The 72089-nt window shown below is 40.8% G+C and overlaps 1 protein-coding gene across 5 annotated transcripts; it reads left to right on the top strand.

The window, feature by feature from the left end:
- The first annotated feature begins 16051 nt into the window (after positions 1-16051).
- Positions 16052-69823, top strand: LOC139416250 (poly(rC)-binding protein 4-like). Of its 5 annotated transcripts, none has more exons than XM_071164688.1 (15): positions 16052-16288; positions 35159-35185; positions 35379-35574; positions 35920-35943; positions 37516-37548; positions 39178-39294; positions 46960-47091; positions 49204-49332; positions 53319-53393; positions 54324-54395; positions 60707-60748; positions 61193-61274; positions 63964-64013; positions 68256-68425; positions 68671-69763. In XM_071164688.1, the coding sequence occupies exons 3-15, from the start codon at positions 35467-35469 to the stop codon at positions 69026-69028; spliced, it is 1392 nt and encodes a 463-aa protein (XP_071020789.1). In that variant the 5' UTR covers positions 16052-16288; positions 35159-35185; positions 35379-35466; the 3' UTR covers positions 69029-69763. The 5 variants fall into 5 exon arrangements, with proteins under 5 accessions (XP_071020789.1, XP_071020787.1, XP_071020786.1 ...); XM_071164686.1 differs by having other exon boundaries at positions 16064-16288; positions 60692-60748; XM_071164685.1 differs by lacking the exon at positions 35159-35185 and having other exon boundaries at positions 16064-16288; positions 60692-60748; positions 68671-69823.
- The last annotated feature ends 2266 nt before the right edge of the window (positions 69824-72089 follow it).

Raw genomic sequence — 72089 nt, 5'->3', positions numbered from 1 at the left:
GCACAGCTGGACTGTGATGAGAGAGAAGTGGGACTCTATCGTTTTTCAGCCAAGCTCTCTCATTGATTTACATTGGGTTCCCAGGTGCCCATGGTTAAAACGGCTTAGAACGACAAGTTGTGTCCTCCTGTGTCTGGTCCCGTATAGGGATGTTAGGGGGTCTCCCCCAACCCGGCCATGGAGCCCTACCCCACCTCTGAGGGCCCTTGGAGACATTTCCCCCATCAACACCTAGTAACCCATCCGGCCACCCTGTGCACAGCTGGACTTAGTCTCTGGGGGCGAAAGTTAGTTGTTTTTCAGCTAAGCTCTCTCATTGATTTACATTGGGTTCCCAGGTGCCACCCTTTGGCCGGTCCTGGAATAGCACCTGAGAACTAATGATTTACAAAGGTTCCCTGGTGCCGACTTGTGGCTGGTCCTGGAATTGCGCCTGGGAACCCAATGCAAATCCATGAGTCCCACTTCTCACTCATCGATCCACAGGCTACCTGGAACTTCAGACCCCCAGGTCTCCATAACTACTCAACTGTGAACCAAATGACACACACATACACGGGTGAATTTAAAGTAATACACTTCATTTATTTAACAGTGGATCATGGATTAATTTGTCCCTCAATTAGTAACTGGGCCTGGCTGGTAATACGAGGCAAATTATGGTAGAATGAGACATATGGTCGGCCACGACTAGGCAATCTGTAACTGACTCTTGATTAAAGTTCATTGTAGCAACACTTCGTAGAAGTGTAACAAAATGTCACTTTACTTCCAATGCCGAACTCAGAAAATATCTGGGCCACATACTCACTGAGATGATCGTATGTTTTGCCGTAGGAAGTGAAAAAGAACTGCTCCGTGTCTGAGCTGAAGCCACTCAGATGAGGCCTGATTTGATGGAAGCGTTTAAGCCAAGTGTACTCCTCCTCCGACATCACAAATCAAATCAAGTTTAACCTTATCAGTCGAGAACCTAGTAAAAACGGCTTTTAATTGATCTGAGTTTCATTTATTTGCATGTCTAACACTTATATTTAGCCTAACAATTACCCATTTTACTATTATTTTCAGGACAACCAATACAAAACAATTTGCATTCATGAGTTTTATTGACAAATGTCAATAAAAAAGATAAGTTCCACCAAAGCATAAACCTGATAAAAAAAAAATGTATTTACATGAATGGTATAAGTACAGAAATTGTATGCTCAACGGGATATTAATATCCAACTAATCAGTGACAACGAAGTGAAGTTTGGAATTTGTGACTGAATGCATTCAACCGAAATGTGTCTTCCGCATGTAACCCAACCCCTCTGAATCAGAGAGGTACTGGGGGCTGCCTTAGTCGACTAAGGGCGCTCATTACAATATTATAGACACCATGTCCTTGGATGTCCTATGAGTTTCTATGTAGAAGAACCCCTTTCCTTCTAACAACATTTGTGCAGCTTGTGAGAACAAAATGTTAGATAGTTTGTTGCTCAAACCACTTGGATTCTACAGACGTTTCTGTAAAAATAACATTCAGGATCCACCCGAGTCTCACTAACACCATTCGAACCTCGGCTGTGGTTATTTATTGGTACCAACGAATGCAGAAGAAATAGACAAATCCAATGGTACAACTCAGAAGTCTGTAGCTCAAACACAGACAGATAAACATAACAGTTAAACCACTCACACATCATTTACCTGTAATCCTGCAGTACCTCAAGTATTCTCTCGACAACAGACTGACATTTTAGGCTTAGATTCATTTCCTCCCAGACCTAAAGAAAAAGGGTCTTATGATGTGATTTAAGCATTGACATGGTCTCAGAACATACAATTTTGTTGTTTCTCTATAAACAATAGTTTTGAGAGTGAAAATCATATACATTTGGGGGAAAGAATCACTTTTATACGGCTCCCATTAGAGTTGTTTAAATAACATTATTTTACAAGGTATATTGACAGAAAACATATTACACTACTTTCTCTTGTACACTAAGGACCTGGCGAATAGTTGCTGTGGAGAGGAGATGATACTAATGTTCCTATTTGAAAGCTAGAAAAAGAATAGCTCGCATGTAGCTTCTTATAGCTCTCATTCTAGAAAAGGTTGGAGACCCCTGGTCTACGTGCTCATGGTAATAAAACAAACCAACAATTGCATTTCAAATAATTAATCTCAGATGTACAATGAATTCGGAAGGTATTCAGACCCCGTGGATTTTTCCACATTTTGTAACGTTACAGCCATATTTTTTAAATTATTAAATTGCTTTTTCCCCCTCATAAATCTACACAATAGCCCATAATGGCAAAGCAAAAACAGATTTTTTGAAATGTTAGAAAATGTATATATAATTGTTTTTATATATATATATATATATATATATATATATATATATATATATATATATATATATATCACCATCATACTATCTAGCTGATAACAACCTGTTGTTTTGAAAGTGCTGTAAAACCAATTCATTCACATCCTCTAAGATTTCAATCCAAATAAGTATTTCATCTGTGATGGTGAAGTTGTTCTCTTTAGTGTTAGGAAGGAAATCAGCCCTGTTACAATGGCAACCCCCACTTACTTTGGCCTAAACAATGTATGTGACCCATTTTTGTCTAGAGGCGTTCAGGCCTAACAAATGCCAGTCACACTAAATGGCACTGAAACAATGAGATGACACTAGGGCAGCAACTACAATTACTCAGCCATGGAATATCTAACCTTTTCTTTCCAATACTCTCACATACAAACAAGCACAAACATGGTTTAACACCAGCATAGAATTGTTTGGAGATTCTCAACATGGTCCTGACAAACATTTGTGCCTCAGAACCAACATGATGGGGGGGACTAAGATTGTATTCCAGTATTTTTTGGTCTTCACTTGTCTGAATCGTTGTGGTTTCTCTGTTTTTCTCAATTGTTATTTATTTTCATAGGTTTGCCTTGAATCTCATCTTTTTAGGAATAGGAGTCAGAAGGCAGGGATAATATGTTAGAATGCTACTCTGATGTTCACAGCTCAACCATGTGACGAACATGAAAGGGAGACTGTTTTGCCTCCAGTACACATTTACATAACTTATCATCATTAAGCTACGTCCTACCCAAGTCTCATTTTCAGAATACCTGATTTACTTAACAAAATTAACATCTCAATAGGTGGTCCAGTTATCCTCACGAACATCCTCACGAACATGGCATGACATGGCATCCCTATCAGACCAACTCCTTGAATGCCCTTGCAGTTTGTAGTAGTACTTTTCCTTTTACCCTTTAGTGTGTGTACTTTAGTGTATTTCTGCTTGGAATATTGCTTTTTTTTTAAAGTTTGCTGGAGGAAGTCTTTAAATGGTCACTGCAGTTGAAAACGGGATATTTCCACTACATGAGGTCGAAATAACACTGATATTGTGAAAATGATAATACCCTTTTTGTGTAAGAGCTGTTTGAAAAAGGCTGTGGCTACGAATACGGAGTTTTCGCCCTGCCCCCTCCTGCCCTACCGAAACCTCTTTCTCAAATCTAAGGATCTGGATCACCTTCTGCACATGTGTTATTTTCTGCACATTTTGTAGCGACTGCTCACACTCCATCTTCCTTCACATTTCTCTCTTTACTCGCCCTCTTCTGAACCATGATTATGTAGCCTATCTATGTCTGATATTTCTGAACATGAAATATTTCAACGATTTCAACGAACATTCCCCAAAACATTTATTGAAGGCTATATTACCTTCTCTGTCTGTTGTAACGGATATTGCAGTTGTACAAGCAGGAGGCTGCATTAGAGCAAAAACAATCAGTGTTTTGTGTGATGATGTAGGCTAATCTTCATAGTTTTTGCCATATCGTAGCCACTAGCCAGAGTTCCTGAAAAAATCTCCCCACTCGAGTTTTGCATTGGGGCAAAAAACGATCTGTGTTTTTAAACACTTAATGATCATGCAAGTACCGCAAGTACCGTGTTCAACCTCTGTCGAGCCAAATGCTTTAGACTGCCTACTATTTGTGATGATAATCTTCATAGTTATGCTGCCATAATATAGCGAGAGTTGCTTTATAACTCAACCCTGATCTGTACTTCTCCTCAACTTTGTCCCCGATCTGTTTGGAGAGCTCCTTGCTCTTTCTGGTGCCACTTGCTTGGTGGTGCCCCTTGCTTAGTGGTGTTGCAGACTCTGGAGCCTTTCAGAACAGGTGTATATATACTGAGATCATGTGACACTTAAATAAAGTCCACCTGTGTGCAATCTAACTAATTATGTGACTTCTGAAGGTAATTGGTTGCACCATATCTTATTTAGGGGCTTCATAGCAAAAGGGGTGAATACATATGCATGCACCACTTTTCTGTTTTTTTATTTTTTTATTATTTGAAGCAAATCATTTTTTTCATTTCACTTCACCAATTTGGACTATTTTGTGAATGTCCATTACATGAAATCCAAATAAAAATCCATTGAAATTACAGATTGTAATGCAACAAAATAGAAAAAACACCAAGGGGGATGAATACTTTTGCAAGGCACTGTATATAAACACACAAACAGGATAGCTTACACATGGATTATTACACAATGTAATGAAATGTCCCTAGTGGACTAACCGATTTGATGGCTTGGAAGACAATAAAAAGGGGTTGGGGACAGATAAAGAGCAGAAAAGAGAGTGGGAGAGATAGAGAGTGAGCTTATTGTACATACGTTTGGAAAATACGCCCATCGTAAATATAGATTTGCAGCACCCTAACAACCCTCATTCGGATTTAGAAATGCAACACATATTTAAGCTTGTATGTCTTTGTTGTCTCTCTGTTGAAATCGCCGGTCCGTCTGTGGAGAGTAGTTCATCAGAACTCTTCACTTGAGAGTTTCCGAGTGTCTTACCATTTTCTGGTTCATATTCAGCTGGACAACTTCACACGCCGGCAGCAACCAGGCGTGTTTTGGTCTAATATTAATTTTGGTCTAAATGTTAATTCTTCAGCGAGTCCTTTTTTAAGCACTTGGGGAAAAAGGGTTTTCAATTACGTTTGGCATAATGTGTGTGCTCACGTGGGCGTGGTTACTGACTGGATAAACTTTACATGAAAAAACATTTTCTCATTTAGAAGGCTAAGATCATATTTCATCTTCTCACAAATAGTTTTATATTTAATCCTATAAATTCCCCAACATTTGGATGTAAACCTGACTACTGGGAAAAATACACATTCAGAGATAAAGTTATGTTGTTATACCATCCTTAATGAGATCCGAAAACAACAACTGATCTGACATAATTGTTATTTAAGTACCCATGGACCCTTCCAACTTTTTGGATTACAGCAATATTGTTTCATTATCCAATCTTGGATGTCACAGTACTACAAAATCTCTCCCTGTTGTAACGAAGGGATTTTTAACTTTCCTTTCATTGTGTGGGAGAGAGAGAGTTCCTGCTGGTATTTACGACCATCGTAAAACGGCCAACTTCACCCCTGTCCCCCTCTGCGGGAGAGCGAGGGCGCTGTAGAGCAGACCCACTGTAACCTGATCCTTCAGATCTTTACAGGAGAGTCATGACACAGGCTAGGGTTGGGATATAATTATTTATTTTTTACATTTTTTTAGAGGGTGGATCAGTTTAATATTGCGGAAAGAATGTTGCTTCCAATGTAATTGTCTGCATCATTTCCAATCCCCCATATTTTTGGGGTAAATATATATCAAATCAAATCAAATTTTATTTGTCACATACACATGGTTAGCAGATGTTAACCTTTCTGATCTCCCCATCCCGGATCCGGGATCGTGAATACAGACTCAAGCTCATTACCATAACGCAACGTTAACTATTCATGAAAATCGCAAATGAAATGAAATAAATATGCTAGCTCTCAAGCTTAGCCTTTTGTTAACAACACTGTCATCTCAGATTTTCAAAATATGCTTCTCAACCATTGCAAAACAAGCATTTGTGTAACAGTATTGATGGCTAACGTAGCATTTAGCATTAGCATTCAGCTGGCAACATTTACACAAAAAAACAGAAAAGCATTCAAATAAAATAATTTACCTTTGAAGAACTTCAGATGTTTTCAATGAGGAGACTCTCAGATAGCAAATGTTCAGTTTTTCCTGAAAGATTATTTGTTTAGGACAAATCGCTCTGTTTTCTGCGTCACGTTTAGCTATGAAAAAACCCCTGTATCCAGGATTGTGTAAATCTATCAGCAAGCTCATTAGCATAACACAACGTTAACTATTTATGAAAATCGCAAATGAAATGAAATAAATATGCCATCTCTCAAGCTTAGCCTTTTGTAAACAACACTGTCATCTCAGATTTTCAAAATATGCTTCTCAACCATAGGAAAACAATCATTTGTGTAAAAGTAGCTAGCTAGCATTAGCATTTCGCGTTAGCATTTAGCGTTAGCATTAGCGTTAGCATCCAGCACGCAACATTAACAAAAACATAAAAGCCTTCAAATAAAATCATTTACCTTTGAAGAACTTCTGATGTTTTCAATGAGGATACTCTCAGTTAGATAGCAGATGCTCAGTTTTTCCAAAAAGATTCCTTGTGTATTAGAAATAGCTCCGTTTTATACATCACATTTGGCTACCAAAAAAAATCCGAAAATTCAGTCCTCAAAACGCGAACTTTTTTCCAAATTAACTCCATAATATCGACTGAAAACATGGCAAACTTTGTTTAGAATCAATCATCAAGGTGTTTTTCACATATCTCTTCATTGATACATCGTTCTTGGACACATGCTTTCTCCCCTGAATCAAATGGTAAAGTAGAAGCAGCTGGCAATTGCGCACCGAATTCGACGCAGGACACCAGGCGGACACTTGGAAAATGTAGTCTCTTATGGTCAATCTTCCAATGATATGCCTACAAATACGTCACAATGCTGCTAAGACCTTGGGCGAACGACAGAAAGTGTAGGCTCATTCGTTGCGCAATCACAGCCATATAAGGAGAGAATGGAAAACAGAGCTTCAGAAATTCTGCTAATTCCTGGGTGATGCATCATCTTGGTTTCGCCTGTAGAATGAGTTCTGGGGCACTTACAGACAAAATCTTTGCAGATTCTGAAACTTCAGTGTTTTCTTTCCAAAACTGTCAAGAATATGCATAGTCGAGCATCTTTTCGTGACAAAATATCGCGCTTAAAACGGGAACGTTTTTTATCCAAAAATGAAATAGCGCCCCTAGAGCTCTAACAGGTTAATGCGAGTGTAGCGAAATGCTTGTGCTTCTAGTTCCGACAATGCAGTAATAACCAACGAGTAATCTAGCTAACAATTCCAAAACTACTACCTTATACACACAAGTGTAAAGGGATAAAGAATATGTACATAAAGATATATGAATGAGTGATGGTACAGAGCGGCATAGGCAAGATGCAGTAGATGGTATCGAGTACAGTATATACATATGAGATGAGTATGTAAACAAAGTGGCAAAGTTTAAAGTGGCTAGTGATACATGTATTACATAAAGATGCAGTAGATGATATAGAGTACAGTATATACGTATACATATGAGATAAATAATGTAGGGTATGTAAACATTATATTAAGTAGCATTGTTTAACGTGGCTAGTGATACATTTTACATCAATTCCCATCAATTCCCATTATTAAAGTGGCTGGAGTTGAGTCAGTGTGTTGGCAGCAGCCACTCAATGTTAGTGGTGGCTGTTTAACAGTCTGATGGCCTTGAGATAGAAGCTGTTTTTCATTCTCTCGGTCCCAGCTTTGATGCACCTGTACTGACCTTGCCTTCTGGATGATAGCGGGGTGAACAGGCAGTGGCTCGGGTGGTTGTTGTCCTTGATGATCTTTATGGCCTTGCTGTGACATCGGGTGGTGTAGGTGTCCTGGAGGGCAGGTAGTTTGCCCCCGGTGATGCGTTGTGCAGACCTCACTACCCTCTGGAGAGCCTTACGGTTGTGGGCGGAGCAGTTGCCGTACCAGGCGGTGATACAGCCCGACAGGATGCTCTCGATTGAGCATCTGTAGAAGTTTGTGAGTGCTTTTGGTGACAAGCCAAATTTCTTCAGCCTCCTGAGCCTCTTGAGCCTCCCTTGGTAGATAATGCGGTCGACATTTGATTGTGAAGAATTCTAAATCAGGTGAACAGAAGGACTTGAGTTCCTGTATGTTGTTGTGACCACACCACGTCTTGTTAACCATAAAGCATACGCCCCCGACCCTCTTCTTAACAGAAAGATGTTTGTTTCTGTCGGCGCGATGCGTGGAGAAACCAGCTGGCTGCACCGACTCCAATAGCGTCTCTCGAGTGAGCCATGTTTCCGTGAAGCAAAGAACGTTACAGTCCCTGATGTCCCTCTGGAATGCTACCCTTGCTCGGATTTCATCAACCTTGTTGTCAAGAGACTGGACATTGGCGAGTAGTATGCTAGGGAGTGGCGCGCGATGTGCCCGTCTCCGGAGCCTGACCAGAAGACCGCTTCGTTTGCCTCTTTTACGACGTCATTGTTTTGGGTCGCAGGCTGGGATCCATTCCGTTGTCCTGGGTGGAAGGCAGAACACAGGATCCGCTCCGGGAAAGTCATATTCTTGGTCGTACTGATGGTGAGTTGACGATGCTCTTATATTCAGTAGTTCTTCTCGACTGTATGTAATGAAACCTAAGATGACCTGGGGTACCAATGTAAGAAATAACACGTTAAAAAAACAAAAAACTGCATAGTTTCCTAGGATCGCGAAGCGAGGCGGCCATCTCTGTCGGCGCCGGAAGTCACTGTGTGACTATATATATATATATATATACTATATATCCATACACACATGCATATATATACACATATATACATACACATACCTATATAGACATACATACTTTTGTAAAGAATATACCTTTATTATTATTCCCCGCAAACCCTTCCGCCGATCCCCCAATTGGAGTAAACTAATAAACACTTCTGCTTCTACCTTCAATCCATACATCTTATACACACTCTACAGACACAGTCTACTTTACAATAGTTCTCTCTTGTTTGTTCTTAGTCCTTCCTCTATTTCTGATGTCCATCCAGTTCTATTTGTAACTATACTATTTCACAAAAGCTCCGAACCTATATACATTCTACAGATCCCTTATGCCCTACATTGTTTATCTTGTTATTAGTCCCACCCTTCAGCTCCACTCAACCCATCCCATCTGTCTCTCAACATCATCCATTTCGGATTTCTACTTGCCATATATTTTTCAACTGTGCTGTGATGCTTCACAAAATAATTGAACTTTCCTATTCTCATAGCTTCTACAGATTGTAAATTAAAAATAAACATTTTTGCTAAAAAATTATTATATTATTGATTGATTGACTATGGCTTTTCAAATCACCCAGTATTGCTGTCTGCAGCGTTAGTTCTAGGCAAATGTTGCAATTCTTCAGCCATTCCTGGACCTGTGACCAAAAATGAGCTACATATGGACAATACCAAAATAAATGATCTAATGACTCTGCCTCCTCACAGCAGAATCTGCAGAGCTGGGAAGATTGTATCCCCCACATATATAACATTCTATTAGTTGCAAGAATTTTGTATAGTAATTTTTACGTTTTGAATCCGGCGTTGTTTTGCGTATCAATTCATAAACCATGTGCCATGGAATGGGTACATCGAAAATCTCTTCCCAACTATTTTGCAATTTATATGGCACAGCTGTCAGTTTTTGGTCCTTAAATGAAATTGGTATATGTTTTTATTTATCACACTTTTCTTTAACCATTTACGTTCTTTAATACAGGGCCGACATACAAGTTCCTTACTTTTTTCCCCTTCTACTTGCCTCTTCTATTTTTGTGGTAATGCTGCAATTAATTGGTTGTAATTTTGGGTAGAGCAGACATTTCCATATGTCTGTGTTAGCTGCATGTGTGACATAACTCCACCAGTCCTATTTATGATATCATTCACTAAATGTATACCTTTTTTAAACATTTTTTCGATAAATACAGTTTTTTTTAATCATTTAGTATATTTGAATTTAACCACAATATTTGTTGTACTATTTGTTCCGTCCTTTCAGGTGGATTAAACTGAAATTGCAACCAACTTTCTAAGGCTTGTTTAAAAAATAAAGATATTTTGGAGATTATTTCCTTTTCAAACAACCGAAAGTGAGCAGGTGTAATCTGAATAAAGGGGAAAAGGCCCTTCCTGAATATAGGATGAGACATTCGTACCAATTGACTAGAGAACCAGTTTGGATTTAAGTATAACTTTTGTATGACTGATGCCTTTAGTGAGAGGTCTAATGCTTTAATATTTAATCATTTCTGCCCACCGAATTCATATTCGTTATATAAATAGGCCCTTGTAATTTTATCTGGTTTGCCATTCCAAATAAAATTGAATATTTTTTGTTCATATAATTTAAAAAGCAGGTCACTAGGTGTAGGCAAAAACATAAGCAAATAGGTAAACTGTGATTTGACTAAAGAGTTAATCAGGGTGATTTTTCCACAAATAGACAGTTATTTTCCTTTCCATGGTAGCAAGATCTTATCTATTTTTGCTAACTTTCTATACAAATTCATTGGAGTGAGATAATTTCTTTCTTTTGGGATTTGTATACTGAGTATGTCCACATCTCCGTCAGACCATTTAATTGGTAAACTACATGGTAATGTAAAATGTGCATTTTTTTGTGATCCAATACGTAATATGGTACATTTATCATAATTTGGTTTTAATCCAGAGAGGATAGCAAAAGTATCTAGATCCTCTAAGAGGCCGTGGAGAGACTCCAATTGTGGTTTTAAAAGAAAACATGAATCATCAGCGTACAATGAATGACACCTTAGTTTTTAGGCCACGGATTTCTAATCCCTTAATATTATTGTTTGATCTAATCTTTGCAGCTAACATTTCGATGGCAATAATAAACAGATATGCCGATAGTGGACAACCTTATTTTACTCCTCTAGATAGTTTAAAACTTTCTGAGATGTAGCCATTATATATTATTTTACACCTAGGTTTACTATACCTAACCCATTTTATAAGAGATTCCCCAAAATTGAAATATTCTAGGCATTTATATATAAACTCCAGTCATACTTTATCAAAAGCCTTTTCAAAATCAGCTATGAAAACCAGGCCTGGTGTCCCCGATATTTCATAGTGTTCTATTGTTTCCAGTACTTGTCTTATATTATCTCCAATGTATCGTCCATGTAAAAAACCTGTCTGATTAGGATGAATAATATCTGACAATACTTTTTTAATTCTGTGCGCCAAGCATTTTGCTAGGATTTTTGCATCACAACACTGAAGTGTAAGAGGTCTCCAATTTTTTTAATGGACTGGATCTTTATATATACCGCTTGGGTTTTACATTATTATTAGGAAGAAAATCCATACAATTAGTTTCAGTTAGTGGAGATGGAGGAGTCTGAAATGAAAACATATTCTTAAAGTACTTTACTTCCTCTTTCCAAATATAATTTGGTGAATCATGCGTGACTCCATCATTTGTAACAAGTTTTAATACATTTTTTTTGTAGCATTTCTATATTGAAGATTGAAAAAGAATTTGGTGCATTTTTCCCCATATTCCATCCAGTTCGCTTTATTTTTATAATATATTACACCAGATCTTTCTTGAATAAGTTCCTCCATTTCTTTTTGTTTTTCCTCTAACTTATTCTGTGCCTCTATAGTACTGTTTTTATTGCTATCTAACTGTACTGTTAGTCCTTCAATTTCCTTTGTTAATATGGACTCTTTTGATCTAAATTGCTTTTGTTTTATAGATGAGTACTGTATTACATTTAAAAGTGTCCCATACAGTAAGGGGATCTGCTGTACCTATGCTATGTCTGAAAAAGTCAGTTATAAATTCTTCTGTCCTAGTTCTAAACAATTTATCATCTAGTAGGCTTTGATTAAATTTCCAATATCCTCGCCCACATGGAAATTCTGTAAGAGTAATATTTATGCCAATTATGTGATGATCCGGCGCATTCTGTCCCCTATCAACACTTTTTTAACTTTTGGAGCCAGAGAGAATGGTATAAGAAAGTAGTCAAGGCGACTAGCTTGATTAAGCCTCCGCCTTGTATATCTCACTAGGTCAGGGTATTTAAGTCTCCATATATCCACTAATTCCAATATATCCATGACATTCATGATTTCCTTAAATGCCTGAGGGTTATAGTTTGTAGTGTGATTTCCTTTCTGGTCCATAGAGGTATTTAAGACCGTATTAAAATCTCCCACCATAATAATAGAGTCTAGTGTTGCTTGTAGAGTTGATAGAAAGAAGCTTGGATCATCATTATTCGGACCGTATAGGTTAATAAGCCATATCTGTTTATTGTCCAATAACATATTTAAAATAATCCATCTACCTTTAGGATCTGTTTGGACAATTTGCACATTTGGATCAAAATTATTGTTAATTAAAACCATCACCCCTTTTGAATTTCTTTGCCCATGGGAGAAGTATATTTCGCCCCCCCCCAGTTCTTTTTCCACAAAACTTTACGTTTCCTGTAAACAATAAATATTATATTCCTTCTCTTTTAGCCAGGTAAATACTGATTGTCTTTTCTTATTATCTGCTTGGCCATTACAATTGTAACTGGCAATACTTATTTCACCACTTACCATAATGAGACACAACTTTCAATTCTATTTATCAAAATATATGTTTGTAAACGTACCATTAAAAAGTAACATGATGATGGAGTGTCTATATAGCTGTACCATGATCTTTGCCTTTCTACTAAGTAAACCTCCAATTGGTCCCCACTATTCCACCCGCTAAAAGCCCTCCTCATCCCGAGTTGGTTTGTCATCCCAATGCCCGGCAGACCACCCTCGACCCCCTATATCCCATAACCCATAACCGACTGGGATCCATCCTTTGGAAAGAGCACACAGTGCCATTTACCGAATTGAAGTAGATTAACTGCCAAATGCATTTCCATCACCCTCACCTCGATTTGTACCATATATAGCTGTGGATCATCCTCTATTGTCCCTAACATCTTTTACTTCTTCGCAACAATTGTGGGATACACACATACACCCACACACACTCAACCCATACCCCTAGACAACCATAAGCTCACTTACTCAACAATTGCACCACCCCAGAGCCCAACTCAAGACAGGTCTTGAATTACAAATGTACTCGCAGTGGCAGCTGCAAGAGAAGGCCTGCAAGACCGCACAAAAAAATTAGGCAAAACTTAAGAGATTTTATTTATCATTGTCACATCCTAGATGATGGAGGTCAAATGTACACCTCTACCCTGAAACTCCCACAATACGGTCACCCGGGTTGGGTTATAAATTACACCCTATCCCTTTGTTCTGTGGAAAATTACTGAGGACAGGGAAGAAGGAACAGCTGTCATCTACTTCCCAGCATAACAACTATGATTTGTTCTCTTTGAATAAACCTATTTTTCTCCCCCTGATTTGCTTTGGGGTCTGTGTTATTGAAGAATAACATCAACTGCTAACAAAAGTTAGGCTATATCCTATAGGACTATGCAAGACATAGCAATTCTCACTCTTATTATTCTTGCTGCCCCCAGTTCAGTAGCCATACTTGCTAGATTAGGTGCGCGTGTGGTCTCAATTAAATAGAGTAGGCTATAACCTATGCATGGGCGGAGAAGCACAGGGAAGTTATCTTTCCAAGGAAATGTTCTCCTAAATAGGCCTATGATTAGGCTTTAGTTTACTGCATTGCCTAGAAATAGGCCTAAATATTGATCACCCATATTCCGCCGAAGTCGGCTCCTATCCTTGTCCTTGTTCGACGTCACCGGCTTTCTAGCCATCGCCGCTCCATTTTTCCATTGTTCCATTTGTTTTGTCTTGTTCCCTGCACACCTGGTTTACATTCCCTAATCACACTGCATGTATTTATTCCTCTGTTCCCCGCCATGTCTTTGTGTGGATTTGTTTTTGTTATTTGTTTCATGTTACGCGCCAGGCTGTTTTTTTCCCTGTATTCTGTGGTATTTCATGAAGGATGTTTAATTGTTAAACATTTGCTTATTTTTGTGACTGTTTAGCGCCTTGCACTTTTTTCCTTTGGCTGGTGGTTTTGACGCAGTGGCGTCTGTCTGTTTTATTGCCTCTGCCTTAATAAAGTGTGCGCCTGTTCACAACTCTCTGCTCTAGTGCACCTGACTACTCCACCAATAACGCACAACCTTGACACTGTTGGGTAGCAAAATTGCTAGGACCGTGGCTGGCAAGTGAGCTGTGTCACATACGCCAAAAATAACATTGCGGGACTGTCCTACAGCCAGAAACCTTGGTGTCTTCTTAGACCCTGACCTAAACCTCAAGTTATATTTATAGAAGGTTGTCACTGTATCTCTTTGTATAGGCCTACAGAAATCACTCCCATCTTCTACAGATAGTTCAAAATGTTGCAGCTCGACTTTTAACAGGAACCAGAAACATTTTTCCACATCATACCTATTTTAGCTTCTCTACACTGGCTACCAGTCACTTTTAGAATATATTTTAAAATTGTATTAACCACTTTTAAGGCAAGGATTGGTTTAGCCCCATCCTATACCTCTGATCTTGTATCTCCCTATGAACCAGGACGCAGCCTGAGATCCTCTGGCAAGACACTGTTGAACATCGCAAAGTCTATATGTTGAAAACGAAAGGCGATTGGGAATTTGCCATTAGACTGTGTAGACTTTTGACTGATATGCCACAGGAGGTCAACATTGCTAAGTTGTTACAATAGTATTACCAGTTTTGATAACACTTATTTTGTCTATTCAAAATGTCACTAACTGTATGCATTCAATTATATACTCAATCATTTTTCAGTCAGTCAGTAAGCACTGATGTTCTGCACCTGTCTGTCTGTAATCAGTGAAATAAATGAAGCTGTTATCTTCCAATTACCCCAATATTCCCCTGTCTGACGAGGACCAAAGGACAGAGAGGCTGTTATCTGATGTCATGCTTCACAGTCAGGATTAGGGTTGCACAATTCTGGGAACATTGAATACATTTCCTGTTATTCCAGAAATCCTAGTTGGAGGTTTTCAGATGTCCTACTTAGTCCCTCCTGATTCCATGAATCCTACAACCGGGATAACCAGGGAATTTATTGAAAGTTAGGTAGGCGGTCATTGTAAATAAGAGTTTGTTCTTAACTGACTTGCCTAGCTCAATAAAAAATAAATTAAATACATTAAAAAAAATACATGTGGATTTTTGCAACCCTAGCTAGTCAGGATATTACTAAACCATCACAGACTGGACTGAGAATGTACGACTGCCTCAGTGCATTTTTTTAAAAAATATGTGGCTACAGACCTGTCTATAAATAACCTCACAAAGTTAAATAGCATTAACCATAATGGAAGTCAACAAAATACAGTATCGCCTAACTCTCATGATGAAAAATGAAAATGTTGCAGCAATAGAAAAAGTTACAGTTCAATATGACTAGCTGAGGTCTTCACTAGATGGCAGTATGAGAGCAAGTAGTAGGAGAGCATGTTTCTGGACCGCCCACAGCAGACCTCCACGGGTGGGTGTTAGACAACCCTTTGACACTTTTAACTTCGCCAACGCTCTGATATATTGACAGAATAAAAGCCACCAAGTATTGTGCGAATTGATGCGCACTGGTCCCAATTCCCAAGACTTGAACATATAAATTATTATGCTATTAATTATTTCCAAGGAGCTAACCTACATTAAGCTATTCAAATGCGACAATTATTGTAATTTATGACCAAGCACATTTTCCGTAATTGTAATCTTCTTCAACATGAGAGAAAGACAAATAGGGCTCCCATCAATCGAACTAACCGATTGGTTATGCGACGCGCAGCGGGGAGCGTGAGACGTGCCCAAATTCATTCAGGGATCCCGTGGGATAACCATCACATTCGCCCGAGAGACAGCACCAGCGGAAACAGGGGTGGTTGGATAGTTGGGAAGACTGTTTTACCCAGAGTGCACTGTAGGCTACACACTGACAACTTCACCTTCGTTCGCGATCCGAAAGGGTAGTCTGTCACATTCGTTTCGAGCCGCATGCATCTCGCTCAATCGAGACGCCCGGTCTCCACGCACAGGCGGCTTGCACTCAGTCCTGTTCTATCCTTTCAGCGTGATACAGGGAGGAGAATCCGTACAAGCTCACAGTGGACTTTAATGTGTACAAAACCTGCTTTATAACGTTTCATGGGGATACTTTAGAGGAAATCATCTTGACGACCCTGCATATTAACAGGTAAGATACGAGTTTTGAGTTATCAATTCAAACGGCCACTTCTTATTATCTGGTGATTTCTCCAACTTCAAAAACCTCTCCTGTATCTTGCTGTGTCTTCCTATTCTCAAATGCCGAACTATTTCAAATAATGGTAGAAAACTCCCTTGAGGTTTACATGTATGGCTATTCAAAAATAATATATGAAATCAATTATATGAGCAATATTTGGTCTCACTTTGGCAGCTCACCTAAATTGCTCATTCTTGTATTTTCTAATGTGGTCTTTGAATTAAAAAATAAATAAATGAGGCTACACATCCATGTCATTTGTCTGCATAGACACAGTAGGCCTAATCAAAGAAACCTGAAATGGATGCCATATAAAGACACTTATTTTGAGCTGAACTCCACGACAAATAGTACAATCCCGACATATGCGCTCAAAGAACAACAGCAGTAGTTTATTGGGATTGAGGACAGACGTCCTCAAAAATACGTCTTTATGATAACGAAAGATGACCCCACTGACTATAGGCCAGTTCAAGACGCACAAAGATCACGCTCAACAAGAATGGCAGTGCTGAGGCGCGCGTGTGTGTGTGTGCGCGCGACAGGCGCATCACTCACTGGCATGCCTGCTGAACGGAAAGACTAATGAATTGACCAAAATGTACGTGCGCCAAGGAAAATTCTACTTGCAGATTCCACTATAATAATTTAATGTTGCCTTATACTGTATGTATTTATGTATTTTTTTCAACACTCTAATGCTGCCAATGGTCGAACAGCTTGGTGATGATATTTGTTGATTGTTGATTGATGATTGTTTAAGTTAAGTTTTTTTTTATATATATATCCTTACTAGATACAACTCTAGTAACAAACAATGTTATTCAAGAACAAGTTAACAAAATACCTACCATTTGCCATTTTTTAATACCAAGTATTTATTTTAATCAACAATTCTTATATAGTGGATTCCCCCCAAATGCACAGGATTGTGTTGTTATGTGTGTGTGTGTCAGCCATCATTTGTTTGATTGGCACTGCAGGTTTACTGTTTCTCAACCTCCTTCAACCTCTTGCCATTTAGGATAATTTTAATTCAGCAAAAGCTTTACTGTGAACAAAGGGTACACAGACAGTCAGGTATGTAAATAAAATCACTAATCAGATAGGAATATGTTATAGTGAAAATTGAACATTCACCAACACTTATGATCTTCCTCAAAATACTGCAATGCTGCTACCAATATCAAAAATCAGCTTGATGTTGGCATTAGAGCTTTGGATCTCCAGTTTACTGAAGCTGCGCACAAACAGAATATGGTCAAAGTCCTGTTCAAAGTCCTCTAAAAGGTTTATGGTTTATATTTATTTGAAATTCTGTGTTTACCAGACTTATCAAGGCATAATTAGTTAGACCAATTATAACACAAAAGGTACCATTGAATTTTAGTGGGTTGATCATCATGGACTTTCCATAACAATAAGGTCAATGAAATAATATCCACATGTGGATGGTCTGATTGATTAGAGAAAGCTTTGTACCAACTGCAATTAAAGATGGAGAGCTTCCTATATTCTGTTTTAGTGTCTATTTTAAGCCTGGTCAATCCTATTACACTGCTGGAAACCGGTATGACGAGAGACATAATGATCCTGTACGAGTCATCTTTTCTTATGTCATCTTTCTGTAAACAGAGTTTTTGATATTATTTTATTCTACGAGTAGATCTCGAGGTTAAGAACCTCATTTCCGAGAGAGACCTGGCATTAGTGCATGCTTACATACAGTGTTCCTACACAGATAATCACAATATTACCTCCTATTTAAAATAATTATCTTTCTGGGATGATTGTTTGTTCATTGAGGAAATATAAGGATGGGATAGAATACCCCCATAGAAAGGTGATCTCTCCCTGGCAGATAGTGAGGATCAATATAAATCAAATCAAATCAGGACAGAATGGTGTGTGTGTGTATGTGCATATGCGTTTGTTTGTTTGTGAGTGGAAGAGAGAGACAGAGAGATGGATAATGTTTTCAATGTCTGTCCATCTATACGTTTATTTCTGAAAGAGAGAGATCGAGAGTCACTACTCACGCAGAGACAGGGAGAGAGGGAGAGAGGCCATCAGGCATGGCTGATGCTGACTCTCAACCTAAATGTAATTCCTTAATGCACTCCAAGAATCAAAGATCTAATAAGGAGTGGAAGGGCCTCTTCAATAATAAAACTGAATCAGCATCTCTGCAGCAGCAGCAAGGGCTGAGGGCTCAGAGGACTCATAAATAACAGACTCTAGGACTGACACATGCTGCTCCAATGGCTGGAAACTGCCAATACCCTTCCTAATTCACAACCAGGCCTGCCTGCTCAGACAGAGGTAAATAAGCAATGTTCTAGTCAACGAGGAGGGTCTTGGTAAGGCTGTGAAGTATAGACAGTAGCTCTGCCTAATTGGTGTATGCTGCAAACCATGACCATCTGTATGGTGACTCTGGGTAATAGTGTTTCAGAAGAGGAGGTAAAGAGAGGTGGGGATCTTGAGGGGATTTGTTAAAGGATGCAGGCTTATTAGTTGAGAGTCATAAGAGCTGAACTGAGTCATACAGATTCAATTCAAAGATTCAATTCAACCAATTATATTGCGCTATACCTTATTATGTCCTGACTGTTGATTTGTATTCAAATGTAAAGGCTCGTCAATAATATAAAAGCAGAACAATAATATTAATTCAGCTATGTTCTTAGTAATGTCTTGCATTTGTTGTCACAGTGGTTTTCATATTACACATATACATTTTTCCTTTGTGTATTTTAGAAAAATCTCTCCTGTATTTGAGTCCATAACCTGTGTTTGTCAGTGTGTAATGAATATAGACCCTGTAGGGAACAACCAATGCCTCCCACATCATCGATTGAAATAGATGTTGTGTTGCAAGTACTGCTTTCTTAATAATGATGTTTTGACAAGATGTTGTTGAACAGCTCCACTATGAATACTGCCAATTTACAATGCATTGATCTGTGAACAGTTCTTCCCCACAGACCTTCATAAGGCTTGAAGAGTGCACAATACATGTAACTAAAACATTTTACCATCTTGAAGAGTTTCTCTTGACGAAATGCAACATGATAGTCTTTCTCCCTTTCCTATCTCAGGTTTGAAACCAAATAATTGACAGCCGACGGGAGATTCCCCTTAAATAAAATACTTTACTGTATTTATTGTGGCTCCCTAACCCACTCTGCAGTATTTACTTTTGTCAAATACTCTGGAGTAGTTCTTTGGTCAAGTAATCCGATTGTTTTACTACTGATACTACTGCTACTACTGCTGCTGCTACTACTACTGCTACTACTACTACTACTACTACTACTACTAATGCTACTACTACTACTACTACTACTACTACTACTACTACTGCTACTACTGCTACTACTACTACTACTACTACTACTACTACTACTACTACTACTGCTACTACTAATACTACTACTGCTACTGCTACTGCTACTGCTACTGCTACTACTACTGCTACTGCTACAACTACTACTACTACTGCTACTGCTACTTCTACTACTAATAGTACTACTGCTACTACTACTACTACTACTACTACTGCTACTACTACTACTACTACTACTACTACTTCTGCTACTGCTACTATTACTACTACTACACCTACTGCTACTACTACTACTACTACTGCTACTACTACTACTAATACTACTACTGCTACTGCTACTGCTACTACTACTACTACTACTGCTACTGCTACGACTACTACTACTACTACTGCTACTACTACTACTACTACTGCTACTACTACTACTACTACTACTACTGCTACTGCTACTACTACTGCTACTACTACTACTACTACTACTACTGCTACTGCTACTACTACTACTACTGCTACTGCTACTACTACTACTACTACTGCTACTGCTACTACTACTACTACTACTACTGCTACTTCTTCTTCTACTTCTTCGTCTACTGCTACTTCTTCTACTAATACTACTAGTAATAATACTACTACTGCTACCACTAACAGGTGGAATCCTGGTAGTGAATTTCAGTCTCATGAGGATGGCTTACACAGACCAGTATTTTACACTTTAATCAGTCAGCAGACACTATTATGCAGAGTGACTTACAAGCTGTGCATAGACCCACAATGAAGAGCCTGAACTGCTGCAGTATACACCACAGCACTTCAAAAGTAAGTGGTGTGAAGTAGTGTATATATATGAAGAAAATTAGCTAAGGGGCTGTCTTAGTGACAGTAATCCGCTTTGCTTTGTGGAGCCAATCTATAAGGCAGTGCATTAAATGAAGGTTTCTCTTTCAACCGGCCCTCTGCATCAGTGTGTTTTCGCAACCACACACCGCCTCTGGAGGGAGAAGTCCCCCCCCCCCCTCAGCTGCTGAGTGCCTGAAATATTTAACAAGGACTGCACTATTTTTGGATTTGTACTCCGTTTGTTTTGGAGCTTATGTAATAACCTGTTGTGTTTCAACCCTCCACACATGGTAGTGTTTGGCGTAAGTATGCCATTCTCAGACAAAGGCTCTGTTGGTTAACTGAAGTAAAGTGTGTTTTACCAATCAGGGGTGTGCTGCCGTTTTCAATATGATGCAAGGTTACTTTGAATGACGGCAGGGGTTGGGAATGTACGGGATGTGGCGCCAAATGCCATTCCATTATATTTAACATTAAGATATTTCAGTATTGTTTGTTCTTTTATGCAGTAATTTGGTCTCTCGTAGTCTGTTTTGGGCCTTTCCGGGCAAATTTCTGTGTTAGATTTAAAACAACATACACAGTGAAAGCACTGAAAGCTACAAGCTTCTCATATCCTTAGCTTACTTTGTTCTAGAAGCTATTGATCTCCCTCTTTGTCTGTTTCTGTGTGTGTCTCTCTCTCTCTCTCTCTCACACACTCACTCTCTCCCTCTCTGCCTCTCTTTTCTATCTTTCTCTCACCTCCCCATCTCTCTCAAATCTCTCTCTCTCCTCTCCTGATTGCTCTCCAGAGAGGTGTCAGATTCTCTGACTCATGCTCTGGGTTGGAGTATGGAAGCAGGGGCGTCATGCAGCCCAAAAATCTGAGGAGGCACAAAGTACGTCAGGATGGCTGGGGTTGGTCGGGAGGCGGTCTCTGCCCCCCACTCGCATGCAGTCCTGCAATTCTAGAGCCATAATCCTTATGCTTAATTCTATGTAAAAAATATATGTCTAAAGCCAACTTCATAAAACAGCTAGTAGTATTTCTGAGAAAACAAAACAAAAGTATTTATTTTAAACAGGACAAATCTGAGGGGGCAAGCTCCCCTATTGGGCATGACTCCTCTGGACAGGAGGAAAGTGTGAGGAAGTAATGAAAGAGCGAATGAAGAGGGGGAAAGTAATTCTGCAGATAGAAAGATTGACCTTCATCCTGGACTGGGATAAAAGCTTGAGTTAATACCATGCCAAAGTGTATTCAGTTTGATGCCAAAAAGTATTTTGAATTATGTATAGTGCAAGTGCAAGCTCTCTAATAATAGAAGATGTGCAATTGAAAGTGAAAACAAGGTAAATTAACGAAATAAATACTACAGTGCCTTGCGAAAGTATTCGGCCCCCTTGAACTTTGCGACCTTTTGCCACATTTCAGGCTTCAAACATAAAGATATAAAACTGTATTTTTTTATGAAGAATCAACAACAAGTGGGACACAATCATGAAGTGGAACGACATTTATTGGATATTTCAAACTTTTTTAACAAATCAAAAACTGAAAAATTGGGCGTGCAACATTATTCAGCCCCTTTACTTTCAGTGCAGCAAACTCTCTCCAGAAGTTCAGTGAGGATCTCTGAATGATCCAATGTTGACCTAAATGACTAATGATGATAAATACAATCCACCTGTGTGTAATCAAGTCTCCGTATAAATGCACCTGCACTGTGATAGTCTCAGAGGTCCGTTAAAAGCGCAGAGAGCATCATGAAGAACAAGGAACACACCAGGCAGGTCCGAGATACTGTTGTGAAGAAGTTTAAAGCCGGATTTGGATACAAAAAGATTTCCAAAGCTTTAAACATCCCAAGGAGCACTGTGCAAGCAATAATATTGAAATGGAAGGAGTATCAGACCACTGCAAATCTACCAAGACCTGGCCGTGCCTCTAAACTTTCAGCTCATACAAGGAGAAGACTGATCAGAGATGCAGCCAAGAGGCCCATGATCACTCTGGATGAACTGCAGAGATCTACAGCTGAGGTGGGAGACTCTGTCCATAGGACAACAATCAGTCGTATATTGCACAAATCTGGCCTTTATGGAAGAGTGGCAAGAAGAAAGCCATTTCTTAAAGATATCCATAAAAAGTGTTTTTTTAAAGTTTGCCACAAGCCACCTGGGAGACACACCAAACATGTGGAAGAAGGTGCTCTGGTCAGATGAAACCAAAATTGAACTTTTTGGCAACAATGCAAAACGTTATGTTTGGCGTAAAAGCAACACAGCTGAACACACCATCCCCACTGTCAAACATGGTGGTGGCAGCATCATGGTTTGGGCCTGCTTTTCTTCAGCAGGGACAGGGAAGATGGTTAAAATTGATGGGAAGATGGATGGAGCCAAATACAGGACCATTCTGGAAGAAAACCTGATGGAGTCTGCAGAAGACCTGAGACTGGGACGGAGATTTGTCTTCCAACAAGACAATGATCCAAAACATGAAGCAAAATCTACAATGGAATGGTTCAAAAATAAACATATCCAGGTGTTAGAATGGCCAAGTCAAAGTCCAGACCTGAATCTAATCGAGAATCTGTGAAAAGAACTGAAAACTGCTGTTCACAAATGCTCTCCATCCAACCTCACTGAGCTCGAGCTGTTTTGCAAGGAGGAATGGGAAAACATTTCAGTCTCTCGATGTGCAAAACTGATAGAGACATACCCCAAGCGACTTACAGCTGTAATCGCAGCAAAAGGTGGCGCTACAAAGTATTAACTTAAGGGGGCTGAATAATTTTGCACGCCCAATTTTTCAGTTTTTGATTTGTTAAAAAAGTTTGAAATATCCAATAAATGTCGTTCCACTTCATGATTGTGTCCCACTTGTTGTTGATTCTTCACAAAAAATACAATTTTATATCTTTATGTTTGAAGCCTGAAATGTGGCAAAGGGTCGCAAAGTTCAAGGGGGCCGAATAGTTTCGCAAGGCACTGTAGCTTTGTTTTTGGGTCCTGTTTTCCCAAAAATATAATCCAACTGCTATAGTCAGTGATTTTTTATTCTTTTATTCTTACTCTTATTTTATTTTACATTCTCCCAAAATGAGTTTGCATTATAGCAGTACCCGAAGCATGCTAGATAATCATCTAACATAGTACATTTAGGACACTCAAATGAGTATGATATGTTACGTTTGGCATGGTTACATAAGACAGAATGTTACTTGAGGCAAAAACAAAAGGAGTTTGGGTGGGAACGGTGGCGTATAACAGAAATGTACTTATTGATTTTTATCTACTCTGCAACTACTTAACATGTTAGCTAACCTTTCGCCTAACCCTAACCTTAACCCTTTAAGCTAACTCTTCCCCTAACCCTAACCTTAAACCTTTAAGCTAACTCTTCCCCTAACCCTAACCTTAAATCTTTAAGCTAACTCTTCCCCTAAACCTAACCTTAAACCTTTAACCTAACTCCTAACCTTAACCCTAACCCCTAGCCTAGCTAACGTTAGCCATCAGCTAAATTTAGCACTAGCATTAACCCTTCTAGCCAAAACAAATTGTAATTTGTAACATGTCATACAAATTGTAATTTGTAACATATCATACAGAATGGATGATGTACATTTACAAATTAATACATACCATACGTAAGATATCATACTAAATGTAGTGTGCCAGATGTAAGTACCAAAGAATACGAACTGCTCTGAGACCAGATTGGGAACTAGCAGCCAATTGGAGCTAAGGGCTGACATCACAGAAACATGGCCTCTGTAATGATCATTAGCTATCTGAATGTTTGCCTTGTACTGTTCTATTCTCTCATGCTCTACTGAGAGGAACTATAGTTTCGTTAATGATGACTTCACACATGCCATGAAAGCAAATACCTTACGAGTGGCAACATCAACTGATCAACTCAAATCAAATTGTATTAGTCACATGTGCCGAATACAACACCGAAATGCTTACTTAAAAGTAACAAGTAATTAAAAAGCAGCAGTAAAATAACAATAGTGAAACTATATTCAGGGGGGTACCGGTACAGAGTCAATGTTAGGCACCGGTTAGTTGAGGTAATATGTACATGTAGGTAGAGTTATTAAGTGACTATGCACAGATGATAACAACAGAGAGTAGCAGTGGTGTAATAGTCTGGGTAGACATTTGATTAGGTGTTCAGGAGTCTTATGGCTTGGGTGTAGAAGCTGTTCAGAAGCCTCTTGGACCTAGACTTGGCACTATTGTACCGCTACCGCTTGTTGTGCGGTAGCAGAGAGAACAGTCTATGCCTAGGGTGGCTGGAGTCTTTGACAATGTTTAGGGCCTTCCTATGACACCGCCTGGTGTAGAGGTCCTGGATGGCTGGAAGCTTGGCCCCAGTGATGTACTGGGCCGTTCGCACTACCCTCTGTAGTGCCTTGTGGTCGGAGGCTGAGCAGTTGCCATACCAGTGCAGCTGTAGAACCATTTGAGGATCTGAGGACCTATGACAAATCTTTCCAGTCTCCTGAGGGGGAATAGGTTTTGTCGTGCCCTCTTCATGACGGTCTTGATGTGCTTGGACCATGTTAGTTTGTTGGTGATGTGGACACCAAGGAACTTAAAGCTCTCAGCCTGCTCCACTGCAGCCCCAGGGAATACAGGAGGGGATTGAGCACGCACCCCTGAGGGGCCCCTGTGTTGAGGATCGGCGTGGCGGGTGTGGTTACCTGCCCTTAGTACCTGGGGGCAGGCCCGTCAGGAAGTCCAGGATCCAGTTGCAGAGGGAGGGGTGTAGTCCCAGGATCCTTAGCTTATTGATGATATTTGAGGGTACTATGGTGTTGAACGCTGAGCTGAAGTCAATTAATATTATTCTCACATAGGTGTTCCTTTTGTCCAGGTGGGAAAGGGCAGTGTGGAGTGCAATAGAGATTGCATCATCTGTGGATCTGTTGGGGCAGTATGCAAATGGCAGTGGGTCTTGGGTTTCTGGGATAATGGTGTTGATGTGAGTCATGACCAGCCTTTCGAAGCACTTCATGACTACAGACATAAGCTTCCGGGTTAGAGTCCCACTCCTTGAAAGCGGTAGCTCTAGCCTTTACCTCAGTGCGGATGTTGCCTGTAATCCATGGCTTATGGTTGGAGTATGTACGTACAGTCACTGTGGGGACGACGTCATCGATGCACTTATTGATGAAGCCAATTGGAGATGTGGTGTACTCCTCAAAGCTGTCGGAGGATTCCCGGAACATATTCCAGTCTGTGCTAGCAAACAGTCCTGTAGCTTAGCATCTGCTTCATCTGACCACTTTTTATAGACTGAGTCACGGGTGCTTCCTGCTTTAATTTTTGCTTGTAAGCAAGAATCAGGAGGATAGAATTATGGTCAGATTTGCCAAATGGAGGGAGACGGAGAGCTTTGTATGCGTCTCTATGTGTGTAGTAAAGGTGGTCCAGAGTTTTTTCCCCTCTGGTTGCATATTTAACATGCTGATAGAAATTTGGTTCTGGGTGAGCGTTTTCTTGTTTGCTTATGGCGGAATACAGCCCATTCAATGCTGTCAGTGCCAGCCTCTGAATATGGTGGATAGTAAACAGCTACGAAAAATACAGATGAAAACTCTCTAGGTAGGTAGTATGGTCTACAAATTATCATGAGCTGCTCTACCTCAGGCAAGCAATAGCTCAGGACTTCCTTAGATATCGTACACCAGCTGTTATTTACAAAAATACATAGTCCGCCGCCCCTTGTCTTACTAGACGCCGCTGTTCTCTCCTGCCGGTGCAGCATATAACCAGCCAGCTGTATGTTGATAGTGTCGTCATTCAGCCATGTCTCCGTGAAGCATAAGATGTTACTGTTTTGAATGTCCTGTTGGTAGTTTAATCTTCCACGTAGGTCATCTATTTTATTGTCCAAAGATTGCACGTTTGCTAGCAGAATGGAAGGAAGTGGGGTTTTTTGTTGATCGCCTACGAATTCTCAGAATGCGGCCTGTCTTCCGGCCACTTTTTCTCCGCCTCCTCTTCACGCAAATCACAGGGATCTGGGCCTGTTCCCGAGAAAGCAGTATATTGATCGTGTCGGCCTCGTCAGACTCATTAAAGGAAAAAAAGGATTCTGTCAGTCCATGGTGAGTAATCGCAGTCCTGATGTCCAAAAGTTATTTTTGGTCATAAGAGACGGTAGTGGCAATAATATGTAAAAAAAAAATGTTTTAATAAGTTACAAACAACGCAAATAAACAATCAAAAAATACAATCGTTTGGGGGCACGTAAAACGTCTGACTTCTTCTCCGTCACCATCTTACATGGAGACTTTTGATATTGTGAATGTCAACCAGAAAGAATGATCAGTTTTCTCCCCTGTTTTGCTTGTTTCCACTCAACTTGGTCTCAGAGCATTATGTATTATTCTGTGCATAAATCTGAGACACCCTATTTAGTATGATGTATGGTGTATGGTATACATGTTGTTTTGGAAATTCGTAACATATTGTATGTTTTTAAACTTCATAACATATCATACCAATTGTAATTTGTAAAATAGCATACACAAATGAACATAGAGTACGTTGCAAAAGTATTCAGCCCCCTTGGCATTTTTCCTATTTTGTTACCTTACAACCTGTAATTAAAATGATCTTTAGGGGGATTTGTATCATTTCATTTACACAACATGCCTACCACTTTGAAGATGCAAAATATGTTTTACTGTGAAACAAACATGAAATAAGACAAAAAAAATGGAAAACTTGAGCGTGCATGACTATTCACCCCCCAAAGTCAATACTTTGTAGAGCCACCTTTTGCAGCAATTACAGCTGCAAGTCTCTTGGGGTATGTCTCTGTAAGCTTGGCACATCCAGCCACTGGGATTTTTTCCCATTCTTCAAGTTAAAACTGCTGGAAAGGATGGAAAGGTTCTTCTGGTATACAGCAATCTTTAAGTCATATCAGAGATTGTCAATTGGATTGAGGTCTGGGCTTTGACTAGGCCATTCCATACATTTAAATGTTCCCCTTAAACCACTTAAATGTTGCTTTAGCAGTATGTTTAGGGTCATTGTCCTGCTTGAAGGTAAACCTCCGCGTCCCAGTCTCAAATCTCTGGAAGACTGAAACAGGTTTCCCTCAAGAATTTCCTTGTGTTTAGCGCCATCCATCATTCCTTCAATTCTGACCAGTTTTCTAGTCCCTGACGATGAAAAACATCCTCACCGCATGATGCTGCCACCACAATGCTTCATTGTAGGGATTGTGTTCTTAGGGTGATGAGAGGTGTTGGGTTTGCGCCAGACATAGCATTTTCCTTGATGGCCAAAAAGCTAAATTTTTGTCTCATCTGACCAGAGTACATTCTTGTTTGGGGCGTTCGCCTTTTGACGAACACCAAACGTGTTTGCTTGTTTTTTTCTTTAAGTAATGGCTTTTTTCTGGCCACTCTTCTGAAAAGGCCAGCTCTGTGGAGTGTACAGCTTAAAGTGGTCCTATGGACAGATACTCCAATCTCTGCTGTGGAGCTTTGTAGCTCCATCAGGGTAATTTTTGGTCTCTTTGTTGCCTCTCTGATTAATGCCTTCCTTGGCTGGTCCGTGAGTTTTGGTGGGCAGCCCTCTCTTGGCAGGTTTGCTGTGGTGCCATATTCTTTCCATTTTTTAATAATGGATTTAATGGTGTTCCATGGGATACATGGGATATTCAAAGTTTCTGATATTTTTTTATAACTCAACCCTGATCTGTACTTCTCCAAAACTTTATCCATGACCAGTTTATAGAGCTCCTTGGTCTTCATTGTGCCACTTGTTTGGTGGTGCCCCTTGCTTGGTGGTGCCCCTTGCTTGGTGGTGTCGCAGACTCTGGGGCCTTTCAGAACAAGTGTATACATACTGAGATCACGTGTGACACTTAAATAAAGTCCACCTGTGTGCAATGTAACTCATTATGTGACTTCTGAAGGTAATTGGTTGCACCAGATCTTATTTAGGGGCTTCATAGCAAAGGGGTTGAATACATACAGTGCCTTGCGAAAGTATTCGGCCCCCTTGAACTTTGCAACCTTTTGCCACATTTCAGGCTTCAAACATAAAGATATAAAACTGTATTTTTTGTGAAGAATCAACAACAAGTGGGACACAATCATGAAGTGGAACGACATTTATTGGATATTTCAAACCTTTTTAACAAATCAAAAACTGAAAAATTGGACGTGCAAAATTATTCAGCCCCCTTAAGTTAATACTTTGTAACGCCACCTTTTGCTGCGATTACAGCTGTAAGTCGCTTGGGGTATGTCTCTATCAGTTTTGCACATCGAGAGACTGACATTTTTTCCCATTCCTCCTTGCAAAACAGCTCGAGCTCAGTGAGGTTGGATGGAGAGCATTTGTGAACAGCAGTTTTCAGTTCTTTCCACAGATTCTCGATTGGATTCAGGTCTGGACTTTGACTTGGCCATTCTAACACCTGGATATGTTTATTTTTGAACCATTCCATTGTAGATTTTGCTTTATGTTTTGGATCATTGTCTTGTTGGAAGACAAATCTCCGTCCCAGTCTCAGGTCTTTTGCAGACTCCATCAGGTTTTCTTCCAGAATGGTCCTGTATTTGGCTCCATCCATCTTCCCATCAATTTTAACCATCTTCCCTGTCCCTGCTGAAGAAAAGCAGGCCCAAACCATGATGCTGCCACCACCATGTTTGACAGTGGGGATGGTGTGTTCAGGGTGATGAGCTGTGTTGCTTTTACGCCAAACATAACGTTTTGCATTGTTGCCAAAAAGTTCCATTTTGGTTTCATCTGACCAGAGCACCTTCTTCCACATGTTTGGTGTGTCTCCCAGGTGGCTTGTGGCAAACTTTAAACTACACTTTTTATGGATATCTTTGAGAAATGGCTTTCTTCTTGCCACTCTTCCATAAAGGCCAGATTTGTGCAATATACGACTGATTCTTGTCCTATGGACAGAGTCTCCCACCTCAGCTGTAGATCTCTGCAGTTCATCCAGAGTGATCATGGGCCTCTTGGCTGCATCTCTGATCAGTCTTCTCCTTGTATGAGCTGAAAGTTTAGAGGGACGGCCCGGTCTTGGTAGATTTGCAGTGGTCTGATACTCCTTCCATTTCAATATTATCGCTTGCACAGTGCTCCTTGGGATGTTTAAAGCTTGGGAAATCTTTTTGTATCCAAATCCGGCTTTAAACTTCTTCACAACAGTATCTCGGACCTGCCTGGTGTGTTCCTTGTTCTTCATGATGCTCTCTGCGCTTTTAACGGACCTCTGAGAATATCACAGTGCGGGTGCATTTATACGGAGACTTGATTACACACAGGTGGATTGTATTTATCATCATTAGTCATTTAGGTCAACATTGGATCATTCAGAGATCCTCACTGAACTTCTGGAGAGAGTTTGCTGCACTGAAAGTAAAGGGGCTGAATAATTTTGCACGCCCAATTTTTCAGTTTTTGATTTGTTAAAAAAGTTTGAAATGTCCAATAAATGTTGTTCCACTTCATGATTGTGTCCCACTTGTTGTTGATTCTTCACAAAAAAATACAGTTTTATATCTTTATGTTTGAAGCCTGAAATGTGGCAAAAGGTCGCAAAGTTCAAGGGGGCCGAATACTTTCGCAAGGCACTGTATGTTTCTCAACAACAGGTTATGGTTAATAATATAAAAAGCTGCACAGTACAGCTCCCACAATCTTCTTATTATCAATATCTTTCAACCAATCATCAGTCATTTGTGTCAGTGTTAAGCATGCAGAAAGTCTGTTGTTCAGACTAGTAGTTATTCTTATTTTTAATTTCACCTTTATTTAACCAGGTAGGCCAGTTGAGAACAAGTTCTCATTTACAACTGCGACAGTACGAACTCTGACGATAGTTGGGGGGCAATCAATTCACATATGGTGTCCAGGGCACAGCTGTGAGCTGAGGGGGGTCTATGACAAGCGACAACAGTGAGGGACTTATTTCTGGAGAGATGGATCTTTAAAAGTAGTAGCTCGAACTGTTTGGGCATAGACCTGGATAGTATGACAGAACTCTGCAGGCTATCTCTACAGTAGATTGCAGTTCCTCCCCCTTTAGCAGTTCTGTCTTGACGGAAAATATTGTAATTGGGAATGGAAATTTCAGAATTTTTGGTGATCTTCCTAAGCCAGGATTCAGACATGGCTAGGACATCAGGGTTGGTGGAGTGTGCTAAAGCAGTGAATAAAGCAAACTTAGGGAGAAGGCTTCTGATGTTAACATGCATGAACCCAAGGCTTTTATGGTTGCAGAAGTCAACAAATGAGAGCGCCTGGGGAATGGGACTGATGCTGGGGGTTGCAGGGCCTGGGTTAACCTCTACATCACCAGAGGAAAAGAGGATGAGTAGTATGAGGGTACTGCTAAAGGCTATAAAAACTGGTCATCTAGTGCTTTGGGACCAGAGAACAAAAAGAGCAGATTTTTGGGGGTGGTAGGATAGATTCAGGGCATAGTGTACAGACAAGGGTATTGTAGGGTGTGAATATAGTGGGGGTAAACCTAGGCATTGAGTGACGATGAGAGAGGTTGCATCTCTGGAGGCACCAAATAAGCTAGGTGCGGAACTCCGCGTGTGGGGGATGGGACAAGGGGGCTATCTGAGAGATGTTGAGCAGGACTAGGGGCTCTGCAGTAAAATGGTGTGTAATTTAGTGATTTGGTGTAATAACCAAGTGGAAAGTAAAATGTATTTTGGGGTGAGAATGTTATGTTAGAATGTTTTTCGCATTATGACTTTAAAACGTTTTTTTTGTGAATATTAAGATGTACCCAGGTAATTAACCTTTCTAGGGTAGGTGGGATGGTAGCGTCCCACCTGGCCAACATCCAGTGAAATTGCAGAGCACGAAATTCAAAAATACTAAATTCAGATATTTAACATTCTTGAAAATATATCTGTTATACATCAAAATAAAGCTTAACTTCTTGTTAATCCAGCCGCCGTGTCAGATTTCAAAAGGGCTTTACGGCAAAAGCAAACCATGCGATTATCTGAGGACAGCGCCCCGCATACAAACACATTAAAAACATATTTCAAACAGGCAGGTGCAACACAAAAGTCAGAAATAGCGATATAAAAATGCCTTATCTTTGATGATCTTCTTCTGTTGGCACTCCAAAAGGTCCCAGTTACATCACAAATGGTCCTTTTGTTCGATAATGTCCTTCTTTATATCCATAAAAACTCTGGCACGTTTCAGTCAATAATCCACCCATTTTCCCTCCATCAAAATGCATACAAAATTAATCCCAAATGTTACTAATAAACTTTTCCAAACAAGTCAAGCAACGTTTATAATCAAACCTTAGGTACCCTAATATGCAAATAAACGATAAAATTTAAGATGGAGAATCGTTATTGTCTTTACCGGAGAAAAATACCAAAGAACACGCTTTCCTTCACGCGCTTGGAAACACTACAGCCAAAATGGGAGCCACCTAGAAAAACTACAATTTCTGGGTAATTTTTCCAAAAACCAGCCTGAAACTCTTTCTAAAGACTGTTGACATCTAGTGGAAGCCCTAGGAACTGCAATCTGGGAGTACTTGGCCTTATAATTAAAGTAATAGCCATTGAAAAAATATGAACATTTTTGGGGGGTATGGTTTGTCCTCAGGGTTGTCCTCAGCGACAGACATTATTTTAACAGTTTTAGAAACTTTAGAGTGTTTTCTACCAATTATATGCATGTCCTAGCTTCTGGGCCTGAGTAAAAGGCAGTTTACTTTGGGCATGCTTTTCATCCGGATGTCAAAATACTGCCCCCTACCTCAGAGAGGTTAATCAGAATTTAACCAATCGTAAACAGGACTTGTGTATCTGCCTTATCTGCTCTCACCCTGCCTCCGCCCTGTCCTCACCCTGCAGTGCAGTCTGATTCCTCGCTATTTCCCCTGCCCTTAGTTCTGAGTAGATTTGAGTTCTAATTTAGAACAGAGGGGCTCTGTTCATTCTGGAACGCTGGTGCTTGGGATTTTGGGAATGGGTTAGTTCAGAGGCTCACCACTGTCCCCTCACCTTGCAGACACAGAGCACATGCCCTGTTACCAGTCCAGAGAACAGCACATAATGATCCTTCCATCCATTAACTCCTAATGCAATAAAGTGCTAACATTTCCACCGTGCCCTACAGCGTAATAGCGTTCCGTTAGTTAGCGTGCCGTTACGTAAATGTATGTGCTATGATAATTACATGTATTTCGGAGCATGATCCAGAATGCACGCAAAGGTAAACTGCGTCTCTTCTCTTTCAAAGATAAGAGAGTGAATTATCGTTTTTCTGTTTATCTGTAGAAAGCATCCTCTGGCCACAATTTTGTGTAATAACAGAAAGTTGTAAAGGACGTCACAATGCTTGCTTAGCGAGTACCACTTCCTCCCGTTTCGGACCATACCTGGCACAAACTCGGAACCTGTGCCTTGCTAGCACGTGAACACCCTGCTGAAGCGTCTTACCAGTCGGCGCAGGGCAAAAAGCTAGCTATTCACTGGCGCAATTGGGGACACCTCAAGCTGAGGAATAAGTTTCACACATCCCTCATGAGGCATGAATATATAGTAGTAAATTAGCTGTGGTATCCCAGGAGGTCTACCACATTCAGCTGAGATCTATAACTTGGCAAATGATTTGTACCAAACACAATGCTCCTAGTTTTAGGGATGGTAATAGATGGGAGGTACGTGAGGCGATGTTGGCTCCCTCTGCTGGGAATACGGGAGCTGGGCACCCCGACACGGACAGTGGAGGTAATTAGAGGAAAGTGCCAACCAGCCGTGGAGGCTAAATAAAAGGAGCACCGTGGCACACCGCGAGGGAGATTGGGGGAGAGACCAACATCAAGCCACAGTAGAGAAGAAGGACCGAGCCAAACCTAAGTGATTTTGTTTGTTATGTTTATTTTCTGTCTTAGTAAAGTTGTTTTTGCAGACTTAAACCTCCCTGTCTCTGTGTTAATCTTGAGACGCTCAATCCCAACACCCCACGGTATAATTTTATCAAGTCAAGCCTGCATAATTTTATCAAGTCAATCAATCAAATGTATTTATAAATCCTTTTTCACATCAGCAGTTATCACAAAGTGCTTATACAGAAACTGTAACGGTTGTCGTTGGTGGAAGAAGGAGTAGACCAAAACGCAGCGTGGTAAGTGTTCATGTTGTAAATTTAATCAAAACTGAACACTAAACAAAATAGCAACGAGGAATAACGAGAACGAAATAGTTCTGTCAGGTGATACACACAAAACAGAAAACAACTACCCACAACTCAAGGGCGAAACCAGGCTGCCTAAGTATGGTTCTCAATCAGAGACAACGATTGACAGCTGCCTCTGATTGGGAACCATACCAGGCCAAATACATAGATATACAAACATAGAACAAAACATAGAATGCCCACCCCAACTCACGCCCTGACCAACCTAAAATAGAGACATAAAAAAAGGAACTAAGGTCAGGACGTGACAGAAACCCAGCCTAAAACCCCAAAGTCAATTTGTCTCTTTAAAGCAGAAGTTGTTTTTAGACCTTATCACGGCCACTCTACTTTGCTCTCTGGCCGATTCTGACAGACCAGCATTGCAATGCTGTGGTCATGAACAGGACACCACAGGCTTAGGCAAGCAGTAGCCAAGCTACCATATGATAGTCAGAGAGGGATGGCATGTTAGGTTTAAGCCTCTGCATGCATAGAGTACATAAATAAACAGATAGCTAGTTGAGTGAAGACAATAAACCTGCCTAGAATGGATGTCTCAGGAATAGCACCTCATCAAAAAGCAGACGCCATTTGATTTAACATGACCTTCACACATATGACATACCCCAACGTGCCTGCACAAAAACAACATGAACACATTTACATCCACATGCCGCCCTAACACGGTTCGACCAATTTATAAAGGGATATGAAGAGGCTGGCTGATAAATAAGGAGGCACCTGCTGGAAGTCGGAGGGAGCGATCGTGTTTCTCAGTGATGGCTCCAGCACTAGGACAGCAACATACTGGGGTATTGTAGGCTAGGTGGAATGCACTTGGCGGACAGTCAGCAGCGGTCCTATTAAAACAAGTGGCCTTGACCAGACAGGGAGGATGGGATACGTGAGTCACTCTACAGGGGACAAGTGCAGAACACAATCCACATGTAAGGACTCCATCGTCAGCTGGACTGCTCTGAGTATCTCAGAGAGCATCGTGCAAATTAGACATATCATTATTAGTGTTAGTGTAGAGGGCTGAGACTAATGTGTGTGTCTGTGAGTTATTATGTGGACTGCAGTGCATATAATGTGACAGTTGGGGTCGATTCCAATTCATTTCAGGAAATGAATGCAATTTAATACATCACTTGAAAATACCCATGGTAAAAACATTGGCAATTTTCCATTTAAAGTTGTATTTTTTTACTACTTCCTGACTTGGCTGGGCCTGGACTGGCATTGAGTGAATGACTCTGGAGAATTACTCGATAACCAGTGATTTATCAAAATCACCAGCATGTGATTTCACAGTTCTTAATTTGTTCTTTGGGACTTTGCACTTAGTTTGCTACTGGTGTGGCAGCCAGCTATATATATTATAACCAACCCTGTACTGTGATATTGAGATGTGATGGAGGCTCTACCTTGGGAAGGCCTTGCCATGCAAACCGGATATTTTCTCCATTGACTTCCTATTGGAAAGTGACATTCTAATTCATATCACATCATTACCATGTTGAGGTAAAACAACACAACAAATCAGTAAGGGTGTTTGTATTGATATCTAGTTGTATTGATACCAAACAGGTATCAAATCTGACATATTGCATTTTCTTTACTTTGTAGGACTGGGGAGGGACAGAGAAGAGAGAGAAAGAGGAAGAGGGAGCAGCAGCCTTCGTCAGACAGCGTGACCATTGGATGAGCCTCGTTCATGCGTCTCCCTGTGTGCAACTCCCACATTACTATGAACTGTGAGCAGGACTTTGGAGACGGGGGCCTGGGTGTGACCCTCACCCTCCGACTGCTCATGCACGGAAAGGTACGTATGAGGTGACGGTTTAAGTGAATGGGAATATCTGGGAATATATAAGAATAGTTGTTGGAAGAACTGTAGCCATACAGGAATTATCTAAGAGATTAGTTAAAGTATTAGGATGTAATTACAGTATGTAATATGATTTTCCTATTGACTCGTGTCCCTGCTCTGCTTAGTCTGTAGAACTTAAATAATACAAATTAGAGATTTGTTTAAGATATTTATGTTGATTTAGCACATAAAGAGGTCGATATGGTATGTTTAAAGGAGTCTGTGTTTAAATATTTCAATAAATCTTGTATATCTTTAATTTATGAATTTTGTATTTTCTTCTTCTGGGCTTTTCAGGAGGTTGGCAGTATCATTGGCAAGGTGAGAAGGCTTATCTTTTTCTTCTATCGTTTATGTTATTTATAACTATTTTCTGAAGAGATACAGTATTCAGAAGGGCTTTTTGATCCTTGAGATATGCTGTTATCACAAAGGGATGCCTATTTTCAGATAAATGAAGACTATTTCTAGAGTTGTATTAATATTGTACTATAAATTGCACTATGGGAATTATCCTGTATTAAAAATAGACACTTGAAACCATGCCATTTTGTAAGTATTCATAAGCCAATCTATGTGGATTGATTTTCCCAATCAGTCAATATCTTTCCATTCTATTGTAGAAGCAAAACAAACATAAGGCCTCCTGACACACTTTGCTAACTGTATTTCCCAGTTGCAAATGTAATTGCTTTAAACCAACCCACGTAAAACCTTCTCCATTCCCTAATGCAGTATGGTAATCCATCAAAGAGAAACATTAGTGCATTGACTGCAAACCTCCGGTTGAAACGGAGCTCCAAAAGGCATATTACTGTCAGACCCTTGTGATCAGTTTAGTGTCTTCTAGGAGGGCGTGTAGGGTGCTCTCTACCCCTTCGGTGGCTCCCACTAGCCCTGCAGCCTTGAAATAGAGCACAGGCTAAGAGAAAGAGAAAGCCAGAGGAGAGGGATAAAGAAATATGGGGGAAGAGAGAGTGAAGGAATGAGGGGGAAACCGACACAGAGGGGATGAGAGATTGAGAAAAAGAGGGGACGAGAAAGAGAGAGGGAGAGAGAAAAGAGAGAGAAAAAAGGGATTAATAGATATGGAGAAGAAGTGGGAAGGTGAGAAATGCTGTGTGTGGCGGTAACCAGGCTCTCCATCCACGTGTGTTAATAACTCCATTCTCCCTCCTCATCTCTATCTCTCGGCTAGGCTTCAGCCCAACATCCTCTACAGTATCCCAAATGACACACCAGCATTCTATTTAGTATGAAATAACAGTGTGGCTGAGTACACAAAATAGTATGGGTGCGTTTGTATTAGAAAATATCCGGTTGTCAATATCATGGGTGTAGTTGGTAGAATCGTTTAGAAGCAGGAAGAGAGAATGATGGGCTGAGGCCAATATAAAAGTGACAGATGGAGTGGCAATCTAAAGCTGGCAGAGGAGGTATGACAGAGGTGTGACTTCATTTTACTCCTGAGCCTGGGTGGAGTGACTGACTGGCTGGCTGGCTAGCTGACCTCTGGCCACACAGAAAGGATCTCACAAGGACAGGACAGACGTTAGTCGATAATAGAAGAGTAGATATAGATGTGAACAAAAAGGGGCCGTTTTTACTGTATTTACTATATTTTATACATTTAGGATGTGATGAGAATACTGTATGTCAGTGGCTTTGTGCTAAACGACTCAGACTGAAAAAGGACTCTACTTTTCTATTCCATGACAGCTTAGGTCACTTTTCAATGGAGGGGAAATAGAGTCAACATGAAGAAAGGTATCCGTTTAATAGGGATTGGAAGTGCAGGCAGATTTCCAGCTGCAAGTTGAGGACACACTGAGAGGCCAGTACTTTTTAATAAACAAACCACACACCGTTGTCTTTCATCTTCCTCTTTCCCAGAAAGGAGAGACGGTGAAAAGAATACGGGAGGAGGTATGTTACCAGCTTCCTATCTATCAACACTGTCCATCATATGTGTACGAGTGCTCGACATTACCATAATGCATCCAGAGTAACGCCTGTCATTGATTGATTAAATAAATGTATATCATCTAGCTCCAAAGCTATCAATATCACATCTGGTATCTGCGTCAATATGCTTTATTTATCTGAAATCTTTATGTTCCAGTTATTGTGTAGTACAGAAGTGTACCATCACAAAAAAAAGGTTATCGTTCAAGGCAAAACATAATCAAACGGGAGATAGTGTCTAATATTGTTTGCGATGCGTGGTGTAGAGTTCCATTAATATTAAACCCAAAAACCCTCTGTGGATGTTTGAGAAGGTTGACTGGGGATACAGAACAGCCTCATAGTCTGACCTGCCCATTGGCCACTCTTCTCTTTCAATAAATCTCTCCCTTTTTTACACTCTCTCCTTCCATATCTTCTTCTCCATTTTTGTGGTGGCAGGTGGCCGAAGGGTTAGAGCGTTGGGCCAGTAACCGAAAGGTTGCTCGATCAAATCCCAGAGCTGCCAAGGAACAAATCTGTCATTCTGCCCCTGAACAAGGCACTTAACCCACTGTTCCCCAGTAGGCTGTCATTGTAAATAAGAATTTGTTCTTAACTGACTTGCCTAGTTAAAAAAAATAAAAAATCTGCCTCAGTGTCAAGCGCTCTTTCTCCCTGTCTCTTTTTTTATTCTAGGTCTCTCTTTCCCTCTCTCCCATTTTCAGTCCAGTTTTTTTTTTAAATCTCTGCCTACCCCTCTCTCTCCCTTTATTTCTCTCTCTTATTTCTCCCTCATAAACCTCAAGGGTGCAGTTGATCCGATGGCACTTGATTAATTCTGTACAAAAAGTAATTAGATTGCCATTGTGTTGGTTCAAATTACTCTGACTCCTGATGCAAAGCTATTATATTTTACTTTATGAAGCAGAATGATAAACATAGGCAGTTAGACTGAGGGAGCATGTAGCCCTATACAGCCACTGGATTTGTCTGCCAGTGAACCAGTCATCCATGCTAGTCGTCTGTCCACCCAGTCCGTCAGTCAGACAAACAGGCCTTTAATTAGTTCCCCCTATGTGAGGCTCTTTGGCTTCCTCCCCAGGCCCTCTCTGTCTCCACATTGTCAGAATGACTCAGTGGGATAACTGTAATAAACATCATAGAGGTTAAAGTACCATCATACCTCTACTACACGCGTGTCCACTCTCCATTCCCCAGGGCTCTGGAGATAAATTAAATGACATTGGATGGAGGGATCAGAGTACCAGCCTGGGGTTAAATTACAGCGAGGTCAATTCCCTGTATGATGATCCAGCTATTTATTGTTAGTTATCTGTAGGACAGGGTGTATTTACTGGTCTGGAGTTTGCTAAATTTGACCTTTTATTTTTGTCCTTCATCCATATGACTATTTTCCCCTTACCCATATCACTTCCATTTACTTTACTTCCTTACTCATGCTAATCCCATTCTGTCCTCCTTACCTTGCATGTGGCCCTCACCCTATTCTCTCCATCCACCCAACATGTGCTCTGCTCTCATCCTTTTCCCTCTTCTAATAGAATGTCAATAAAGTGGGACCCTGGTTCTTGGTCTGTCTCCCTACAGAGCAGTGCACGAGTCAACATTTCAGAGGGATCATGTCCAGAGAGGATCATCACCATCACCGGCTCTACAGACTGTGTCTTCAGGGCATTCACCATGATCACATACAAACTGGAAGAGGTAAGACAACACAATCACTGTTTCCCTAAGAGATGTTCTTAAGCGGGGCAAAGCTGCCCCTCGGCTTCAATTGATTTGATTTACAGTACCAGTCAAAAGTTTGGACACACCTACTCAACTCAAGGGTTTTTCTTTATTTTGAATATTTTCTACATTGCAGAATAACAGTGAAGACATCAAAACTATGAAACAGTACATATGGAATAATGTAGTAACCAAAAAAGTGTTAAACAAATCAGAATATATTTGAGATTCTTCAAAGTAGCCACCCTTTGCCTTGATGACAGCTTTGCACACTCTTGGCATTCTCTTAACCCGTTTCATGAGGCAGTCACCTGGAATGTATTTCAATTAACAGGTGTGCCCTGTTAAAAGTTAATTTGTAGAATGGTTTTCAAGGTAGAGGTGGTATATAGAAGATAGCCCTATTTGGTAAAAGACCAAGTCCATATTATGGCAAGAACAGCTCAAATAGGCAACGAGAAATGACAGTCCATCATTACTTTAAGATATGAAGGTCAGTCAATCCGGAAAATTTCAAGAACTTTGAAAGTTTCTTCAAGTGCAGTCGCAAAAAACATCAATCTTAATGAGAAAACTGGCTCTCATGAGGACTGCCACAGGACAGGAAGACCCAGAGTTACCTCTGCTGCAGAGTATAAGTTCATTAGAGTTAACTGCTCCTCAGATTGCAGCCCAAATAAATGCTTCACTGAGTTCAAGCAAAAAGACACATCTCAAAATCAACTGTTCAGAGCAGACTGCGTGAATCAGGTGTTCATGGTCGAATTGCTGCAAAGAAAACATTTTTAACGGACACCAATAAGAAGGAGAGACTTGCTTGGGCCAAGAAACACGAGCAATGGACATTAGACCGGTGGAAATCTGACCTTTGGTCTGATGAGTCCAAATTTGAGATTTTTGATTCCAACCGCCGTGTCTTTGTGAGACGCAGATAAGGTGAATGGATGATCTCCGTATGTGTGGTTCCCACCGCGAAACATGGAGAAGGAGGTATGATGTTGTGGGAGTGCTTTGCTGGTGACACTGTCAGTGATTTATTTTACATTCAAGGCACACTTAAACCTCTACCCCCCTACTTTTTTCAATTTCCGCCTTAAGACATACCCAAATCTAAGTGCCTGTAGCTCAGGCCCAGAACCAAGGATATGCATTTTCTTGGTTTCATTTGAAAGAAAACACTGAAGTTTGTGAAAATGTGAATGTAGGAGAATATAACACAATAGATCTGGTTTAGATAATACAATGGAAAAAAACATATGTTTTTTATTTTTCTTGTTGTATCATCATCTTTTAAATGAACAAGACAAAACAAACATTCAGATCAGATGATGGGGACAATTTCAGTGAAAAACAGAAGAGGGCAACAGAGTACTTGTGCAAAGTTTCAGAATGATAACTTCCAAAATGAGTGTTCCTACATGACATTTATCATAAAGTCACCCAGGTGTCCCACACAAGTAACCCAAATGTACCCAAGTGGCCAAATTGGTGAAGTTATACATTTTGAATGGAATAACTATATACAAAATACCAAAATGGTATTATAACACAACCCCCCAGAAAATGGAGAAAAAAACATGGGGGAAAAAATATACATTTACAAAATAACACTTTCAATATTTGGAAGACCCTCAGTCCTCTACGCAATATTGTGCTGCTGATGCCAGGTGCCATAGCAGTCTCTTTCTGCTGTAAAGCAGAGGGTCACCAAGCATGTGGTGCAGGTGATGGGGGACTTCATTTTGCAAAGAACACAGCGACGCCTCCATGCTGTGCCCTTTTGGCCCTGAGGCACATCCATGCCTGCAGAAATAAATTTGGGCAGATGAACACCACTTGTGGCAGGAGCAGAAGGGACAGAGGTAGAGGGGCCAGAACATGGTGCAGTGATGCTGTGGTGCTGTAGCCAGCAAGCTCCTTGATGAGCAGCTCTCTGAAGGCTAGCTGTGAGATGGGGGGCTTTCCACAGCTCTTAGCCATTTCCTTGTGTAGGATGAATGCATTCACCACAGCAATGTCGATGAAATGATAGAAGAAGGTTTTGTACCATTTCATCGTCTTATGGAGAACATGTAATAGCCTATCAGCGCATCTGACAGGTCCACACCTCCCATGCCCTTATTGTAGTCCTTTATTGCAATTGGAATGGGGACATTTTTTTGCGGTCCATGCTCGAGTAGCGCTGAGACAACAGGTGTCCGGCTGGATGAACCAGCTTCAGTGGGGGATGGACACCTTGGCACTGGGGGCTCCCATTCGGAGTCAGTGTCACTGTGAAAGAAAATGTTCAGTTAGAATAGTTTCACATATGAGCCCTGTATCAACAGGCATAATAAACAGATATACAGTGCCTTGCGAAAGTATTCGGCCCCCTTGAACTTTGCGACCCTTTGCCACATTTCAGGCTTCAAACATAAAGATATAAAATTGTATTTTTTTGTGAAGAATCAACAACAAGTGGGACACAATCATGAAGTGGAACGACATTTATTGGATATTTCAAACTTTTTTAACAAATCAAAAACTGAAAAATTGGGCGTGCAAAATGATTCAGCCCCCTTAAGTTAATACTTTGTAGCGCCACCTTTTGCTGCGATTAAAGCTGTAAGTCGCTTGGGGTATGTCTCTATCAGTTTTGCACATCGAGAGACTGACATTTTTTCCCATTCCTCCTTGCAAAACAGCTCGAGCTCAGTGAGGTTGGATGGAGAGCATTTGTGAACAGCAGTTTTCAGTTCTTTCCACAGATTCTCAATTAGATTCAGGTCTGGACTTTGACTTGGCCATTCTAACACCTGGATATGTTTATTTTTGAACCATTCCATTGTAGATTTTGCTTCATGTTTTGGATCATTGTCTTGTTGGAAGACAAATCTCCGTCCCAGTCTCAGGTCTTTTGCAGACTCCATCAGGTTTTCTTCCAGAATAGTCCTGTATTTGGCTCCATCCATCTTCCCATCAATTTTAACCATCTTCCCTGTCCCTGCTGAAGAAAAGCAGGCCCAAACCATGATGCTGCCACCACCATGTTTGACAGTGGGGATGGTGTGTTCAGCTGTGTTGCTTTTACGCCAAACATAACGTTTTGCATTGTTGCCAAAAAGTTCAATTTTGGTTTCATCTGACCAGAGCACCTTCTTCCACATGTTTGGTGTGTCTCCCAGGTGGCTTGTGGCAAACTTTAAACTACACTTTTTATGGATATCTTTGAGAAATGGCTTTCTTCTTGCCACTCTTCCATAAAGGCCAGATTTGTGCAATATACGACTGATTCTTGTCCTATGGACAGAGTCTCCCACCTCAGCTGTAGATCTCTGCAGTTCATCCAGAGTGATCATGGGCCTCTTGGCTGCATCTCTGCGCTTTTAACGGACCTCTGAGACTATCACAGTGCAGGTGCATTTATACGGAGACTTGATTACACACAGGTGGATTGTATTTATCATCATTAGTCATTTAGGTCAACATTGGATCATTCAGAGATCCTCACTGAACTTCTGGAGAGAGTTTGCTGCACTGAAAGTAAAGGGGCTGAATAATATTGCACGCCCAATTTTCAGTTTTTGATTTGTTAAAAAAGTTTGAAATATCCAATAAATGTCGTTCCACTTCATGATTGTGTCCCACTTGTTGTTGATTCTTCATAAAAAATACAGTTTTATATCTTTATGTTTGAAGCCTGAAATGTGGCAAAAGGTCGCAAAGTTGAAGGGGGCCGAATACTTTCGCAAGGCACTGTATATAGAGTACAGGGAACATAAGGTTGAATAGATTATTATAGACCTGCTAGATCTACTGTCTCATTTATATTATGACATTTAAGCTAGATCTACTGTCTCTATTATATTATGACAGACCAGCTGTATCTACTGTCTCCATTTCACTGGCCATTGTTATGGGCCTGCCCTCCCCTCAACAGCCTCAAATAGGCTATTTCATGTGGGGGTGGGGTGGGGTGGAGCGGCAGACACACGCATCTCGGCCATGCTCCCTCTAATCCACAATATGTATATATACACACACAAACATAGGCTATGGGTCATACACATACATACAAACATAGGCTATGGGTCATACACATATATACAAACATACCCACACCCACAATGTATAGCCAATGTGTACTTTACACATTTCATTACATTTTTATACATTGCTACTAAAATTTAAAAAAAATCACAAATAATATTTTAGATTATTAATTTCAAACAACGGCATTAGCATGAGAAGAATTTACCAATCCAAAACGATGTCCTCTCCGTTCCAAAAATATTCCTCCATTTGGGAATCAAAGCTATGCTAGCTAAATGAATCGTTCTCCAACAATCTCTGTCTCACTTTCCCGATCAATTTCTTCTAAAATTGTGTGTACATCTGTATATCTAGACTTAGATTTAGCTTTCCCTGACTTATTTGCCATACTGATTAATATATAAACAGCTGAAGATGCGCTTTACCAAAATATTGCTGTGCGTAACATGCCAGGCTCTTTCCAGGATGAATCTTCAATGGTGAATGACCCTCTTTACGTCGGAGTTTACTACATGGGTTGGTCTTCCAACACATAAACATTACATATTGCTGTTTACCTCAGCTCATTGGCTATCTACTCAGCTAGATTTCAAGACGATCAGTGGTCATTGGGTTAAAATACAGTCAATCAACAAAACAGAGGTCATGTCATTGGTGCACAATGATGTCATTACTTGTTGTCTTTAAATCGGTTTCTTTCAGTCAATACGTCCCGTGAAATGACCCATCAAGTTTGGTTGTGTTACAAACAAACCAGTTGATTGCAATGAAACCAAACATGACTGGATAAAGTCACTTTAGTGTGTGTATTTACATCGAATGTGTCGTCGAATATGTAATGAGACGCAATTTATCAATCAAAAGACCATTCATTGGGCAACAATGAGCATTGGGATTGCAAACAGAGGAAGATCGTCAAAGGTAAACAATTTATTTTATTGCAATTTGTGATTTTGTTACGCCTGTGCTGGTTGAAATAGTTTTTTTTATGGGGCTCTGTCCTCAGATAATCACATCGTATTCTTTCTCAGTAAATCCTTTTTTTAAATCTGACAATGCAGTTGGATTAGCAAGATTCTAGGCTTTTGACCCATGTGAGACACTTGTATTTTCATGAATGTTTAATATGACTATTTATGTAGCGATCACCGTATGTTGTCGAATTTAATCACGCTAACGGGTTCGGTGCATTCTGCAGTGATACTCCATCCCATCTGGTTTGTGCTTAGTTTGTGCTTAGTGGGACTATCATTTGTTTTTCAACAGGACAATGACCCAACATACCTCCATGCTGTGTAAGGGCTATTTGACCAAGAAGGAAAGTGATGGAGTGCTGCATCAGATGACCTGGCCTCCACAATCACCCGACCTCAGCCCAATTGAGATGGTTTGGGATGAGTTGGACCGCAGAGTGAAGGAAAAGCAGCCAACAAGTGCTCAGCATATGTGGGAACTCCTTCAAGACTGTTGGAAAAGGATTCCCGGTGAAGCTGGTTGAGAGAATGCCAAGAGTGTGCAAAGCTGTCATCAAGGCAAAGAGTGGCTACTTTGAAGAATCTAAAATCTAAAATATATTTTGATTTATTTAACACTTCTTTGGTTACTGCATGATTCCATATGTGTTATTTCATAGCTTTGATGTCTTATTATTATTATTCTACAATGTAGAATATATTACACATTTTAAAAAAACTTGAATGAGTAGGTGTGTCCACACTTTTGACTGGTACTGTATAATTTCCTGGTTTCCAATTCGGTAAAATGTTTTTATTTATACTGTACAGTTCATCATGCAAATTGAAGATATCGTGGAAAATCATTAGTCACATTTAATAGCAAGGTTTCCTCCCAGGTTGGCTTCTACTGCTGATTATTTTGACACTGGATACCAGTTAGACGTTTGCTGCTCTTGGTGCAAGAGCCTTTTAGTTTCTCATTATAATACTGCAGTGTGAAGTGTAACTAGCACTGGGGCTTTTATGCAGCATAGTAACTTATTCAAAAGAGCTTCACATTGGAACAGCTCAGACAACAGGAGAGGAACAGACAAGTGTCTCCATGACTTTTATAGACAGTATATTGCATTGAGGGAGAACATGCATCAGTGCTCCAGGTCCATTGATGAAAGAACAGATGATAATGTGTTAACATGCTAATTAATTAAACAGATGAGGTTTGTGTTTAAAACCTTCATGTTTATATTTATCCATCAGCAAACTAATTGACATGGTAGATTCAGGAACATTTCGGTTGGTCTACCTGCAGTTACTCCCCGCATAGTCGGGCCAACGGTGCCTTAACAAATGCTGGCTGGGAGCGCGCGGAACTGCATTCATTAAAAATGTTAAGCTCTCACCTCTTTCCAACCCTACTGTCAGCCGAAACTCCCGAGTTGTCATGGCAACCTGTTGGCTGACCTACAGCGGCATGTCTCTCACCATGCCTGAGTGTTATGTGTCTGACATCTTTAATTAAAGGATCAAAAGAAGAAAAAACAACATCTCAACTCTTTTTGGCCAATGGGTAAAGAAGTTATAATGTTCTCTACTATCTACTCTCATCGTTGACTTGATCATGATGATATAATCATTAAGGCGGTCAATTAAATACATTTTATCCAGTCATTATATGAGCACGAGGAAAGAGATAGGCTGAACTTGAGTCTGGGCAGATCGGCTCTCTAATCACAAAGGACCACAGTTCAGCTCCTAAGAAAGGAAATAGAGCATTTATTTGCAGCAGTTTAGTCATTCTCCATTGATGTCTTATTGTCCTAACCACAGCATACACGGGGGATTAAGCTCAGTGCCTCTTTGTGTGACTGCAGCTTCTTGTAACCCCCAGACTTATTTCCACCAATTTGCTTTTGAAATGTCGCTCACTGAGTATGGAAGGATCGGGCCGTTCACAGTTGTTATAATAGGATGCATATTTTTAGATCAAATATGGGAGATGATGCCCAGAGCTCTAATGAGACAACGACACACCAGCATTGCGGCCTTATCCATCCGCCTCACGTAATATAGACACTGAGAGAAAACCAAGTGTCAGAGCCGCATTAGATAGATACATGGGTTTTAAATTGAAAAGTAGGCCCACGAGAACTGTTGGAGAAATACATGTATTTTTTCTCAAATCCCCGCGAGGGCACCTCTGTAAAGTACGTGAAATTAATATTATTATTGCACACCGACTTGCTAATGCATTCTGTTTGAAATACATGTGGCGTGTTTGCCATTCTGCCAGGGGAGGGCGGGAGAGAGAGAGAGAGAGAGAGAGAGAGAGAGAGAGAGAGAGAGAGAGAGAGAGAGAGAGAGAGAGAGAGAGAGAGAGAGAGAGAGAGAGAGAGAGAGAGAGAGAGAGAGAGAGAGAGAGAGAGAGAGAGAGAGAGAGAGAGAGAGAGAGAGAGAGAGAGAGAGAGAGAGAGAGAGAGAGAATTACCACACTTGAAGGAGAGGCTATTTACTACCTGGTCAGATGAGGGAAAATAGGAAATGGTGATGACTGAGGCCACGGCTACCTTTACAGGGCCACTTAAGGGCCCTGTATTATTATCATTATCATTATCATTTCCCTATCATTTCCTCCTCTTTCTCTCCCTCTCCCCAGGACCTCACCACACTGGTGGCCAACGGCACCATCAGCAACAAGCCCCCAGTGACCCTACGACTGGTCATCCCAGCCAGCCAGTGTGGCTCCCTCATTGGCAAGGGAGGGGCAAAAATCAAGGAGATCAGAGAGGTGATTGACTAATACAGAACAGCTGCAGAAGTAGGATCTTCATTTGAGCCAGTTTGGAAAATAATCCTGCAACAACAGGAAATGTGAATTATTATGTGGATTATAATTAATGGACATTTTTGTGTGGGCTTATACCTTTTCTGTAAGGGAAAATTAAGTCTGAAATGTCAGTGGAAATTTCAAACTTCAGAAGCCTTTTTAAACTTCAAATACACTTCAAGTAAAACATTTCCTGCATTGCAACAGGGCGATCAAGGCAAGAAACAAGACCCTTAACAGTTAGAAAAAGGCAGCCATTTCACTTGACTGTAGATTGGGGAGTTAGCTAGTTCCTTCCCTGATCAGCCCTCGAGGCCACTATATGCCAGTCTGTTTCATGTCTGGTTTGTGTTTATTTCAAGGGCACCAAGCTTCTATAGCAATCTTACACGATATCCTGTGGTCAGGATGCATTATGCCCTCTGATTGTTCTCATAGAGTTGCTCTGTTATTTGATTTTACTGCAAGCTGACTTTCTTTGCAGATCACTACAATTTGAGTTTGAGTTTGAGTTTATTTTTTATTTTTACAGGGACAGTGCACATTAATCAACGTTTCAGTAAAAGTGCCGGTTTTAGCCAGCCGGCTAATTTTCAACCGCAGTCCCTGGGCAGGTTATTAAAAACAATTACAATATAGACAATAGCAACTTAGAACAAGCAAGACATAGCAACATAGGACAAGCAAGACATAGCATACAGACAGAGCAACATAGGACAAGCAAGACGTAGCATACAGACAGAGCAACATAAAACAAAAAGCAGCAAGACAAAATTCATAAAAGTAACAAAGTGTTTCCACACCTCACAAGCTACAGACAACAGACAACATGGAAAGCGGCAACACACAGCTAGGGACCATCTTCACAACTCTGATTGACCTTTAGCCATGTCTTCAAGCATTTTGTGAAAGTGTGATATGTGGTGCAGTTATGTGTGTCTGATGGCAGTGTATTCCAGACATGGGAAGCTCTCACAGAGAATGCAGATTTACTAAAGGTGCTTTTCCTTAGGGGAACTATACAGTCACCTCTCATGGCAGACCTTGTGGATCTGCTGCCATATGTCTGGGTTTTCTGTTTAACAAAAATATTGAGTGGAGGGGGAGCCAGGCCATTAAGGATCTTGAATACAAGACATGCGTCGGTGTATTGCACAAGATTTTCCCAACTCAAGAGCTCATGCTCTCTAAGGATGTGACAATGATGATGGCTATTGGGCTTCCTATCAAGCACTTTGAGAGCCTGTTTGTAGACAGACTGAATAGGTTTTAATCTTGTACAGCAAGCTTGGGCCCAACTAGTCAAGCAGTATGTTAAGTGGGGGAGTATCATAGATTTGAAGTACAGTTTTGCTACCTCTGTAGTCAAACAATTTCGTATAAATCGGAAATTAGCTAGGTTGAATTTGGTTATTTGAATTACCTTTTTCACATGCTTTTTAAAAGAGAGGTTGGAATCAAGTATGATACCAAGGTACTTAAAATTGGATACCACCTGGAGCTTCTCCCCTGACACATAGACTTCTGGCTCAGTAGCATCTGTTGCCCTCTTTGTGAAGAACATGCAAACAGTTTTTTTCACATTGAGATGCAAACACGAGTCACTGAGCCACTTTGTAACCTGGACCATTACAGTAGTGAGTTCTTGTGCAGCTTGTTGTTTGCTCTTTGCATTCACATATATCACTGTATCATCTGCATACATTTGAACTTCAGACCCAGTACAGACAGAAGGCAGATCATTAATGTACAGGCTGAACAGGAGGGGCCCCAGTATTGACCCTTGGGGCACACCCACATCATAGCTACGAGTGGGCGACAGCTCATTGCTCACTCTGACACACTGAGTTCTGCCTTCAAGGTATGATTTCATCCATCTCAAGGCATCAGGGCAAGGCATTTGTATGCAGGTCTTTGCATCCATCCATCCATGACCACCCAATGTTTAGTGCTAAGCTTTCATATTTATTAGGTCAACAAACCACAGAGGTGGACCCATGTCAGTGTGATTATTAGAATGCCATGTCTTTCTGAATCGGTGTAATCCTTTCTTTAAACTGCTATCATTGACAGAGCACGCGAGCACAGATACAGGTGGCAGGAGATTTGCTGCCCAACTCTACTGAGCGAGGGGTGACGATATTGGGGAGTCAGGACTCGGTAATCCAGTGTGTCAAGCTCATTTGCACTGTAATCCTGGAGGTAGGGTGACATTTATCTCATTCTCCCTTTCCTATCCCCCTCACACACATCCATAACCAAGAGTGGAATTCAATCAAACCCACACTCCACTGCCACCGGAGTAACAATAACAATGGTTCTGTATTTTCGTAGCACAAGAGCAATGTCATATTTCTCCTGCCTTGGTATTATCCATAGTGTTGATTTGATTGAATTACTGATTGAATTACTGCCCTAATACAATTAGGAGGGGATAATATAATTGTATTTGCTGTTATACTAACCTGAGCCTTAGGGAAATGTGGTATCCTTCCTGAAGAGCCAGCTATAGTTGACTTCTCCTAGGCTTAGTAGACATTAGTCAGGTTCCTCTGGTTTTGACCTTGTTGGATCCTGAGATAAGATGAAAGAACCCTGGCTCAAAAAAACAAACTGACCTGCAGCAAAGTGTGTTTTACTTCAAACAACCGCTCTCTTAAGAAACAGGAGTGGTGGAAAGGGAAGAAACAACGCAAAGGATTATTTCCCTCCAATGCGTTCATGCCGTCCTTTTTGTTTTTGCATTGCAGTTGGACCGGACTGCCTAATTGCTAGTTTGATCCAGTTTTCCAGGGCTTTCTTCAAAGGCTTGCAACTTTAATTTGGATTCTCTTCCAACGGGGCCTTCAGGATTTAAATTATGCAAAGTTATACAAAGAATCGGCTTTGACTGCTCCCACAGAAAAGATGCTCCACATTTCCGGAAAACCCTGCATCCTTATGATAAATTATACAACTTCCGGTCTGTTGTTTTAACAATGTTTTTGTTTACTTTTTTAATTGGCGAGTTCATAAGTTCTCTCTGAAGGGGAGTTTTGTCTGTCTGTCTGTCTGTCTGTCTGTCTGTCTGTCTGTCTGTCTGTCTGTCTGTCTGTCTGTACAGTGCACACACCCGTTTGAAATATCCAAAGGAATGTTGAACAACTTGAGCCAAAGGCTGAGATTACAAACTCAAGAACAATCCAATCAGCCCTAAAGAGCTGCCATTTCAATGGTTGAACTGTCACAGTAAATGAATGACTAATGTCACCAGAAGAAAAACAAAGGAACAAATATCATGTAACTGTCATTAGCAGTTTACAGTTTTTCTCAGTCGCTTTGGTGCATTTTTCACATCATCCCTAACATGTGCAAAATAATAAGTGCATTTCTCAGAACAATTTGTACAAACTGCAATATACAATAGATATGTTTCTAAAGCTAGTCAGTCACTAAAAATCCTTAGTACATCTCTCAAAAGTAAATATTCATGCCAATGATCATGTCAGTGTCATCAGAATGATAAGTCATTGAGTCATTGTTCACGAACAAGGTCGTCAAAATGTTTAGGCATGTTGTCAATGTAACTGTGTACTTTGACAGTATTACCCGATGTAAACTTAGGCTACAGTTTGGATGACAGTTACTGTATTGAAAATGCACAAAGCTGCACTTCTATGGCATATATCAATTTCAACAGTACTATTTACATATTACTGTATGTGGGTTATTGATTGAAAGAGACTGGACAACCCAAGGGGCACAAAGGAAAAAAATAATAATTTGAAAGAAACACAGGAAACCACCCCTAAGGCACAACTTTGCCCGCAGCATTGTTGTGCTGTCTCTACACATCCAGACGTTCCTGTCTGTCGGCCCACATATTCTCATCCACATCACACCGGATATTTTCTCTTCCAATGCAACGTGGAAAAAATATTTTGGAATGCCTTATCCATCCTCTGCAGGCGTCTACTGTGATGTCCTCACATGCTGCATCCATTGCAGCCAGCAGGGTCATCTGTGTGTGTGGCTGACGATCGTACACCTTCCACCTCCATGCTGAAAATAACTCCTCAATTGGATTAAGGAATAGTGAATAAGGTGGGAAGAATTCTATGAGCATCCTCGGGTGGGTCACAAACCATTACCTTATGATGTTTGATCGATGGAAACTCACATTATCACAAATGACCACATACTTTGGCAAATCCTCTCTAAACAGACGCTTCTCATCATCAGGGATGAGAGCCCTGTAGAGAGTCTCTAAAAAGTTGAGTAGATGCTGGGTGTTGTATGGCCCTATAAGGGGGATATGGGTTAGGACACCATGCTCCGAAATAGCAGCACACATGGTGATATTTCCTCCCCGTTGGCCTGGCAAATCCACAGTAGCTCTGTGACCGATGATATTCCGACCCCGCCTTCTGCATTTGGTCAGGTTGAAGCCAGCCTCATCCACGTATACAAAGTTGTGAGAGGGTTCACTTGATTCCAACTCCATTATACGCTATATCCCAGAACACACAGTTTAATTTGTTTTGGTAAGGAAGAGTGACATAAAATGTACATATATTGCATGTTCCTTCCACGGCAATGGAAATGTGTGCAGTTTATGCTTACTGTACTATGTATCACTATAAAATGTTGCTGTAAAGTAGTTACATAGATATATGTTTTACCTGTACATACTGGTAACGTAGCTCCTTAACTCTGTCCTCATTCCTTTGGAATGGTACACGGTACTGCTGTTTCATACTCATCTGGTTTCTATGCAGCACCCTGTCGATGGTTGAGATGCTAACCGTACAGATGTTTTCAAAGACATCGTTGTCTTCTATAATGGTCCTTTGTATTTCCCTGAGTCTCATGGCATTGTTTGCTCGGACCATGGTGCAAATAGCCTCCTCCTGTTGAGGTGTGAAAAGGCGTCCTCTGCCACCGGTTTTAGGTAATCTTGCAGTCCTATGTGGGGAAAAATGCAGTGATGCATCGCACACTTTCACAAAGACAAAAACTATGCGAACACACATTTTACTGTAAAACATACAGGTGGGTGCATGTAAGGTGCAGTATGTATCTGTATAGAGTATATTTCTGTATGCTGTGAAATACAAGTGGACTACTGTAATATGAAGCATTGTAGGACGTATACAGTATACTGCTTATATACAGTAACAGTGCACTGTACATTGGTGGACATACCTGTTCTCTCTTCGAAACGTTTGAACTATTGAGGACACTGTTGATCTCCCAATATTCGGCTGCACCGTTCGACCCGCCTCAGCCATTGTAAGGCCATGATTGACAACATGGTCTACAATAGTGGCCCTTATGTCATCAGATATGCGCCTATGTCCTCTTCTGCCTCTTCCTCTGTTTTGCCTTCCACCACGCATCCTTGCTCCTCTTCTTCCTCCTCTTGGCTGTTGACCCTGTTCGTTTCCTGGTCCATCCATTATTGGAAAATTGCAACTCTGTGTTGTTGTCTGTCTATATATGCTTGCCAATTGATTCTTCATGAGATGCACCTTTGAGCAATTCAGACAACTGGTTGATTGTTGGTTGAACTAACACTTTACATTTGTTCATGAGTGAGGGTCAATTTCACCTGCACGATTCATCAATTCAGGTTTTTGTACAAAAGGTCTAATAGAAATGTGTAAAACTATGCTTGACAGTTTATGACAAATAGTTCAACAATTTTGCATGTAATGGCTTATGCAAGGAACTAATGCCTAGATGTTTTGAGGGGTAAGACTATTCAACAGAGAACCATCTACTATATTTTGATCAACATGACATGAGCAATTGATAATGTGGAAAAAAGCTGACACTTGTACACTATCAATTGCAATTTGTTCAAAGGAATAAGAAATTGCTTTAATGATGTGCACAAGTGACTAGATGATTTGGAATTTGTACAAGTAGTATCAAGAATTGCACTTTTGATCTAAGAAATGCACCAAAGCGACTGAGAAAAACTGTAATACACCATTAATTGTCCTTGTGTTTTATGTGCTTAATAGTTCAATGCCATTTGTTCAATTTCTTTCCCTCCTACACAACATAAGTGCCACAATAGCCAGACTTAAAATTAAACATCCTTCATACATGGTTTGACTTGCATCTGTCATATTTATTTTGGTGATAAAGGTGTTTCGATATCTCACAACACCAGACCCCTTGACCTATGTTTGACTCCCCAGTCTCCCCCGAAGGGTGCTACCATTCCCTACCGGCCCAGCCCCTCCCCAGGAGCCCTCCTCATCTCTGGCAACCAAGTGAGAAAGCCACAAAACCATTTACACCCTTTATAGACGTATCATGTGAAATATAGTCCAGAGTACTTATTGAGGGACTTTAGAGCACTATTCTATGTAAGATCCTTAGTTATGGTACCTGATGCACCTCAATGCCACCCCATGACTCAACCCATGAAGATATGAGGTAGTTTTGCTACTTGGGGGTTGTACTGTATGTACAGTATGTGTGTGTGTGGGGGGGGGGTGAGTGAGATTGTGGGTGGGGGTGATGTTAGGATGCATGGAGTGAAACATTTTAGACACTCAGTCTAGAGACCTTTAGCGTTTGGCTCGACTGCGATGGATCCTGGCTTCTATGCCTGCCTGCGCTGGTGATCCAAAACCTGTTACAGCATATGAGCTGTCTGAGCATTACTCTCAAATGTTTGATGTGGTGTTGTGTTGAGATAGTGCTCATAATAACATATCAAATTAAAGTGCAGGGTGAATCTATGGTCAGAGGAAGATGAAGCATTTTAATGAATCCAGAGCAGTGATAAGGAGTGTTTGTGTAATTTGTCAGAGGATGAACAGGAATGGGAAAACACATGGCTGGATGGTGACAGTTAGCCAGTTAGGTGAGAGAGTTTGACATGGACCACTCGGGACCTATTTGATCTAAGGAAGGAAGAAAACATTAATATATGTTATTTTAAATTTCAGTGGAACCAAAGTAGTTTTCAGTGATACATTTCAGTTGGAAAATGAATGTAGTCAGTGGGAATTTCCCATATTTGTATGGTATATGATGTTGAAAGTGCTCTAGGAGGACACTTTAAAAGGCTAGTTCTTGTTGATTAATTACATGATTTTAGCTTTATACAGTATGTAATTAATGAGCTAACTAACATTATCTGGTCAAATAAAGGTAAAGAATAGTAATAATGTGTGTTCCCTGTGTGTGTTTAGGTGTTTGAGGCATCAGACTTTTCCCCCCACCCTCTGTACTCTCTCTCCCAGGGTGGTCTTGACCTGCATCAGGTGAGTGTCAGATGATCTGATGTCACCAACACCTTTAATGGTGAATAGTTTTCATTTTCATACCTCAAAAGTGGTCTTAAAGGGCAATTTCATTATCTCCATCACAATACCAGTGTATATGTGGAAATGGTGCATTTCTACGTTTTGTAGATAAAAATATAAAGTTAAAAAGTTACAGTTTTTCTTAATTTTAGTCCTGTTCTGTGATGTCACAGAAGCCTTGTTTAGGATCTTTCTTTATAACTACAGACGACACATACAGTGCCTTCAGAAAGTATTCATACCCCTTGACTTATTCCACAGCCTGAATTCAAAATTGATTAAATATATTTTTTTCTCTTGCCCATCTACACACAATACCCCATAAGGACAAAGTGAAAACATGTTTTTAGATTTTTTTTGCAGATGTATTGAAAATGTAATACAGAAATAGTTAATTTACATGAATATTTAGACCTCTGAGTCAATACTTTGTATAAGCACATTTGTGACTCGTTTCATGAAACTAGGCATATGTTGCAGGTCACTACATCACAGGAGAGGCATATGAACGTAAACTTTTTTATATAAAAAATGTTGTTTATTGGCCTTCTGGAAATTGTAAACTTTCATGTGCCTTAATAACAGACTTGTATGCCATCTGTAAATATTAATAAAATTGTTAAAATTACAAGCCTAGTTGGTTTAGCCACAGAAAAAGTTGGCAACCTTCCCGCTAGCCATGATTGGCTGAGATAATGAGTGGGCTGGGTATGCCGAGAGATGAATTCAGATTGGTCTGCCATATAGCAATCTTCTGTCTATTTGGGCTGGTCAGTATGCGTAGGTAATCCTGTCTAAAGCGGCTTTAAAAAAACATGTATCACGTAGTAGAACTGCTCTCCACTTTCTGGAGGACCGAGTTTTGAAATCAGCGGAATTAGAGTATGATAGCTAAGGAGACAGAGAAAACACCTGTGTGCGGATTGCATCTTCAAACTAAGGGCAACCATGGCATCCGCGACACGGAGAAGAATCCGCCCATGATTTACACGGGTAAATTACATTTTTGTGGCTGCTTTGTGTGATGTATTGTTGTCTCTACCTTCTTGCACTTTGTGCTGTTGTCTGTGCCCAATAATGTTTGTACCAGGTTTTGTGCTTCTACCATGTTGTGTTGCTACCATGTTGTTGTTATGTTGTGTTTCTACCATGCTGTGTTGCTACCATGTGTTGCTGCCTTGCACTATTGTTGTCTTAGGTCTCTCTTTATGTAGTGTTGTCTCTCTTGTCGTGAAGTGTGATTTGTCCTATATTTATATTATATATATATTATATATATATATATATATATATATATATATATATATATATATATATATATATATATATTTTTTTTTTATCCCAGCCTGTCACGCCCTGACCATAGAGAGCCATTTATTCTCTATGTTGGTTAGGTCGGGGTGTGACTAGGGTGGGTAATCTAGGTTATGTTATTTCTATGTTGGCCTGGTATGGTTCCCAATCAGAGACAGCTGTTTGTCGTTGTCTCTGATTGGGGATCATGTTTAGGCAGCCATTTCCCCACTGTGAGTTGTGGGATCTTGTTTATGTGTAGTTGCCTGTGAGCACTCCATAGTTTCACGTATCGTTTGCCTTTTATTGTTTTGTGCGTTTCACGTCAATAAATATGTGGAACCCATATCACGCTGCGCTTTGGTCCGAATGTTCTTACGACGATAGCCCCCATCCCCGCAGGAGGCCTTTTTCCTTTTGGTAGGCTGTTATTGTAAATAAGAATGTGTTCTTACCTGACTTGCCTAGTTAAATAAAGTTTTTTTTTTATATAAAAAAATGAAATTCAGATATTGCATGTTTCTAGTTTTGACAGAAAATCTTTTTTATTTTAAGGTCAATTGTACTGTTAGCTAACTAGCTACGCTAGCTGTATGATCGTATTATTCCTTTCTCAGAGCCATTTGCTTTGCTTGTTATAGCCTAAATTTAGCTAGCTAACATTGATCCTGGTTAGTTCCTGGTTACTAACCTGCAGATTCATGCAGGGTAGTAATGTCATGAGTTGGTATTATGGTTCATTGTTAACCTAGCTGGCTTAGCTACATGTCTTAACAAAAGACTCCACTATGCCAGTAACCATTTCAATAGAATGTCATTGCGACAGCTGTTGATATTCATAGCTGGTAAATTCACTCTGGCTATCTACTCAGATTCCAGAGCACTCTCGTCTGCGTGTGCCAGAGCACAGAATAAATTACGAATTTACGAACGCTCAACACTCATTGAATATGGCCGGTGTCAGTGTAAATTGTTTCCAGCAGCACAGTTGTGGTCACCAGCGCTCTGGATAACATAACAGCCTAACCAGCTCTGCTAGGGCGAGTAAAATGGTCAGTGAGCTGTACTCTCATTTGTGTCTGGAAGAAGCTAGCCAACGTTAGCCAGTTAGCTTGGGTGCTTGCCTGTTGTTGTTAGGACAGAATGCTCGGATTAACCCATAAAGAGATGGGTGGGGCTAAAGCTTAAGAGCGTGTGAACGATGAGGTTACAAGTTCATCAACTTTCAAAGTAGAATTACTTTCCCATTGTTCCTCAAATCCTGTGTATGATATACCATGTTGTATCTCTGTCTCTGCTTTTATACAATGTAAAAACATTTTTTTTTAAATGTTGCTACATAAGACTGAATCAAGGCAGTCGGTCACATTTGGCAGCAATTACAGCTGTGCCTTTCAGGGTAAGTCTCTAAGAGTTTTCCACACCTGGATTGTGCAACATTTTCACATAATTATAATTATTTTTGAATTCTTAGGCTCTTTCAAATTGATTGTTGATCCTTGCTAGACAATCATTTTCAGGTCTTGCCATAGATTTTCAAGTAGATTTAAATCAAAACTGTAACTCCAGTGTAGAATTGGACTTGTGGTTTGGGTTATTGTCCTGCTGGAAGGTGAAGTCCTCTCCCGGTGTCTGGTGGAAAGCAGACTGAATCAGGTTTTCCCCTAGGATTTTGTCTGTGCTTAACTCCAGTCCGTTTCTTTTTTATCCTGAAAAACTCCCCAGTCCTTAACGATTACAAGTATGCCCATAACATGATGCAGTCACTAATATGCTTGAAAATATGTAGAGTGATACTCAGTAATGTGTTGTCACACCCTGATCTGTTTCACCTGTCTTTGTGATTGTCTCCACCCACCTCCAGGTGTCGCCCATCTTCCCCATTGTCCCCTGTGTATTTATACCTGTGTTCTCTGTTTGTCTGTTGCCAGTTCGTCAAGCCTACCAGTGTTTTTTCCTCTGCTCCTGTCTCTCGATTGTTCCTGTTTTCTTGTTTTCCCGGTGTTGACCTCACTGTCTGCCCTGATCTTGAGCTTGCCTGCCATCCTATACCTTTGCCCCACCTATCTGGATTACTGACCTCTGCCTACCCCTACCCTGAGCCTGCCTGCCATCCTGCACCTTTGCTCAACCTCTGGATTACTGACCTCTGCCTACCCCTACCCTGAGCCTGCCTGCCATCCTGTACCTTTTCCAAACCTACAGTGCCGTGCGAAAGTATTCGGCCCCCTTGAACTTTGCGACCTTTTGCCACATTTCAGGCTTCAAACATAAAGATATAAAACTGTATTTTTTTGTGAAGAATCAACAACAAGTGGGACACAATCATGAATCATAATATTGAAATGGAAGGAGTATCAGACCACTGCAAATCTACCAAGACCTGGCCGTGCCTCTAAACCTTTAGCTCATACAAGGAGAAGACTGATCAGAGATGCAGCCAAGAGGCCCATGATCACTCTGGATGAACTGCAGAGATCTACAGCTGAGGTGGGAGACTCTGTCCATAGGACAACAATCAGTCGTATATTGCACAAATCTGGCCTTTATGGAAGAGTGGCAAGAAGAAAGCCATTTCTCAAAGATATCCATAAAAAGTGTAGTTTAAAGTTTGCCACAAGCCACCTGGGAGACACACCAAACATGTGGAAGAAGGAGCTCTGGTCAGATGAAACCAAAATTGAACTTTTTGGCAACAATGCAAAACGTTATGTTTGGCGTAAAAGCAACACAGCTCATCACACTGAACACACCATCCCCACTGTCAAACATGGTGGTGGCAGAATCATGGTTTGGGCCTGCTTTTCTTCAGCAGGGACAGGGAAGATGGTTAAAATTGATGGGAAGATGGATGGAGCCAAATACAGGACCATTCTGGAAGAAAACCTGATGGAGTCTGCAAAAGACCTGAGACTGGGACGAAGATTTGTCTTCCAACAAGACAATGATCCAAAACATAAAGCAAAATCTACAATGGAATGGTTCAAAAGTAAACATATCCAGGTGTTAGAATGGCCAAGTCAAAGTCCAGACCTGAATCCAATTGAGAATCTGTGGAAAGAACTGAAAACTGCTGTTCACAAATGCTCTCCATCCAACCTCACTGAGCTCGAGCTGTTTTGCAAGGAGGAATGGGAAAAAATTTCAGTCTCTCAATGTGCAAAACTGATAGAGACATACCCCAAGCGACTTACAGCTGTAATCGCAGCAAAAGGTGGCGCTACAAAGTATTAACTTAAGGGGGCTGAATAATTTTCCACGCCCAATTTTTCAGTTTTTGATTTGTTAAAAAAGTTTGAAATATCCAATAAATGTCGTTCCACTTCATGATTGTGTCCCACTTGTTGTTGATTCTTCACAAAAAAATACAGTTTTATATCTTTATGTTTGAAGCCTGAAATGTGGCAAAAGGTCGCAAAGTTCAAGGGGGCCGAATACTTTCGCAAGGCACTGTATCTGGATTATTGACCCCTGACTGCCCTTGACGTGTCTTTTGCCTGCCCCTGTTGGATTAATAAACTGTTGTTACTTCAACTTTGTCTGCATCTGGGTCTTACCTGAAACGTAATAGTTGTATTGGATTTGCCCCAAATATAACATTTTATTCAGGACAAAAAGTTAATTCCTTGCCCCATTTTTTGCAGAATTACTTTAGTGACTTGTTGCAAACATTGTATGTACAGGCTTCCTTCTTTCACTCTGTTCATTAGGTTAGTATTGTGAAGTAACTGCAATGTTGTAGATCCATCCTCGGTTTTCTCCTATCACAGCCATTAAACTGTATAATTGTATTAAAGTCTTCATTGGCCTCAAGGTGAAATCACAAGCGGTTTCCTTCCTCTCTGGCAACTGAGTTAGGAAGGACACCTATATCTTTGTAGTAACTGGGTGTAATTAATAACTTCACCATGCTCAAAGGGATATTCAATGTCAGGTTATTTTTTTACCATCTACCAATAGGTGCTCTTCTTTGCGGGGCATTGGAAAACCTCCCTGGTCTTTGTAATTGAATCTGTGTTTGAAATTCATTATTTGACTGAGGGACCTTACAGATAATTGTATGTGTGGGGTACAGAGATGAGGTAGTCATTCAAAAATCATGTTAAACACTATTATTGCACACAGAGTGAGTCCATGCAACTTATTATGTGTCTTCTAAAGCTCGTTTTTACTCATCAACTTATTTAGGCTTGCTATTAGAAAGGGGTAGAATACTTATTGACTTTTCAGCTTTTAATTTTCCCTTAAGTCGATCATGGTTATTGATCCTGCTCTATCTCTTCTAGTGATAAAAATATGACAGTATTACCAATGATTTGACATTGTTTCCTGTGCTTAGAGTTGATTGTGTCATTTTGGTGCATAATAGGGAATTGCGTCTAACGTCTCCATGGAGTGGTAATACTAGCCAGACTGCTGCCGTCGGTCAGAATTGAGTTTAGCTAAGTGCTGTTTGGCCTGACAATGGGGATACATGGACACCACCCTGACTTATGAGGGATGAGGAGCAGCGAAAGAGAGGATGGGTGGGAGGAGAGGAGAGGAGAGACAGGAAGTGGAGAGAGAGAGAGAGAGAGAAATTACAGGAGGCACGTTACAGAGTATGAAGGTTGGTTAAATGGCACTCTGCTGTGAAGATTGCAGACCCCTGATGATGTCCAATCTGGACTGAAGTGCAATCACATTAAAGATGCTGGAAACACTTTCTATGTGCAACATGTTGTGTAATGCATTATGGATGCATTTAATGGTATTATATAGCCTGTTATAGAGCCACAAGCTATACATTCCTATAGCCAGTGTATAATATTCAATAACCACTTTGCTTCCACATACTTAGCCATTGTTGATGTAGTCTACTGTATAAATATTACATATGTCAGTGATGCACTTATGTACACTGTCTTCTAAGTGGTTATTGGCATAACAATGTGTTTTTTACTGTCATTTGCCTAATGCAGAGTGATCTCTTCCAGGCCTACTCTGTACCAAACCAATATGGCATTCCACATACAGAGGTAAGTGGGGTTATATAGACAGCAGTTCTATATAGTAACCTAACTATCCCACTGTCATTTTTTATGTAGCCCTTTCATGCAGTCAAATGACCACGTGGCCTTATGGGTGGAATATTATTCATATTTTTCATCATTTCATAATGAATAAACATGTTTTTTTAACAGTTGAAAATCCGGTGTTTGATTATATTTCAGTTTTCTGTAATAAACAGTATATAAAGTGTAATATTGGGATGATAATTCAAAATGGAATACAGTTCAACTCTATAACTGACATGGTACATGTGTTTCATTTTTTGTAACCCCATAACTATGTGTGTGAGGTGTATACATTTGTTTCAAAGTATATTTGTTTAAGACTACCAAGAAACACTCTGTGTGACCCTGCCCACTGCAGTAAAAGTTGAACATATATTTTGGATGCTCTTTCTTCCTGTATCTCAGTTGGCCAAGCTACATCAGCTATCCATGCAGCAGAACATGCAGCAGAGTCCCATGTGCCAGCCGACTACAACTGTTCTCCCTGGTATGAGCTTACTTTATTTAGCCCAAATGGCAGTCAAATATATTTAACAGTGAGTAACAATAGTCATAAAAGCTGTAGGAGAGGTAGGGATCTGAAAGCATGCAGCAAAACTGAACCTGATGTCCTCTCTTGATGGCTGATGTTAGTCCACAGCGAACATGTTCCACTAACTACACTACAGCTAGATTTTGGCTTGGCACTTACTGGTACTGTAACACTTACTGCAGTGGCAGGTAGCCTAGTGGTTAGAGCCAGTCACCGAAAGGTTGCTGGATCAAATCCCAGAGCTGACAAGCTAAAAATCTGTTGTTCTGCCCCTGAACAAGGCAGTGTTCCCCGGGAAGGCTGTCATTGTAAATAAGAATTTGTTCTTAACTGACTTGCCTAGTTACAGTGCCTTGCGAAAGTATTCGGCCCCCTTGAACTTTGCGACATTTTGCCACATTTCAGGCTTCAAACATAAAGATATAAAACTGTATTTGTTTGTGAAGAATCAACAACAAGTGGGACACAATCATGAAGTGGAACGACATTTATTGGATATTTCAAACTTTTTTAACAAATCAAAAACTGAAAAATTGGGCGTGCAAAATTATTCAGCCCCTTTACTTTCAGTGCAGCAAACTCTCTCCAGAAGTTCAGTGAGGATCTCTGAATGATCCAATGTTGACCTAAATGACTAATGATGATAAATACAATCCACCTGTGTGTAATCAAGTCTCCGTATAAATGCACCTGCACTGTGATAGTCTCAGAGGTCCGTCAAAAGCGCAGAGAGCATCATGAAGAACAAGGAACACACCAGGCAGGTCCGAGATACTGGTGTGAAGAAGTTTAAAGCCGGATTTGGATACAAAAAGATTTCCCAAGCTTTAAACATCCCAAGGAGCACTGTGCAAGCGATAATATTGAAATGGAAGGAGTATCAGACCACTGCAAATCTACCAAGACCTGGCCGTCCCTCTAAACTTTCAGCTCATACAAGGAGAAGACTGATCAGAGATGCAGCCAAGAGGCCCATGATCACTCTGGATGAACTGCAGAGATCTACAGCTGAGGTGGGAGACTCTGTCCATAGGACAACAATCAGTCGTATATTGCACAAATCTGGCCTTTATGGAAGAGTGGCAAGAAGAAAGCCATTTCTCAAAGATATCCATAAAAAGTGTTGTTTAAAGTTTGCCACGAGCCACCTGGGAGACACACCAAACATGTGGGAGAAGGTGCTCTGGTCAGATGAAACCAAAATTGAACTTTTTGGCAACAATGCAAAACGTTATGTTTGGCGTAAAAGCAACACAGCTCATCACCCTGAACACACCATCCCCACTGTCAAACATGGTGGTGGCAGCATCATGGTTTGGGCCTGCTTTTCTTCAGCAGGGACAGGGAAGATGGTTAAAATTGATGGGAAGATGGATGGAGCCAAATACAGGACCATTCTGGAAGAAAACCTGATGGAGTCTGCAAAAGACCTGAGACTGGGACGGAGATTTGTCTTCCAACAAGACAATGATCCAAAACATAAAGCAAAATCTACAATGGAATGGTTCAAAAATAAACATATCCAGGTGTTAGAATGGCCAAGTCAAAGTCCAGACCTGAATCCAATCGAGAATCTGTGGAAAGATCTGAAAACTGCTGTTCACAAATGCTCTCCATCCAACCTCACTGAGCTTGAGCTGTTTTGCAAGGAGGAATGGGAAAGAATTTCAGTCTCTCGATGTGCAAAACTGATAGAGACATACCCCAAGCGACTTACAGCTGTAATCGCAGCAAAAAGTGGCGCTACAAAGTATTAACTTAAGGGGGCTGAATAATTTTGCACGCCCAATTTTTCAGTTTTTGATTTGTTAAAAAAGTTTTAAATATCCAATAAATGTCGTTCCACTTCATGATTGTGTGCCACTTGTTGTTGATTTTTCATAAAAAAATACAGTTTTATATCTTTATGTTTGAAGCCTGAAATGTGGCAAAAGGTCGCAAAGTTCAAGGGGGCCGAATACTTTCGCAAGGCACTGTAAATAAAGTTACAATTAAATACCCCCCCAAAATGGTCTTATATTATATTAGTCATATTTTAATATCATCTGCCAAATATCAGTACCATCAACAGTTTGTCGGGGAAGGATGAGCTGCAGGGACAGAACATATCCTGTTACAACAATGCTAAGTGAAGGGATCCATGTCATCAACCCAACTGATTATGTGCTTGTGGCGGTGAAGATGAGAGGAAGCTCCCTACAGCTCTTCATATTTGGCAGTGAAAAGGGAACGTATTATAAGAAATGATGTGTTCCGCCACAGTTTCAGAGAGCCTGGAGAAAGGTGGCGTGTTAAACATAAGTCTATTCAAATGGAAATGAGCTGCTTAGCTAAATCTAGCTGTTATACCACCAAATATATATATCATTATGCTGGTTTCAGTGGAGGCTCTGCTTTGGGGAGGATGGCTCATAATGAATGCTGGAACGGTGTGAATGGCGTGGCATCAAACATAAGGAAACCCTGTGTTTGATGTTGTTGATATCTTTCCACTTATTCCTCTTCAGCCATTACCACCTGCCCATCCTCTCCAATGAAGGTGCCACCAACCTCATGTGTCTGGTTTGCTTGACCTGCAAACCACATTTAATGTATGAATGAATGTATGAAAGGGATTGTTAAGTTACATATTTTCTCTCACTAGGGATGGACTCAAACTCCCAGACATCGCAGGAGCTCCTTATTCCAAATGACGTGAGCAGTTAATTGAACATAATATTACATTCTACATTTAAATGATTTTTTTCAGATATCCTCTGGGTTAAGTCTATTCAGAAGGTGAATTGAACTTCCAATTAAATTCTAGGAAATTTGAAATATACTCATTGAAAATAATTGCCGCTTTTCAATCATTGAATGTGAATTTAAATGAATATCCTAAATTGACTGAATTTAAATGGAATTTACCCGCAACCCAAAATGCTGTTATTCAGAACAATCTACTCTAGGCTTCATTCCAAACAACACATCAAACAGCAGCATAAGCAGAAATATCACATTGCACGTAAACAACTCATAGAAGCAGGTGACACCAGCTAGACAGATGCTCAAGGGTTGAAAGCGGGCGAGAGACTGTAGTCTTGGGTAACTTCAAAGGAGAGAAGGGGATACATCTTGGCAACATACTAATTATCCAAGTCATTATAACCCCAGACGAACCCAAGGTCGTTGGGATTTTGAGCCGATATGGATCCCCTGGTGTTATTGTCTGGGTTCCAGTTGCAGTGTCTCGGAGGGACTCCCATGAATACCCAGTAAATCCTCTCATGTTCCCTGACCTACTTAGACACTCTCTCTCTCTCTCTGCTGTCAAAACAGCCAATAAAAAAACAGCCAGCAATTCTCTCCCTCTCACTCAGACGCCGCATGTGAGGCCTCTCCAATCAGAGCAAAAGACAGAGATGCTGGAATACATTCGGAAAGGAAGACTACTCGGATTGTCCTCTGTGATGATCTAGCACTGGCTGTCTGACTATTTGAATGGATCAGAGACTTCATGTACTCTACAGTCTTGAAATGAATCACACCATGACAGAATGCAATAAGCTCTCCTATTCAAGATGACATGCCAACCAGACATAACTGTTGGACAACATTTTTCACCCCAGCAAACCCTTAAATACCAAACCTTCCAATCCATCAGTGGAATGGCTGGTGCTGTAGAGTGGGGTACATGACTGGGACAGCTGAGTCTAAGCTCCCTCTCTCTCTCTCTCGCTCACTCTCTCTCTCTCTTTCTCTCTCTCTCAGAATCAGAGCAAAAAACTGTAGGATTGAAGATCCATTCTTAGAGGTGCAGTGGGAGTTTTAGGCTGGGTCCATCTCAATAGTCTGAAACAGCTTCCTCTCCTCATCAGCTTATCTTGATCTGCACTGATCTGAATACATAGCAGAGGTAAAAGCAATCTGTGGACATACGAGGCATTTGCTTTCCCCTGTCCTACCCTTCCATGGGACTGTAGCTGAAGAAAAGGAGATGAGGTAAATAGGTCACATATACTATTGAGATGCAGCCTTAGGGTACAGAGAGAGAGGCATTGAGGAAGAGCTTAGACATGGTCAGCAATATACTGTACTTCTGCCTAGGGAAGATTTAGCCTGGATAAAAATGGTGACTCTCCCACCACATCCTTCTTCCTGTGTCATTTTCCAAATGACTACTTCAGCAGGAATTCTAAGATAATATAGGCCAGTTACACAGTAGCAGCTGAGGTGAAACAGTTGAGGTGAGGCATGCAGTGTTACTGTACTGTGTATGCCCTGGTTAGGACTGGTAATCACCAGCGTATACAATGTTCTATTTGCTGCCTGGTATTTCACTTTCTCTACACTAAATCAGGAAGCCCCTAGAGCTCCTACACATACCTCTGAAATTGGCCCTTCAGACATTCAAAATAAAGCCTTCTACTCCACATTGTTTTTGGATTACAATGGTCTAAACAGAACTTTGTTTTTAGCAATCAATTTAATATAAGCATCAGGATGAATTGGTTCAGTTTGCTGAGAATTCATGGATTGTTCTGAGGTACCGATTCTCCCTCCCAGCAGGGAGAGTACTGGTCAAATCCCTGATCCCAGGTCTGTGTTAGTGGTGCTCATTGTCTCCCAGGGCCGCTCTTTAGCCTGGCTGGGCTGTGCCAGTGCCTAGCTAGCTGCTCCCAGAATAATCTGCTGTGCCAAGAATAGCCAGAGACCAACCAGGATGCTGTGTGACCAATCAGATGCTGCGAAACAGGACTGTGACTTCTCAGGAAAGGAATGTGAAATACAGAGAGAAGGACAGAAGCAGGAGAACTGTGTGTGTGTGTGTGTGTGTGTGTGTGTCGCAGGGGCCACTATCAGTCATCCATCATTAAACTGCCAACACACACATACTGGGGATACTCCATCACTGTCAAGGCCTCTCACCGTATATCTGACAGCATTTTTTTAATTTTTTTTATTTCACCTTTATTTAACCAGGCAGGCTAGTTGAGAACAAGTTCTCATTTGCAACTGCGACCTGGCCAAGATAAAGCATAGCAGTGTGAACAGGCAACAACACAGAGTTACACATGGAGTAAACAATAAACAATAAACAAGTCAGTAACATAGTAGAAAAAAAAGAATCTATATACATTGTGTGCAAAAGGCATGAGGAGGTAGGCAATAAATAGACCATAGGAGTGAATAATTACAATTTAGCAGATTAACACTGGAGTGATAAATGATCAGATGAACATGTGCAGGTAAAGATACTGGTGTGCAAAAGAGCAGAAAAGTAAATCAAATAAAAACAGTATGGGGATGAGGCAGTTAAATTGAGTGGGCTATATACCGATGGACTATGTACAGCTGCAGCGATGCAGCGATGTTAGCTGCTCAGATAGCAGATGTTTAAAGTTGGTGAGGGAGATAAAAGTCTCCAACTTCAGATATTTTTGCAATTCGTTCCAGTCGCAGGCAGCAGAGAACTGGAAGGAAAGGCGGCCAAATGAGGTTTTGGCTTTAGGGATGATCAGTGAGATACACCTGCTGGAGCTTGTGCTTCGGGTGGGTGTTGTCATCGTGACCAGTGAACTGAGATAAGGCGGAGCTTTACCTAGCATAGACTTGTAGATGACCTGGAGCCAGTGGGTCTGGCTGACGAACATGTAGCGAGGGCCAGCCGACTAGAGCATACAGGTCGCAGTGGTGGGTGGTATAAGGTGCTTTAGTAACAAAACGGATGGCACTGTGATAAACTGCATCCAGTTTGCTGAGTAGAGTATTGGAAGCTATTTTGTAGATGACAACGCCGAAGTCGAGGATCGGTAGGATAGTCAGTTTTACTAGGGTAAGTTTTGTGGCGTGAGTGAGGGAGGCTTTGTTGCGAAATAGAAAGCCAACTCTAGATTTGATTTTGGATTGGAGATGTTTGATATGAGTCTGGAAGGAGAGTTTGCAGTCTAGCCAGACACCTAGGTACTTATAGATGTCCACATATTCTAGGTCGGAACCATCCAGGGTGGTGATGCTAGTCGGGCGTGCGGGTGCAGGCAGCGAACGGTTGAAAAGCATGCATTTGGTTTTACTAGCGTTTAAGAGCAGTTGGAGGCCACGGAAGGAGTGTTGTATGACAGCATAACTGACAGCATAACCCTGCCTCTGTGGCCTGACACCCTGCACTCACCCTTAGCCCCTTGGAATAGACTCTGATCTTTAGGCCTAGCATGATCCTCCGGTCTTGGCCCTTGTTCTCTAGAAACAGAAACTGATAGAAAGAGGATAACATCTTCTAAGACCCAATATAAACACGTCAGTATCTTGTGAACTAATGTCAGCAAAAAGACACTACACAAACCGTCCGGATTATACTGTAGATCATGTTTTGAATTATTTTCCTATTCTGTTTTCCATTAGCCAAGAGATGATTCTCTTCTGGGTCGTGTTTGGGAAGTGATTTGTTTGGAAAGTTGCCACGGTGATGGAAATCAATAACCTTTTAGCTACTCAGATTAATAAGAGGCAAATTTGCCGACTCTCGCTACCCTGTCTCTTTTACCGGGGCACGGCGCACTGCAATTAAGGAAGAGGTTGGAAAAACAGTGTATTTCACATGCGTGATAGATGACAGGGCCATAACATACAAACAATGTGATCACAATGTTTAGAGAGGAGTGCATTTCATACACAGACCATAGAAGACCAACAATAGCATGTAAGCACATTCTCAACACAAGCTTTTGCAATTATTGTTAGCATTTTTAATCATTATTAATACCACTCATCATCATCAACACCACTTTCATATAGCCTACAATAGCTTTGTTTGATGTATTGCAATATTGAGACTCTTGAAACAACTGTCAATGTAATAAATAACTCTTAGGCAAATCTCTGCTTAAATAGATATCCACTGGATATAGTTGTCCATCCATCCATCCATCCATCCATCTATTGTTCTATGTCTTGCAGCTGATAGGCTCGATCATCGGCCGACAGGGCACTAAGATCAATGAGATCAGGCAGGTGTCGGGGGCTCAGATAAAGATCGGCAGCCAGCTGGACGGAACCAATGACCGACACGTCACCATCACTGGCACACCAGTCAGCATCAACCTGGCTCAGTACCTCATCACCTCCTGGTAAGGCCGTTGGCCAATGCGATCCAGGCTAACCAATCAGCAGGAGAGGGGATTTGGCAGGTAGAGGGAATTCTGTTTCCATAACAGGCCAGGTTAAAGGTTAAATAACTTGGAGATAGGCAGTGATGAGGTCATTGTGCTCTTGTTCTGGTAATAACCCCTTAGATAATTCATACACCTGTATTGTATTGCATTGTACTGTATTCTAATATATAGTATTGTAAGCCACTCTTCTCTCTCCATAGTTTAGAGACAGCTAAATCCACGGCCCAGGCAGCCTCCATGGCCACCCCCAACATGGCTGACCTTAATATGGTCTTCACACATCCTGCTTCCCCGGCCTCCTCCCCCCACACCGCCTCCACTCTGGCAGCCATGGGTACCCTCTCCCCCACCCCCGTCATGGGCCACCCCTACGGCGCCCTACCCTTCTCCAGTCTGTTAGGGGTCAAGTCTGTCCCCTTCCTGACTCTCTCCAGCCCCGCCCCCCAGGTCGCTGTCACCGCCGCCCCTTCCCACGCCTCCCTGGCAGCCTACACTACCAAAATCTCCTCGGCCAACTGCATCAAGAAACCCGACAGGCAGAAGTTTGCACCCTACTGATGCTACATACTACACGTCGCTAGCCTTCTTCTGAAGGCTGAAATTAAGGACAACTGTCTCTTATGGCTACATCTCAAATGACACCCTATGTCCTACATAGTGCACTCTATGGTGAATAGGGTGCCATGTGAGACTTGCCCTATGTTCTTCCAATCACGCCCTGATGTAGCCATATCTGCTGCCAGAGATTATCTTGGCTGTACTTTATAATTCACCACAAGGAAGAGACCAACAGAGATTTGGATGAAAGCTATCATAAGGTATACTATACATTACATATATAGATGATTTGTGAGTTCCCCATGAATTTATGGACCGCTTTCACCCCCACCTCATTCTACTGTTATTTATCACTCGTATAGAGCACAGTCCTAACTTGGGAAATGCACTAACTTGGAATTTCATGTAAATCATACACTGATGTAATGGTAAGTGTGTATCTCTCGAGTTAGGAATAGGCCCAAAAGTATTTATCCTTCAGTATAATCTGATACGGATGGCTGCTCAACTGTATGATGCTTTTATACAATGTCTGTGATTGCTTCTTGAAGTTTTTAAGAAAATCTGTAAATGTTTGGGAAGAAAAATATTGTTTTTTTTATGCCTTTGTGCTATAGCTAGTACTGTACTGTTCAGTGTTATGTTGTTTTGTTGGGTTTTTTGAAATGTGCAACTAGTTTTTATCTTGTTTCTTTGTATTGTTTTGTTTATTAAAATTATTTGTTTCTTGAGGTAGCTGCAGGTATGCGTCTCCCTTTAAATTCTACCTTTGTCCATTAAAGGTGGAGTCTGCAACTTCTTTGTTGCCTGTGGTAACCAGAAGAAATGCTCAAACAGTCAATGTGCAAACAAAAACACACTCAAAAACAAAAGCCAGTCAGTGTGCTCCAAACATACTACAAAATACATGAAACACCCAAGTAGTGGTCCTGCTTTTCTTTTACAGATAATCAATATTTTTGAAACCACAGTGAAGAAGGCGCTTGTCAAGACACTTTACACACCATACAAAAATGACATAACACCAATTCTCCTCCAGCCAGGTTATTTTTATTTCCCCCCTAACTGTCACGAGCCAGTGGGTGGCACGTCATTCCAAATGCCAGGTTTTTGGAGGGATGCTCTTCGCATCATTGTGCTCTTGTCCTCGAACAATAACTGCAGTGAGACAGACAGGCTCCTCAACCCCACTGGAGCAGAGGGCTCCGCCTGCATTCACAAATACCCGGCACACACAGACAGGGTTACTATGTAAACACACACTGCACACACACTTGGATGGTGAACTCACACGCATGCTTGCACGCACACATATTTACGTTTTAGTCATTTAGCAGAAGCTCTTATCCATCCATACAGTTTGTGCATATAGTAAGCCAGCTTGGTCAGACAACCACATATCACAGTCATAGTAAGTCAAATGTTTCCTCAATGAAGTAGCTATCAGCAAATTCAGTGCTAGTAAGAAAAGACAAGGGCTAGTGTCAGCTCAAGAAAAGTGGTGCTCATTCTACCATTTGAGTGCTAGGGCAGAGAAGAGCTTTGACTGGGCTGCCCTGTATTGAAATGGCGCCGGAGGAGATGGCCGCCATTTTACGGTCTCCTAACCTATTGTGCTATTATGTGTTTTTTTGCAATATTTGTAAATTATTTTGTACATAATGTTTCTGCAACCGTATCTTACGGAAGAAAAGAGCTTCTGGATATCAGGACAGCGATCACTCACCTCGGATTAGACAAAGATTTTTTCAACAACAAGCAGGACTCACACGATATTCTCCAAACACCCCGCAGGGCAGACATCCCAATTATTCGCATAAGGAAGCGACGCAGAGGAAGTAGAGCCGGATGCCTCGTCTGGATCCGCAGAAGGCGAGTAGGAAAGCTGCCATTACCGTCAATATTACTCGCCAACGTGCAATCATTGGAAAATAAACTAGACAAAGTACGATCACGAATATCCTACCAACGGGACATCAAAAACTGTAATATCCTATGTTTCACGGATTCGCGGCTGAATGTCGACATGGATATTCAGCTAGCGGGATACACGCTGCACCGGCAGGATAGAACAGCACACTCCGGTAAGACGAGGGGGGGAGGTCTATGCATATTTGTAAACAACAGCTGGTGCACAAAATCTAAGGAAGATCTAAGGAAGATTTTCCTCGCCTGAATTAGAGCATATTGTGATAAATTGCAGGCCACACTACTTGCCTAGAGAGTTCTCAGCTATACTTTTTGTGGCTGTCTATTTACCACCACAATCAGATGCTGGCACTAAGACCACACTCAGTTAGTTGTATAAGGAAATAAGCAAACAGGAAACCACTCACCCAGAGGTGGCGCTCCTAGTGGCAGGATACTATAATGCAGGGAAACTTAAATCACTACCAAATCTCTATCAACATGTTAAATGTGCAACCAGAGGGACATTTTTTTTTTTAGATCACCGGTACGCCACACACAGAGACGCGTACAAAGCTCTCTCTCTCCCCCCCCCCCATTTGGGAAATCCGACCACAACTCTGTCCTCCTGATTCCTGCTTACAAGCAAAAATTAAAGCAGGAAGCACCAGTGACTCGGTCTGTAAAAAAATGGTCAGATGAAGCAGATGCTAAACTACAGGACTGTTTTGCTATCACAGACTGCAACATGTTTCTGTGATTCTTCCGATGACATTGAGGAATACACCACATCAGTCACTGGCTTTATCAATAAGTGCATTGAGGACGTCGTCCCCACAGTGACTGTACGTACAGTGGGGCAAAAAAGTATTTAGTCAGCCACCAATTGTGCAAGTTATCCCACTTAAAAAGATGAGAGAGGCCTGTAATTTTCATCATAGGTACACTTCAACTATGACAGACAAAATGAGGAAAAAATATCCAGAAAATCACATTGTAGGATTTTTTATGAATTTATTTGCAAATTACGGTGGAAAATAAGTATTTGGTCACCTACAAACAAGCAAGATATCTGGCTCTCACAGACCTGTAACTTCTTCTTTAAGAGGCTCCTCTGTCCTCCACTCGTTACCTGTATTAATGGCACCTGTTT

Source organism: Oncorhynchus clarkii, chromosome 9 (assembly GCF_045791955.1).
Source record: "Oncorhynchus clarkii lewisi isolate Uvic-CL-2024 chromosome 9, UVic_Ocla_1.0, whole genome shotgun sequence".
NCBI lineage: Eukaryota > Metazoa > Chordata > Actinopteri > Salmoniformes > Salmonidae > Oncorhynchus > Oncorhynchus clarkii.
This window is presented reverse-complemented; position numbering and strand designations above follow the sequence as displayed.

Bases quoted from the DNA above. Each gene is read 5' to 3' on its own strand.
- LOC139416250 (XM_071164685.1), top strand. From the start codon at position 35,467: ATGCGTCTCCCTGTGTGCAACTCCCACATTACTATGAACTGTGAGCAG. The intron at 35,944-37,515 runs GTGAGAAGGCTT...CCTCTTTCCCAG, and splicing joins TTGGCAGTATCATTGGCAAG to AAAGGAGAGACGGTGAAAAG. The intron at 49,333-53,318 runs GTAGGGTGACAT...TTGACTCCCCAG, and splicing joins TTTGCACTGTAATCCTGGAG to TCTCCCCCGAAGGGTGCTAC.